This window comes from Nymphaea colorata, chromosome 13 (assembly GCF_008831285.2).
Source record: "Nymphaea colorata isolate Beijing-Zhang1983 chromosome 13, ASM883128v2, whole genome shotgun sequence".
In the NCBI taxonomy this organism is placed as follows: Eukaryota; Viridiplantae; Streptophyta; class Magnoliopsida; order Nymphaeales; family Nymphaeaceae; genus Nymphaea; species Nymphaea colorata.
Window position 1 is genome coordinate 3,909,340 of NC_045150.1, and position 72,089 is coordinate 3,981,428.

The following is a 72,089-nucleotide window of genomic DNA, read 5'->3' on the forward strand; positions in this document are numbered from 1 at the left end:
AAAACATATATCAAGAATTTGATGTAATGGAGAAAATACTATGAAGAGGTGAAAAAACCTTCCTCTTTCTTTTCTTTTGAGGCCAAAGTCCATTCCCTTTTTCCTTTTAAGCATCCTATCTACTTTTTGAGTCACCACAATGTGATTGTGGCCCTTCCAATACAATTTTTCTTGGGCTGGTGCCGTTGGATAGTGTCCCACTTGAGCAGTCATGTATCTCCGCTACTGGTCTAGTAGAGTAGTGTCTATGAGATTGAATTAAAAACAAGACTTTCAATAGCCTACCAGTCCGATCAGCTATGCTATGCATCTCGAGAGAAAAATTTGTTATCTTGATAAAAACAAGATGTCAATGGAAGCATTTACACAGCTTTGAATGCTAAGGGCATGTGCTTCTCTTGTTGGGTGGTTAGATAAAATATTCTTCCTACTCACCCAACAATGCACTATACTATATCACTTCTAAATGAAATAGTGAATTGTGTAACCAAAAATTGTTGAAGATGAGAAATGGAGCAGTTACCTTGCCTTACCAGCCCACCAATATTGATCGTGAAGAAATTGTTCTGCCTTGATTCCTTAAAAAATCAATCGCCCTTCCTTGGAGAACCCACGGTTCAAAAACTGGTCGAAGTAAACCTGCAGGAAGAACCACGATATTGAAGAGCCTTATAGAAATAAAGAGAACGAGAGAGAGACGGGGAGAGAATGAGTGGATGGCCCTCCTTTTACGGGCTTTCATTATCCTCTTCATTTTTGTTAGGCCCCTTTTAATTTATAGAATTGACAATTGCCGTCTATTGCAGTTTTTTGAAAAAAATGTTTACCATAAATCAATCCTTCATTTGTTCATCGTAAAAAAAAATAAAAAAAAGGAACAAGCTCTATTGGTAAATAATCTATTATTCCTTCAAGAGGTTAAAGTCAAAAATAAGTTTAAAAAAAGGTTTAAGTAAACATAAAGAAGTTATTTTTTGATGTTTTATTTACTTGTCACATTATTTTTCAGGATATTATATGCTTAACATTTTTTCATTTTGATGTTTACACATTGTTGCAATACGGGTCGCTTCACAAGCTTAATGCATTACTTCAGATCAATACACTTACAACATCAATTGTTGCAAAGGTCAAAAAGTAAAATAAAACAACTCTTTCTACCTGCATCCCTTCAATAGAACTTTTTGCCATCCAAAAACAAACACCAGAGTACAAAACCTTCTCGTCTAAGAGAGAGCGTATGAGCAAGCGAACAAAAATACAAGGAAACAAATAACAATGAGGCGCGCACCAAATTAACATGGAAAATTCTCTTGGAGATAGTAAAAACTACCAAACCGAAAACAATTCAATATGAACTTCTCTATATTGTTAAATGGAAATGGGTGCAGGTCGGTATCACAATGCCTGCACTTCAACAATTGTTGACAAACTTGGCGAGTTGAATCGCCCGAGTCAGGAATCACATTAGACTATCAGTCAGGACCCAAGTGAGTTAGCACCAAAAAGGGATGGCTCGGCCAAGAATGTGCTAACGCTCTAAATCGGTGACTTGGATCATAATCGCCAAGTTTGGCTCTAATTACTTCAAGGTGTAAAACTTCAATTTGATTCTTAACTTCTTAACCATTTTTTTTGCTCATTCTCTTCACTCAATAAAAAATTTTATTAAGAAAAAGGAAACAAATATTATCTCAACTATTTACAAGTATATTTTCATAATTAATCTCTAAACATCTACATACCCATGTAGAATCAAAGTTTGATAGAGAGAGAGAGAGAGAGAGAGAGATAAATGCAAACCAAGCAAGTTTTCTTCGATTCAACCTCATTCATTGTTGGGAGTTGTTGACAAATCATAACTAAGATCATGCTGCTCTATGTTAGGTGGGAAGCAGTAGATTATATTACAATTAAATACCCTATAAAAATTTTGATTGAGAAAGAGAGAGAGAGAGAGAGATAAATGCAAACCAAGCAAGTTTTCTTAGATTCAACCTCATTCATTGTTGGGAGTTGTTGACAAATCATAACTAAGATCATGCTGCTCTATGTTTAGGTGGGAAGCAGTAGATTATATTACAATTAAATACCCTATAAAAATTTTGATTGGGAAAGAGAGAGAGAGAGAGAGGATGAAGGAGAGAGAGCGAGAGGAACATGCCTTTGAACGAATATGATTGAGAAAATAAGTAAAAAAATATGTGAACAAGAGGTGGGCCCGTCTAATTTTATAACCCGGCTGTAGATTTTCTGACGCGAATGTTCTCGTGTCACTACAAGTTTAAGCATGGGCAGGAAAGGAGGGGCTGGTTGAAAAAATGCCTACAGTAAAACGGTCACCTGCTTTAATTAAGCACTGAAACGGTTAGCCATCTCCTGTATTTATTATATTTAACTCCTTTAATAATGTTATAAAGCAGCTGATTTAAAAAAAAAAAAAAGTTAACGACAGATTCTAAGAATTGGCCGACTTATGGCTGATTGTAAAAAAACTGCCCATTCTTTGAGGCTTTCTAATCAGATCTTGCATCGAATTGAAAAGGATCTGAATCTGATTTTAATATATAATATGCTTCAATTTTTGGGACCGAATATTTATGCTACACTCAACTCTTTAGGCTAATATAATTTCATGAATGGTGAACACATGAGGCACAATTTTACTAATCTGTGGCAACCATATTTTTTTTGTCAACTAGATAAACTCCAAAAATAATTCCGAGTTACAATACTCAAGAACCCAATTTACTACCAAAATTAGCCTTGTACTTTTTGAAATTTTGAATTTTGTCTTCTTATGAAAGAGATAAAGGTCACAATTTTTAGCCTTTATACAAGTCATTTTGATTTTGAAGAAATCTTCTTCCAACTTGATGAAATGACTTATAAATCACTCCACATAATCTATTTTATAAATCAACCTGATCCCATGGATGTGATGTAGATGTTGTACCAAGGTTTGTGATTAATGACTCAAATTGAACCGATGGCTAAGCAGCTGCCATACTTACCTACATCAAATTTGTAGGCAGCTGGTAAAACATATTTTCAGTACAAAAGAAGAAACACAAGTATCGATTTTTCACCATATTTTGTACCATTGGATCGAATGGAATGACTGACGTTGCGAGATTTGAAGCTGTTGGACATAAGTTGATTAAACATGAGTAACAAATTCGACATTAAATATTTATGGTTTAAATAAACATAGTGGAGAGTCTGCATCGAAGTCTGAATGAGAAGTAGTTGGGAGGAAACCCAGTTTCGTCCAAGTATGAATTGAACTACAAAAGAAGACTCCCTCTGATTTTGCAAATGAAGATATAGGACACATTATATTGCATTAATGGTGGGCCACAAGGTTGAGCTGAAACCATATCACCTTCCAAAGGATCTGTTACTATACGTATCTGATACAAAATAATGGATCCCAGATCTGCATTATATTAATACTCAGTCATACTCCAGTGGTACAATATACCTGTTGCTCCAAATTCGAATGAAACATGGACTTGTGAAATGGGTGCTCAATGTTCTATATTCAGACTATGGGTATCGGTAGAAGGGGGCAATGAGAAAGATATATATATATATATATTCAATATTTTTGATAGGTAAGGAACAATATGTCACTGTTTTTATTGACAACTTACTTCTTGGTTTATATTTAAGTATATTTAGTAATGAGTTCCACTTTTTACATCTGTCGCTATCTCTCTCTCTCCCCGCCTAATGGCCTCTAGCGGCCATCGCATTCGCAGCCGGCGGACATCTTTCCATGATTTCCTTCTCATGCTCTACTTTCTTCCATTTTCGTGCTGGCCCTCTTTGTTGGCAACAATTGCCTCCTCCTCTAGTCTCTTTCTCACGGCTCTTGACCTTCTCCATCTCTCATCACTGTCTGTTAATGGCCACCTGCCAAGGTACCCAATGACATTTAGGGGTACCCGGCTGGTCAGGCTGTCACGCCTGACTTGATATATATTACAAAATTATATTTAATATATATTATTATATATTTATTATAAATATGATATTTAATATTTAATATAAATATTGTATTTCTTTTCTACTAAAATCGGACCAGGGCCATTGCACAGCCCTGTGACTGTTGCGGCCTTTCCCCACCGATGTTGCTCTCAATGCGGCCACTTTTGCTTTCCTGTTTGCTACTATTTGTTTTTGAGCATCTAGATTCGTTCCCTCCTCCTCAGGCTTTCCCTGATGCAGGTAAACCATTGGGCACCAGAGCGCTATCAGGGTCAGGGGAAGAAACGACACCTCTCATCTCCTTGAATTAACAGTATGTTTTCATCCATAGACAAACTTGGGCCCTGATCCATGCCCTTCAGAATTTCTCCAGAACCGACCTCAATTCTAAGTAGATCTTTGAAAAATTCATCACTTACCACCCTGATTTCGCTAAGATCTTCCGTGACCACTAGCAGAGCTAGAAATTTTGACTGGTGTGGGCACTAATTCAATAAATTTTATAATTTTAGGGGCACCTATATATATAAACACTAAAATATATCAAATTGGTAATGTAAAAACAAATAACGTTTGTGAAGAACTGGCTCCACCACTGTCCGTGACTCCGTCACGTCCAACCATGTTGTGGATGCCGCATTTGGCAATCCAGCCAACGCCATAAGCTCTTCGAATGTGACGAGGGGAAGGCGGCACATTTCGTTTTTTTTTTTTAGTGGACTTCATTGATGACAAGAACATAAATTCGGTAGGATGGAGTCCACGTGCAGGGACAGAAAGTTGTCTTCAGCACAGGAATTACTGGAAGAAGACGAATAGCCAAATCGCCGCAACTATGCTCAGTTTCTCGAATTCTCTCTTGCCTTTCGAAAGCGATTGATTGTGCCAAACAGCAAGTCGGCTAAATTGGATACACAAGTTTCTCAAACCAAAATGATTTAAGAACGAGAAATGATTCTTCGAACTTTCAAAGCAGCAGTTAGAATTGGTAGAATGGCATATAAATTGAAACTTCGAGTACAAATTGAAAGTTAAAAAGTGTTACGTTGTCCCCACAAAGCCACTGTTAATATCTCTGCCACAATCACTGTTTCACATTCAAATTCCTAGCTGTTTGTCTCTTTTCCTATCTTATGTCTGCCCCCAAGTCCCCTTTTTCTTGCTTTCTTTTCTTTGCCTAACTAAAAAATGGCTTCCACTTATTTAGAAAAAGCATTCCTCTGTAATTTAACAAGGCCTTGCACATGCTTGAGCGGCATTTCAAATATTTTACATGATTTTTCAACTTACCAATTCCAAATTCTGGTCCAAATTTTTTTACTGCAGTTTTCTTGATATATCGTTCCATCCTTTATGTGTGAAGCCACCTTGGACCTTCCTCCCTTTTATGCAAGACAGTTCAAGCATTACTTGAACCAAATATTCATCATGCGTAGTCAACCATCTCAAAATTTTAAATTTTTCGACTTTAGAGGAGTCCATATCTACATCATAGTCAATAAAGAAAATGCTATAATCATAATTCATATTACAACTTACAAATCTAATAAAACAACAATAAAACCAAGACCTCCTAAAAGTCTAGTGAAAGTGCCTTTTTACAATGAAGAAGTACCACAACAAATACAAGCACAGTCTTTAAAAAAAAAAAAAAAGGGAACCTGACCACACTGATAGAACAGGATGCATTTATGTTACCATTATGTTTTAAGTGCACACAACAGCCAGCACACATGGTAAAAATCCATCTACATACCCATGTAGATGTCTTACTTATAGCATGTCTTACCCTAATATGGACCCAAATTTAGGTCACTCACGAACAAAATATTTACAAAGTATTTCTTGAATCGTCCATGAAAGTGCATGAAAATCATGTGGGAAGCTGCTGAATTGATAGTGGTGGGGTGAGAAAATTAAGTTTAAGTAGGTTTTAAACACTGCAGGGAAACTTTATATAGGAGAATTTGTTGCCCATTCTACCGAACCTTACTTATAGCATGTCTTACCCCAAATCTGCACCCAAATTTAGGTCACTCGCAAACAAAATATTCACAAATTTATGTTTTAATGAAGTGGTAATGCACTAAGCATGAAAGTGCATGAAAATCATGTGGGAAGCTGCTGACTTGATAGTAGTGGGGTGAGAAAATTAAGTTTAAGTAGGTTTTGAACACTTCAGGGAAACTTTATATAGGAGAATTTGCAGCACATTCTATTGAACCTTGTTAAATGCATAAACCAAGAGTCAGCGTCATGTGCTGGTTGACAGAGTTCTATAAGGAAGCTGTTTACCTAGTTTTAGATCTTGTGGCAGCGGATGTGGGCTCCTGTAGCATGTGGCAGGAGCAGCTTCTATTTTAGGCTGGCCTGTCCAGTTGGTTGAAACTCATGCTTTCAAGTATTCCTTATAGATGGATAAAGTTCAAAAACTTGAGAACTTACATGTTCTCACTCTAATTATCATCATTAATGTCATTAAGCCGAATAACAACTCCAAAAAGTGCCCAAGCATAACAAGAAAAAAAACTAAAAATATATTGGGACATACACATATTACACCTAAAAGGCCCTGATGACAGCAATTGTTCAAGAACAGTTTGATTATAGTAATGGAAGTTAGCCTTCAGAACACAAGACTACAGTAATGGAAGTTAGCCTTCAGAACAGTTTGATTCATCCTTAACTTAATTGCATACGTTCGATAATCTGTAGGTCACAAATTCAAAGAATCAAATCACACTGCAAATCAGCTATACTCTTTTCGTCAACCAATAACAAGCATCAAGACGTGCTTAAGCTCCAACCTTTAATGGACTTGAGTATAACAGTTTTTTGAAATGAGAGTATTACATGGTATGGCTAGTTCAGTAAGAGATGCCAAAATGAGTTTTAGCAAGAAACTGATCGAACACCAGGCTGAAAAAGATTTTGTCTAAAACTATCTGTTCCCAAACCCCCACCCACACCTCTGCACGTACAGCCTCTGTGGTGGCTACTATAATGCACGAGCAAATATAACTAGGAGAAAGGTAAATATTCAAGAATAGGTGATGATGCAAAGTAACATAGAAACATGTAACAGGCAGCAGTAAGAAGACGGCACTAAAGTGTAGAAAAGTGGCTCAAGAACAAAAAGGAAATCACTTAAATCCAAGACTGATTTTAACACAATCATTTCATCAAGCACTTAAGAGGCAGCCAGACGTACAAAAAGAAAAAAAAAAACATACAAAGACAAAAAGGACATACAAAGACAAACAAGCAAATAACGTTTTATAGACCCAATATGCCCAGCAAGAAGACGTTTTTCATAGGGACAGCAAGAAGACGTTGGACAAAGACAAGTTCCATCAATACCTTGAACGGATCCCTTCGGTAACTTCGTATCGAGAAGACCTAATATGTCAAGGAAGAAGATGGGCAGTAGTACTCAGGTCGGAGATGCTTGAGAGTGTGTGTGAGAGAGAGAGAGAGCCGATAAAATGGGAATATATAACAAAATTTGGGGACAAGAGGTCCCCTAGGTACAAAAACAATCCGCATAAAACAAACCGCAAAAACAGAAGCAGGAAGACGAAATATACAAAACAGTGCACAGAAAAATAAGAGAGAGAGGAAAGACGGAGCGACACAGTCACCCAGCCGTGGATGGGCAGCAGCGCTTCAACCGAATGGAAAACTAGACATCCCCTTGCACAAGACGAGCTACAGAATCTGGCGTAGAGAAGGTGCCCCTAAAGACCCTGTTGCTGCTTTCCTCCGAAATGTGCCACCAAGCTGAAATGAGCCACAACCTCCAGACATGACCCCAGGAAGCAGACAGGTGGGGGGAAGGACAAAAGAGGAAAAGAAGATGAATGGATGGTGGGTTTGAAAGACTACTAACAATAGAGGACCAAGTAGAAGCAAGAACACTAGAGAAAAAATGGCAAGAAGTAAAAAGGTGGACCCGAAACTCAGTCGCGACAAGACATAGGGGACACTGATTAGCCAAACTGATGCCAAGGCACTGTAGGTGGTCTTGATATGGACGGTAAGAAAAAGCCAGACAAAAGCAATAGCACGAGGAGAGGGATCAGGAGACCAAAGGGAATAGGGTGGGAGCGACGCGACAGAAGGACCAAAGGAGACCAGGTAGCAAGAAGAAAAAGTGGACTCACGGGTAGGTGAAAGAGTCTAGGATGGGGACGTGGATGATGAGAGGTCAGCAAGGTGAAGGAAAAGAGGAAGGACAGAAAGCATGTCGCACCAAAAGTGAGAGGGGGAGGTGTGAGAGATAGAACTATTTCAGACGCTAGGGGAAGACAGGTCAAATTTGGAACTAATGAATTGGGTGATGGGAGAATGCTCAGTCGCTAACCGCCACCACCAAGAACACAGGGAAGACTCGCAAGCCCGACTAAGGTTGGTAACCCCAGCACCCCCAAGAAGACGTGGAAAGGCAACTACATCCCAATACGCAAAGCGATCTGAAGGTCGATCACCGTTCCAAATAAACTTACGAATAAGCTTGTCAAACCTACTCAAAACAGCCACAGGAGACCGATAGACAGCCAAAGCATGGAGAGGAACCGATGCAAGGCAGTGCTTAGCTAGAGTAATATGACCTGGGAGAGAAAGCAACTTTCCTTGCTAACCCTGAAGGTGATTACTAAGCTTCTGCTCCAGTCCATTCCAAAAAGAGGGTGCAGGAGGCAATAATGTAATCTGAAGCCCTATGTAGTCCATGGGCAGGCTACTAGCCTTACACCTAAAGCAAGCTTCTGCGAGAAGTATCGTGGCCGGATCCGCGTGGATGAGGGAAAGGTAACATTTGGCAGAATTGATAGAAAGACCCGAGATGAGCTCAAAAACCTAAAGGATGAGCCACGTTCTCACAATCTGTTGGCAGGAAGCATTGCCAAACAGGAGAAAGTCGTCAGCATACTGAAGGGTGGAGAAGGTCTGTAAGTGGGAGAGCGAATCAGGTGTGAGGAAGCCAACGACCATTGCGTGATGAAAAAGCGCAGAAAAGCTCTCAACAACCAAGTTGAAAAGCAAGGACGATAACGGACAACATTGACGGAGGGCACGCTTGAGATAGAAGAAATCGCCACACTTCCTATTGAAGGAGACCGCAAGTTGGGCCTCAGTGATAAGCGACAGGATCCACTGTCTAAACGAAGGACCAAAAGAAAGACGGGCGAGGAGGTCAGAACGGAACTCCCAACTAACTGAGTCAAACGCCTTAAAGATGTCCAACTTAAGGATGAATGAAGGAAGCCGTAGACAGTAAAGGGAGTCAACAACCTCATTGGCTAAGGACAACCGCGTCCTGCAGACGCCGACCCTTGACGAAAGCAACCTGGAAGGGGTTAATGATAGAAGGCATGATAGGCGCAAGCCACAAAGAGAGCAACTTAGCAATAATCTTGCAAGGTGTGCCTCGGTTGGAGATCGGGCGAAAGTGGGTGACGTCCGTAGGGTTAGGGCGCTTAGGCACCAAGACGCAGGTAGCCCGATTGAATTCCTTCAGGAAAATGGAATTGGAAGCGAACTCATCACAGACGCAAACACATCAGCGCTACAAACCTCCCAAAAGGTACGAAAAAACTCGACAGGGAAACCATCAATGCCGGGTGCCTTACCGGAATCAAGGGCCCAGACTGCGTTCTTGATCTCTTGGTGCAGGAAGGGCCGCTCAAGAGATATCTCACAAGAGACAGAGAGAGAGGAGACATGAAAATCCGGCAGGGGGGCACGAAAGCGAAGAGGTTTAGAGTAGAAATCCCAGAAATGAGCACTTAGAGCCGGAAGTATGTCATCGGCAAGAAAAACACCACCCTCGATATCCAAGGACTGGAGCAACGTCTGACGGAGCCTTTGAGAGGAGGCCAAGTGGAAGAATCTAGAGTTCTGGTCCCCATGCGCAAGCCAACCCAGCCTAGAGCACTGCTGCCAGTGGATAGACTCCCTAATCCGCCACTCCTAGCAAGACACTGCAGACAAAAGAGACGAGAAGATTGATCCGTAGAAATAATGTCAGAGCCTTAAGGGACAGGATCTCCTCATCCCAATCGGCCACCTCCGAAAATTTGCTGCTCCAAAAAATGCGCTTCCAGGCTTAGGGCCTCCCTCCGGATGAAGTGCAACTTCCGCGAGAGCCTTAAAGCAACCCACCTGCCATTGACGGCGCGAGCCCACCAATTAGGGACGGTAGCCACAAAGGATTCATCTCAGAGCCACCAAAGCTCAAAACGGAACCTGGCGTGCCCGATACCAGCCCTACCCCGAAGAAGGGAAAGGAGCAGCGGAACGTGATTAGACAAGTGCCTCGGACCAAGAACCAAGGAGGACGAAGGAAAAGCAGAGAACAACTCAGGCGAAAGGAAGATACGGTCCAATCTACGAAGGACCGGAGGGTTTCTATTGTTGGACCAAGTAAACGTACCCTTAGTCGAAGGCACGTCAAAACGACCAAAATCATCAATGAACGATCGAAATGGAGACATAGACAGGCCAAAAGTGATAGGGGAGGATGAATCAGCAAGGCTAAGCAAACAGTTGAAGTCTCCGGCCAGCAGCCAAGGTGAAGTTGCGAGCTGGCGAACCTGATGAGCTCATCCCACAGCTGTCCACGCAAAGCCCTAACGCAAGGGCCATAAACCGCAGTAACAAAGATCGAACCATTGGGCCAGAATCCGCTGAGAGAAGCAGAGATAGAGTACCTACTGACATGCACAACAGCCCCCGTAAGGGGTAGAGACCAAGCCAGCAGGATGTCGCCAGCAGCTCCACTAACTGGAAGGAACCCAAAGGACGGTTGACGCAATAAAGTACGAACACAGGCGTGAGAGATGATAGGCATCTTGGTCTCAACCACGATTAGCACCGAAGGTCCATGCTGACAGACCCAAGAAGAGAGATATCTACACCGATAACGGGCACTGAAGCTGCACATTCCAACATGCAATCTTCATAGGGAAACCACGTGAAGCGACGCACGCCTGGCCACCCTGGCAGCACCAGGAGGGAGGATGGAGGCTGCGAAAGTGCCAATCCTATGCAATTCCCACCGTAACTTGGACAGGCTGGAGCGGGAGACCGGTGCCACAGCGGCAACAAAAGAGGAACGCAACAAATCAAGTTCCTCTGGTGGAAGAGAGACCTTAAGAACGGCAAGCACATCCGGGAGGGAGATGCCTAACTCAGCATCCAACAAGGGGACAACAGGTGGCAACCTATCGAGCAGGGAGTGACAAACAACTGGTCTACTGGTGGGACTAGGCAATAGAGCAGGGGAGGACAAGGAGTCAGAGGTGGATGCAAAATCAGTCCACAGGGTGGGGGAAAAAGAGTCAACACATGGGATGTGGGGAGGGCAGGGCTAACGGGTGGGAGGGGCTGGTAGGCGGGGTTTTGAGGAGAGCCGCAACTGAGTCTAGGGAGCAGAATATGCAGGGAAGGCAAGTCGGTGCTAAAGCTACTGTCAAAAGAAACTGAAGGAACCCAATTCAGATAGGCAAAGGAGGAGGTTCTGGGTGGGGCATAGGGGGGCCAGTAACAAAGGTGAAGAGCCACAGACAGGCAACAGAGGGAGAAAGGCTAACTGGGGGTGACGAAATGCCAGAGGCCAAGACAACGGAGGCCACAGTCGAACAAGAGAGAGCAACAACAACAACCTTAAGGGGGCGACCCCCTACTGACAAGTGGGCAGCCGAAAGTAACGGTGCGGACGACTGGACATCGCCAAGGTCAGACTGACCAGCAAACAGCACCGGGTCGGGGTATCCTAAGGTGGAATCGCATGAAGCCCCAGCTCGCAAATTAGGAAAAGGAAGGGGCAAGCAGGGTAGCTCAGGGGAGCGCGGCAAAGAGCAGGCTAGACTCCTTTGCTGAGAAGAGGCTGGCGTCCGCGGTGAGGGAAGCAAGGGCGGAAGCTGTGAAGGCGAGAGCTCGACCATCGAAGAGCACTGGTGTGGCGGATCACCTGGGCTGAAGATATGTAGAACTTGTATCAAAAAGGCGGACCCCGCGTACAAGTACAAGCAGGCCCAAGTCAAGGAAGTCTGATAGAGCCAAAGAACATAGAGCTCTCATCCGAAGAAGGAGACCACTGAACAACTGGCAGAGGAACCTGGACCCAGAAGGAAGAAGCGACCACTGCAAAGCCATGCTACCGACCAAAAAGGCCGTGATCATTCTGACAAGCAGGAAAATGGCATCGGGAACACGTGACGGCCCGGCGGCCGTTCAAGGAAGCACACCTCTGACACCACCACTGGCCCCATCTGACGCAGATAGCAGCGACAAACCAAAGAAGGTGACGAAGCCTGGAAGCACACCTGGAAGAGGGGACAAACCAAGGTGAGGGGCTGGCCTACTAACGGAGACCACCTTGGGGAGCCTCATTCGCAAGGAACAATCACCCATCTGCAAAAGGAAAAAACAACAACGCACGGTCTGGAGGAAAGCCTGGAGGAGTCCGCGAGCGTCTCTCAGCTGAAGTGAGCCGGCTAAAAGACAATTGAAGATAGTAGATTGCCAACTGAAAGATAATGCCCTAGCCTGATGGACCCCCTCAGGCGAGCAAAGGAAACTGATCGCCGCACAACAAAGCAAGCGATTAAGAGGGAGGGGGTTACCCGGCCTGATACCACAAAGACTAGGACCCCCAACCCAAACCCAAGCCCCCGAGGGCGGTCGTAAAGGCGGGGGAGGAGGAAGGGCTGCCATGACACCACTCTCGTGCAAGAGTGAAGCGGCGGGTCTAAAGCCCACAACGTGAGGGCTACGCACCAAAAAAGGACCTGTTTCTCACAGGCAATTCATCAAACAGTTACTGCACATCTCGCTCTAGGTGGAAGGAGAGATGCCCCACGGCTCCAGCGCGACCCAAGCGACAGAGAGGGAAAGGGGAAGAGCTGCATTGCTCGGGGAGAGGAGCAGCTTTGGGTGGCAAGGGGGTGCGGGAGGACGCCAGTCTTGCTGGGAGAGGAGCTGCTCTAGGTGCCAAGGGGGTGCGGGAGGATGCCGGTCGGGTAATGCTTAGGGCGCTGAACGGGTGAGGAGGCGGTGATGCTCAGAGGGGCGCCGAAGGAGTCGGAGGAGACTGCCCGAGGGGCCAGAGGAGTCCACCCGAGGAGCCGGAGCCATCTGAGGGGCCGGCGGAGACGGAGTAGACCGCCCGAGGGGCCAGAGGAGACCGCCCGAGCGAGAGAGAGCCGGAGGAGGTCGTCCGAGGAGAGAGAGAGAGAGAGCAAGAGTTAATTGTTGAAAATGGGTGATATGGTCCTGTTTGGGAGAGTCTGGACATGGAATTCCAGATCTAGTGGCGCATGCTTCGCTACATAGATATGGTCCATGGATGTAGGTGTTTGGATCTGGTATGTTGAACAACCCTTATCCGTTTGCTAAGGTTTGATTAGTATATACGATCCATTTAACAGGCAGCCATTGAGAGTTAAATTTTGAGACCTCAATTCATAAGGAAAATAGTACCCAATGCGAATCAAACAAGAGACACACCACATCTCCTATCTCTAGGACTAGCTATGCTGTAGCATGGGCACCACACTACAAGGATACAATTTTGAGAAAAAAACGAAGAGGAGTCAAAGCTTCAGACGATAGAGAAAAAACTTTTCTACTTGTGGAAAGGCAGAGCAGAGATAGATGATTCCGGCACAAAAATATCAAGAAAAAGAAAAAGTACGCAATAAAATCAGTAAAGTGATGAGTTGGGAAAGAAATGTATGTGTCCAAAATCAGCCTTCCTTCTGGTTGAAAGCAAAGAAACTGATTTGGTTAATATGAACATACAAAAGCAGTAGTCATGAAAATCAAATGTTTATCACATAAACAAAGACAAACCATTTATTGTTCTCATATGAACATCAAGGTATGCTTTAGATCGAGGCTGAGTGACTACCTTGGTGGATTCCACTTATGGATATAAACCACTAGGACCCCATTAATTACATATAAACCATTTATGGATAACTTTCATCACCGTCAATGGATTCCACTTAGTAACTTCTCACAGCATGCTTTAGATCAAGGCTTAATGCCAACCTCATCATGACCCCCGCAAAAGAGCTGTTAGAGAATAAGAATTATAATCTCACACATGCCAACCAGCAAAATAGTGAACTCCTATCACATTGATATGGAAACTTGACATGAGACCACATGGTACAACGTAAGAACCTCCAAACTCCATGGTGTTGGGCTATCAGCTTCACTGTGTGTGTTTGTGCTTGCTGGTGAGATGTGTATGCATCTGTTCGCATCCACAAAACTTGGTATTAGTTTTGGAGTGCTTTAGAAAAATGAGTTTTGTTTTAAAAATGAGAGAGAAATGGACTCGCTCATTGGTACCGATCGACCATTTCCGGTGCCTTTACCGGGGGTAATCAATCCAAGAGCTATGTCTATTATTGATGCATTTCATTTTGGCTTAAACATCTTTTCTATATGCGGTGTAGAAGAGTACTGAAAGTTTGATGTTTCAAACTTTTGAAAAGGTTCTTGAAGCATTATTTGAGAATGTAAAATATTTTAGGAAAAAATTAAATTGAGAAATTTTTGTAAATATCATTTAGAAAACTTGAGAAATCATTTTGAAGTCATTGTAGTGTTCTCTTAAGAGTTTAAGTAGGTTTGAGGTTTTGCTCTAATTCGATTACTACCTACTTAGAGTTCTACCTCATCTTGGTTAAGTTCTTTAGAGATATTGTGATCATAAGTAACATTAAGTGATTGTGGATGCATGAATGCATTGATCATACATGATTCATTCCTACCACAACATTAATCTAAAGACATTCCTACCACCACATACATCTAAGATTTTTGTTTTGATAACTATCATATATAAGAATGAAAAGTTTTTGAAAAAGGATTGGGGTTGTAGACCATCAAGTATGAATCCAATATTTGGTCATTACTTGTTTTTTGGTCTTAGTGAAGTCGGTAAATAAAAAGATCATGAGAGGAAAATATTAAAAAGAATAGAAAAGATGAAATATTCTCATAAAGAGAAAGAAAGAGAGAAAAAGATGTACATATGCGTGTACATACCACCACATAAGTATATATATGAAAGTTTGTAAAAATGATATTGATTTGAATAGAAAGAGAGATTTTAGAAGAAAAGAGATATACATACGTATGTATACATACATATGTATGTGTATGTATAAGAAAATTTGTAAGGCAAGATATTTGTCTTGAAAAGAGAAATAAAAGATTCTAGAAAGAGAAAATAGAACACATGTATATATGTATTCTTGTGCATATGAAAGTTTGTAATATAGAATGTGGAAACAAAAAAAGAGAAAGGTAAGTGAATCATCATGTGCACATATATGTATATAACATGTATATACATAGTTTTCATGAGATTCGAAATCAAGGAATAACTTAAAATAACCGACTTCAAGTTTGATGTAGGCTGGAGGGGGGCTTGAACTCATGCAAGAGCCTAAGCTAAGTCTCCAAAGCCATATTAGAAATGGTTCTATCGAAAATATTTTGAAAAACATGATTTCAAATATTTTTATATATAAACATAAGCATAATCATTTTGTTGGTTACAAGGAAATATACATCTTCCACCATTGGGCACGGAAGAAGAACAAACCATACGATAAGATGCTCATTAGGGTTCCTAATAGGATGATTAAAAAGGAAACTAGCGCAAAATGACATGCAAATGCATATGAACATGTACATATTTGTTCCTCAGGTTGGACAAGCCCCAACCTAAAAAACCAACATAAAAATAAAGAGTCCCCAAACCACACTCTCATTCCCACCGTGCATTCACATATAGATGAAAAATCAACCAACTATGCATGGATAATATCCTGAAACAAAGCAATATTCAAAGAAAGAGAGAAAACATGATTCAATCATAAATTGAAATATCATCTCATCTTCTCATGCTCCTGGTGCACTCGAGCATAGCTTCTTGACTCTAAAATAGAGATTGAGAGCTATCTCATATGGCCATGGGAAGATGAAGAAGAGATGAAAGAAAAACTTCACAACAAAACTACATTCAAGAAAAGATAGAAGATTATGCAAACAAAAAATGAAATATCATCTCCTCTCGTGCTCCTGGTGTACTTGAACATAGTTTCTTGACTCTAAAATAGAGTGGGGAGATGAATAAGAGAGGAAAATAGGAGAAGCAAAACAGGGCTACATTCAAGAAAACGTAGAACATGATGCAACCATAAAATGAAATATCATCTCCTCTTTCATGCCCCGATGCACTCGAGCATAGCTTCTTGACTCTAAAATGGAATTTGAGAGCTATCTCATATGGCCATGAGGAGATGAAGAGAGAAAATAGAAGAAGCAAAACAAGGCTATATTCAAGAAAAGAGATTGCATGATTCAATCATAAAATGAAATGTCACTTCACCTTCTCATGCTCCCGGTGCATTCAAGAATAGCCTCTTGACTCTAAAATAGAGATTTTAGAGCTATCTTGTATGGTCATGGGAAGATGAAAAAGGGAAGAAATAAAGAAAAGCATGGAGTAAAATGTGGGTTACATATATTTTAAGAGAACGATTTGAGGGAAAAATGATCACTCTTGCTTCGAGTGATCCTTGACTCACTTTGAATAGAGCTCCAAGGTGATGAAGAAGAGGCTTCCAAGAGATTTTCGTGCTCTCTTGAAGAGTTCCAGCTTGCTCAAGTTGGAGAAGAAGAAGAAGAATGAGAGGAAAATGGAGGAAGAGGGAACATGGAGGAAGAGAGCTTAAAACAAACTCTGAAGTCCTTAAATGAGAATGCACTAGGGCTTTTCCAAGGGCTAGCTCCTTTGCCCAAAAGGGGGAAAATAGGGGTATTTATAGAGAGTTTTGGAGCCAAAACTCAAAACTCAAATTTTTAAAATTTTATAATATTTTCATATGAATTTCAAATAATTTTGAATTTTTTTTAATTTTTTTGAAAAAGAAATAGGTTTGAAATGAGTATGATTAGTTGTTAGGCCTGAAAATCCATTTTTGAGGTTTAGGGTGGGATAATGGCCAATTAAAATGCTCAAAATCACCCCTAATGGTTCGTTTTTGAAGAAAAAATGGAGGCTAAGCGCCTTGGCAGCACAAGCACACGGCAACGCACCGCGACCACGCGGTCACACGCACGCGGCAATGCGTCGCAACAGCATGGTCGTGCGGTCGCGCGTTGCACACGACAGCACGTCGCACGTTTTGAATCCGATTTTGGTTCAGTCAAGTTGTCGACTCATTCGAGCGTGCGACTTAGGCTTAAAAACATGTTTTGGCGTGAGAATGAGACCTTAAAACAAAGGGAAGGTCGGCACACTCACGACACTCAAATTTTGTCGTTTCAAACTTGATTCAAATTTTGGGTTTGAAATGCTTGTTTTGGATCTGAATTGTGGTTTGAGATTTAATTTGGATTCAAAAATTGGATTTTGTGTTTTGGTAAAAGAGCGTAGCATTTTCAAAAAATTTGAGGTGATTACAACATCTTACAAGTCCATTAAATCCAATGCCACATGCCTGTTGGCCTCAAATTTTTCTCTCAAGTCCGATGTATGCAACATTAAGCAATAAGAATAGGTGAGAAAACTAGCATTCTTAGGATTAGTAAATCAAGTAAGAGAATATATACCAAATCTAGCATAATACTGTCTACCATTACAACAAAAACTTAAGAAAAATACTGAATATAATTGGAATGGCAAAGATAAAAAATCATACAAAAAATAAACCATTTGTAAAAACTTACCAAAATTAGAATTTCCTGATGAAACAAAAGAATTTATATTGATAATCAAGACAGATGCATCAGACAAAAGCTACGGATCAATACTAAAATATAGATATCAGAATTATAAATCAGAGTACTAATGCATATATCATTCAGGAAGCTTCAAGGATAATGAAATTAAATGGAAAATAAATAGGAAAGAATTAAAAGAATTATATTATGCATTGTTACATTTTGAAATTTATGTTGTGTTTAGACATTTCATAGTTAGAGTAGACAATACACAAGTAAAATTTTTGCTTTCAGCAAAATCAGAAGATTTGAATGTAAAAAAAGAAATTCGACATTTTGCCAATGATATCAGATTATTTGATTTTGATATTGAGTTATTATCAACCAACAAAAATGGCTTACCAGATTTGCTGTCAAGAAGACCCATATGAGGGGAGGAAGATACATATAAAAACAAGATACTACCAAGCACACACACACCCTGTTGCAGACGTATGTGCCAAGTCTCACGGTCACAAGATTTCTAACAAAAGATTTATTGCAGGAACTTCGAGAAGAAATAGTAACACTCAAAATACAGTTACTAGAAACAATGTCAAAAGTAGCAGCTCTGGAGGAAGAAGTGAAAACAGAAAAAGCCAAGCTACAAAAAGAAGGCATAGCTAAAAAAGAGAAAGAAGAAGGTAAAACAGAAAAAGCCAATCCTCAAAAAGAAGGCGAGGAAAAAAGAGAAAAACGCATGGTAGAAAAAGAAGTCGTACCAAAAAAGCCAAAATTTTTCAAAAATCTAAATTTAAATGAAAAATTACACTTGTAATAAAAAAATCTGCACCAATACAGTTTATCTCTCCACAGATACAGCCCTATACAAAGTCAATCCAGCTATAGAAAGAAGCCAACCAAATTTACACCATAACCAAATACCTAAAAAGTTTAGCCGAAGTCACCAATTTCCTAAATCTGAACTCAAAACAAAAAGACACTGAGCCTACTTATGGATATTCAACTATACCCCTCCAAAGTTTTGACAAGTTATATGCATAGCCAAAAACCAGTTCAAAATTAATTCAAACAACCTACAATTATGTATTGTTATACACTGTCTACATGATAGATGCCACAAAATCAGAAGGAATACCAGAGATATATAAGTATGCCGGACAATATATCTGGATAACCAAAGCATAATTGATATGTGTGAGATTTTATTCAGCCATGGCAGAAGTTACAGAGATAAGATATACCCACTAGTTCACTGTATTAAAATTGGATTTAAGGGAGATTTATTTACTTGACCAACACACAATAAGTCTATTACATTCTTGTTTTTCCTCCTTTTTGCTCACTATATTTAATAACAATAAATGTTGGATTACTATGTTTTGATTCTGATTTTTGTATATATCCTTCTTTTAAAAGCTCAGTTATATGCATTTCGAACTCTTTTAAATCGTCTAGAACATATTTTAATGGTGTTTGTTGTACAAATGTGTCTTTATTTATTAATTCTATTTTTACATATGTTTTATGTTTTGCCCAAACTTTTAGTGGATTTTTTGAGTATAGTTCTTCTAGTTTTTTTTTCTATTAATCCTAATTGATTTATCGCAAATATTTCATATCCTACCATGTTAACTTGTTTTCTTTCAAGCCTGTGAGTTACATGACTATCTCCTTTAATCCATGGTGTGTCTTGTTTTAATGTATTTTTTACTATTAATGCTGGTACCTTGTTTTTATAAGGTGTTGTTAGTGTTAAATATTTATTTGTTAGGGTTAGTGGTAAGTATCTGCTAAGAAACTCTTGTCCTAATATCATGTTTTTGACTTGTAATCCATTATAGGCATATATTTCTCCTATTACTAGTTCTTTATCCCATATTTGGATTTTTATGTTTCTAGCTTTTTGTTCTAATATATTACCTTCTCCATTGAATCCTTTGATTGATAGTTTTGTTTTTTCTCATTTTTCCTTAGGTAGACAATTTTCCCTTCAGAGATTTATCTGTGCACCAGTGTCTATATATGGAGTGTAGTATCTAATTTGGTATCCTTCTATTATTATCTTAATTAAAATATATGTAAATTTTTCTTTTTCTATTTAGTCTGTGTTGTATTCATCATATCATTCATTTATTTCCCTTTTTACATCATAAGAGTGTTCTTCCGTAAATAAGTCTAGTTGTCTTTTTACCCATCTATCTATAACTAGTAGGGTTAACTTATCTATGAATTGTTTTACTGTGATTAAAATTTTGAATTTTTTTTTTTTTTTCTTGATTTTTCTTATTTTATTTGTGTGATGTTTAGGGGTTATAGTGCACGTATATAATTCTAGTTCTTTAATCTTCTTAGTCATATTCTAGATATAATTATTTGCTTGTTTTGTGTTTCTATTTTTACTAATTCCTTAGTTATATTGTAATCTGCCATTTTATTTAGCCATTTTTCTCTTCACATAACTTGTGTTTTGTTATTACTTATTTGTCTTTGTATCTCAAAAGTTATTCATATATCTTGCTATCCTAAGGTTACTAACTTACTCACCAATCCAAGACTATCTATAAAGTTTCTTTGTATGTCTTTGTAAATATGACTACTTGGTAAGATCATGTCTGATTTTACCAAATCTGGTGTAATATAGTTTTCTTCTGATCATGTGTCAATTAGTATTTCTTGGATTTGTCTATCTATTAGACCTTGTATCTTACATTATTGATTAGTTTTTCTGACTGATGGCTCTCCTACTGGGTCACATATACTTAATCTTTTTTTAATGATTTCGAGTTCTTTGTTCTCGTTATTTCCCAAGTAATATCGCTCTTTGCCTTCAATAATTGTGATTAAATTTTGGAAATGATCTTCTATAGTTATGCTGTCATTGTCTTTTCTTTTGCTGAAATTTTGTGTTTATTGGTTATATAACACATACTTTTAGCTTAACTGTCTTGATTTTACTACGTTTTTCTAGTTCAATTCCTAATAGTTTTCAATATAATAGTAAACTTTTGTTTATATTGTCATCTGTTAATGATATGATGTACTTTGGTTTTGTCATGAATTTTATCTTTTGATAAATTAAATTTTCTTTCAATTTAGCTATAATTACTTTATCTAGCGGGTACAGTATTCTGTCATCAGCTAAATATAATTCCAATAATGTATTTGATCTGGTATCAATGACCAAATGTCGAATTTCTTTTGTTAGAATCAAATCTTTTGATTTTGCTGAAAGCCAAAATTTTACTTGTGTATTGTTTGTTCTAACTATGAAATGTGTAAACACAACATAAATTTCAAAATGTAACAATGCATAATATAATGCTTTTAATTCTTTCCTATTTATTTCTCTTGTTTTAAAAAGTGATATGCATACCCAGAAACCAATACAAAATTAATCCAAACAGTCTGCAATTATGGATTGTAATACACTGTCTACACGTCAGATGCCACAGAATTAGAAGGAATACCAGAGATATACAAGTATGCCAGACAATACATCTGGATAAGCAAAGCAGAATTGATATATGTGAGATTCTATTCAACCATGACAGAAGTTACCAGAGACAAGATATACCCACCAGTCCACTATATTAAATTTGGATTTAGGGGAGACTTATTTACTTGACCAACACACAATAGGTCTGTTACCATTCTTGTTTTTCTTCTTTTTTGCTCACTATATTTATTAACAATAAGTGCTGGACTACTATGTTTTGATTCTGATTTTTGTATATATCCTTCTTTTAAATACTCAGTTATATGCATTTCGAACTCGTTTAAATCGTCTGGAACACATTTTAATGGTGCTTGTTGTACAATTGTGACTTTATTTATCAATTCTATTTTTACATATGTTTTATGTTTTTACCAAAATTTTAGTGGATTTTATGAGTATAGTTCTTCTAATTCTTTTTCTATTAATCCTAATTGATTTATCTCGAATATTTCATATGCTATCATGTTAACTTGTTTTCTTTCAAGCCTCAGAGTTACATAACTATATCCTTTAATCCATGTTGTGTCTTGTTTTAATGTATTTTTACTATTAATGTTGGTACCTTGTTTTTACAGGGTGTTGTTAGTGTTAAATATTTGTTTGTTAGGGTTAGTGTTAAGCATCTGTTAAAAAATTCTTGTCCTAATATCATGTTTTTGTCTTGTAATCCATTATAGGAATATATTTCTTCTATTACTAGTTTTTTATCCCATATTAGGATTTTTATATTTCCAGATTTTTGTTCTAATATATTACCTTATCCATTGAATCCTTTGATTAATAGTTTTGTTTTTTCCCATTTTTGCTTAGGTAGACAATTTTTCCTATAGAGATTTATCTGTGCACCAGTGTCTATAAAGGGAGTGTAGTATCTATTTTGGTATCCTTCTATTATTATCTTAATTAAAATATATATAAATTTTCTTTTTCTATTTTAGTCTGTGTTGTATTCATCATACCATTCGTTTATTTCCCTATTTATATCATAAGAATGTTCTTCTATAAATAAGTCTATTTGTTTTTCTACCCATCTATCTATAACTAGTAGAGTTAACTTATCTATGAATTGTTTTACTGTGATTAAAATTTTGAATTTTCTTAGTTTTTCCTTGATTTTTCTTATTTTATTTGTGTGATGTTTTGGGGTTATAGGGTGCATATAAATTCTAGTTTTTTAATCTTTTTAGTCATATTCTAGACATAATTATTTGTTTGTTTTGTGTTTCTATTTTACTAATTCCTTGGTTATATTGTAATCTGCCATTTTATTCAGCCATTTTTCTCCTAATATAACTTGTGTTTTGTTATGACTTCTTTGTTTTAGTATCTCAAAAGTTATTCATATATCTTGTTGTCCTATGGTTACTAACTTACTCACCAATCCAAGACTATCTATAATGTTTCCTCATATGTCTTTGTACATATGACTACTTGGTAAGATCATGTCTGATTTTTCCATATCTGGTGTAATATAATTTTCCTCACATCTTGTGTCAATTAGTATTTCTTGGATTTGTCCATCCATTAGACCTTGTATCTTAAATTGTTGATTGGCTTTTCTGACTGATGGCTCTCCTACTGGGTCACATATACTTAATCTTTTTCTAATAATTTCGAGTTCTTTGTTCTTGTTATTTCCCAAGTAATATCGCTCTTTTTTCCTTCAATAACTATGATTAAATTTTGGAAAGGATCTTCTATAGTTATGCTATCATTGTCTCTCTTTTTTTTTTGCTGAAATTTTGTGTTTATTGGTTATAACACATATACTTTTTGCTACCTTTTTCTAGTTCCATTCCTGATAATTTCTAATATAATAGTAAACTTTTGTTTATATTTTCATCTGTTAATGATATGGTGTACTTTGGTTTTGCTTTGAATTTTATCTTTTGATAAATCAAATTTCCTTTCAATTTAGCCATAATTGCTTTATTTTGCAGGTATTGTTTCTGTCATCAGTTAAATATAATTCCAATGGTGTATTTATTACTTCTTTAAAATAGGCTTTTATTAATATTTCAATTCTTTCAAAATATAAATATTTCATAGGTTCTTTAGGTTTTATATGTTTAAGTTATTATCTTACACTTTTTTTTTATCAGGGTACTCTAGTTGTTCCTTTTGCTTGCATAATGTCTATTACATGCTCTCTACTATTATATACATAGTTTTCTTTTAATTCCCTTTTAGCATATTTTTTAATATTAGAATTTTATTTAGTTTAGTATATTAAATATTTTTTCTGTGCAGGTGTCAATGTCCTTATTTTTTATTTTTTTTTTCAAAAAGTTTTTCATCAAATATTAATCTTTGAATTGTATAATTTTCTGCCAACTCTTCATGCTATGTTACTTCTTCAAGTTTTTCTAGTATTTTATCTGTTTTCCTTCTTCAGATGTATTTTGTATTTCTCTGTCTATTTCCATGTTATCACTTGAGTCTATTTCTGCCTGAGATTCATATATTGTTTTGTTATCTAATACATCTATCCTTAGGCTTTCTAATTGTTCTATTAATACATATTATTTTTCTAAAAGATTTATTGTTTTTGGGTTTCTAGTTGTCCTACATTCTTTAGCCATATGTTCATATTTTCTACAACTACAACATTTGCATGGTTTACTCTTTTATGGGTATTGTCTTATATATTGTTTATGTTTCTGGTTTTTCTTAAACTTTCTTTTATAATTTTTATATTTTCTTCGCAATTTAATATACTTCATGTATTTTTTCTTTCTTTTATGATATTTATGTTGGGTACATCCAAAAGTTCGGATTTCATAGACCGCACAACACTTGTATGAGTTTATATATTGTTTGAATTTCTTCTTCTCTATATATTTTCTACATTGTTGTTTGTACCATGTTCTTAAATATTATATCCTAGATCCTAAACTGTCTTCTTCAGGTAGATTGTTTTTAAATGCCTTAAAAATTTTATCTGAAATAGTCCTTGGTAATCTGCTATATAATATTTCTAATGCAGCTTCCCTTTCTTCTTTCCTCAGTTTTGCTTTATAGTAGTTTTTATTGAAATTTTGTATATAGTCATCTAAGTAACACATATGAGAACTTGTTATTTATAAGGGTGCTTTTCTTGTTAATTCTTGTTGTTTTTTGGCATTTATTTTATCTTTTTTTGTTATAAGAAATTCTTTTTTTATTGCTTTTACAAACTTGTTTAACATGACTATGGGTTGTAATGGTATAATTCCATCATCCTCTGTTTGTTTTTGTAAAGTATTTTTAAATCTGGTTCGATTTCTTCAAACCATAATTTTACATTGCCAACAAATGAGTTTTCAATATAGTTTGTTGTGTTTTTAATGTCTATCTTGGCTTCTGATGTTTTTAATGTCTATCTTGGCTTATGTTATATGTTTTAACATGTCTGCTTGCCATATTTCAATTATTTCCATTATATTAATTGCTCCATCTAGGTTTAATATTCCTTGTCATGCTTTCCACAACTTTTTTTTTTCAAGGTTTCCTGGGTAATAACTTCTTTAGTGATTCTGAATGTTGGTTTATAAGGTCTCAAACTTCCTGGTTCTTCTTTTACTTTTACATCTTCTTTAAGGGTCGTATTCATGTTAATTTCTTGTATATTGCTTATTAAATCTGGATACGTTACTGAATCATTGTCACTTTCATCTTGTAAATAATCTATTTTATTTATTCATAAGATTTCTAGCTCGCTTGATCTTGTTAGATTTAGTTCAGTGTGTATTTGCTCTTTTAGGTTTTTTAAGTCTGTTTTGATTTCATAAACTTCTGTTCCTATCTTTCTTATTTCAGAGTTTGAATTCTTTATTTCTGTTTTTAAATTATTAATGTCTTGGACAATCTTTATCAACTGCTTTAATTCTATTTGGTAATTTTTTAGTTCTTCTTTTGTCATTGTCTTAGACATTCATAGAGTCCTATATTTTGTTTAGATTGTATTTCTTCTTCTTCTAAATCTTCATTTAATAATGTCACATCTTTTTCTATTACATTCTTCTATTTTTGTTTACTTCTATCATTTTCTTTGTTCAATCTTACCATTTTTTCACATTCTCCTTCAATTATGTATGGGTCTACTTGTTTCTAGTCTCCAGTCTTCTTCATATAGCTCGATAAAATTTCTACCTAGATTTGTTTTTATTAGACTTTTTCTCTGGTTTTGATATATATAATATTTTTGTTTAATTATGTGTTCTTTATAATTCATTCAAATGATCATAAAGATATCTTCCTATTACTAACTTATTATTTTGAAGTGCTGTTTTTATATGATATTTCCCTTCTAGTAATCTTACTATATCCTGGACTAAAAATTTAATATGATTGTTTATCCTTTTCATCTATTACTACTATTTCCCATTGGTCTATTATTGTTACTTTTGGTTCTCATTTTTCTAATATTTTATTTATTTTTACTAGAGTGTCGTACATCATATCATAAAACATTTTATGGTTTTCTAAAATATTTTTAAAAGTTAATTTTTATATCATCAGTTTTGTCTAACAACATCTATGAATATGGTGTTTTATAAAATTTTCTGCTTCTGGAATTAAAACTTATTCCTTCCCATCCCTTCTCAATTTCCAACAATCTGGTGTGTGGTGTTGTGTGTTTTATTTTTCCTATTCTACACAGTTGTTAGACCTGATATAATATACTTTATCCTGGCTTGAAGCTCTTCTATTCACTTGTTCTTCACACCATACAGCTCTCTTGTCCACACAGTATACCTCTGTTTCATATTGTCTCACCATATGACATTAATGTTTTACCCTTTCAGCCTCTGCCTCAGTGGGTACTTACTCATTGCCTTTGGCCTTTGACAATCCTTCACAACTTGTGCCTATCGTGGAGGATAAACAACTAGTACCTATTGTGTGTTGGTCAAGTAAATAAATCTCCCTTCTTACCATTAAAAGTATGTCATACTTTGGTGTTCAAATATGTAAAGAAATTATAAACACAAACAAAACAAAATAGATTCTAAGTCATTCAAAATAGGTTGATCAGGAAGAACAATTATTCATTCCATCAATATAAAAAATACATAACTCAAACAAACATAACTTACAGAGATTACATCACTGGGTTTCCCGAGTAAAGTTTAAAGAAAATAAAAACAAAAAAGTCAAAAAGTGAATGTTATATAATAGCTTTTTTATACTTATACAATCATATTTTTTAATAATAATTTTCAAACATATGAAAAGCATCATCTGATGTTTCTACTTTTTGTCTGGTCGTTCTTACTTTGTATGGCAATCAATTCAGTCTTTGCCAAGGAGAGAAGGACGTCAATAAAACTACACCAAATGTTAGTGATGTGTCAGTACACCAGATGTCACTGATGGTTTCATCGACAAAAATGCCACTTCAGTTAACAAAAGAAAAAAAAAAGGAAAAACAGTTTTTTAGTGATGCAGAAGGCAAAACGTTACTAAAAGTTAGATTTTTACACTCGTTCCCTTCGGTAACGCCATTGTACGTTACTCCAAATTCAGCTTCCAAAACCTATAGCAGTGAAGAAACTTCACTGTGGTATGCTTCCTAAATTATTAAAAAGGCAGGAGAAAAATAAAATATAGAAAATGGAAAATCTTTTGACATCAATAAGAAAAAAAACTGAGAAACGAGAAGAAAAAAGGAAAACAAAAGAACAAGCACATCCATTTGAACAAAAAAAGAAAAGCGCAGTGGCAAAGTCGATTTTTTTTTTTCATATTAATAGGCGAGGTGGCAAGCTTAAATAATCAAATTTATTTATTGATAAAACAACTTGAGATCATTTAGAAGTCCGTATTTTTACCAATATTTTGAAAGTACAACCATGGATTCTCTAGCTATATACTTGAATGACATTCATTAAAAGTTGTGTCCAAATTCTATTGTTGTTGTCATTAGGTTAATTAGATGATCCTTGTCTTTCAAATAACTATTATAATGGGCACTGATGTTATGGATGTGAATGGATTAAATATTGTTTTAGACAACCAAATAATAAATTGCAACTTAATTAGAGAACATATATTTTTCTATAGTCATCCAAGTAAGGAAATTAAATTTCTCGACCATGGTTTTATGGAGTAGGACACCTAATTATGTGGGTTGGCTTAAGGCCTTTAAGTTAAAGAAAAGTCAAAAGTTCAATACTTAGATGTGCTTAGATGTCACTTAAAACGGAGCTTTAGAGGCAAAACACCATTTGTCCTTGAGAAGATTGGTGCATAGTGGTGACGATACCTCGAAGCATCGAAAACAGACCCTGTATCCTAAGTAGGGCTGGGCTGCCGATGGGGGCCCGGGACCTGGCCCGGTATGGGCCTAGGTCCGGGCCAAAAAAAAACTTAGATCGGGCAGGGCCCGGGTCAGCCCGGGCCCCACACGATCCGTCCCATGCCCGGCCCGATCCGGCCCGTTAAAGACTAAAAATATATATATATTTTTTTAAAACCCCATTGTGCCCTATAGATCCTCTCCTCCTCATATATGTGCATCTCCGCCTCTCCACCACAGGTAACCATTTCTCTCTATCTCTCTCTTTCGTTGCAGTTTGTCTGCCATGAAAGAGCAGCCATTTTTTGTGCAGATATGTGAAGGCGAAAGAGTGATTTTGGAAGAGTGAAGGGCCCGGCCCGATACCACGGAACTGGCTTCCTTTTCCCTCACAAATTTCCCTCTTTTCGCATTTCCATTTTCCACTTCTCGTTTCCCGACCCAGATGGTGCCAAAGGGCGAGAAGAAGCTGGTGGAGAAGCCGACGAAGGAGAAGAAGACGGTGGCGAAGAAGGCCCCTGCTGAAAGGAAGCCAAAGGCGGAAAAGCAAATGTACACATGTGAAAGCCAATTCGATTTGACGCAAATTTTCGCACTCGCATATGAATCTTATTGGCCCATGGTCCAGCTCTATCCGATTTGAACGGATACAAGTTTTGACACAAAGACTTTTATGAACATGGTTTGGTAAAGAGTGGTGCTAGTAGCCCCCAGTGCACAGTTTGTGTTATGCGGCATAGGCAGCTATTTTCCTTAACAAAAAGCGGGTGGGTCTTGCATGCAAGTTAAAGCCTGGTGCTAGGGATGGAGTCAAGGGGGACCTGTTTGGGCCTTAGCCCCACCTTAATTTTTTTTTAAGAAAAACTTACATGTAAATTTTAGAAAATTTTACTTGTTTTATATAAAAATCTAAAAAATAATATTTCGACCTGTGTCAAAATGTAGAAACTTTAATTTGGGCCCCCTCGTGAAAAATGTTTGGCTAAGCCTCTGCCTGGTAGGGAAAGGAGGGGGGCTTCGGTTCTCGCTTCCATGGTGTGATTAATCATCCTGCTCACTCAAAAGGAGTGTTACTAGTGACCCTCAATCGTGTTTGGTTTCCTCAAGTATGTTAGAGTTTGTCCCAGATATTCTGCACACTAATTCAAACGGCCTATAAGTCTTTGGTAACTCAGTGTACTTAGTCACTTTATCTCATTTCCGAGGGAGATCTAAACTTCCGTTTTGTTGGATCAGCAAAGTAAACAAATGCAACGTTTAAACACCGGTAAAAATGAGAATTCAAGATCTTTGATATATATCCAAAACATCGGATTTGGTGTCTGATTTTCTAGGGGAGGAAGTCTAACCTTTGTCCTCAAATGCACGAATCTAATGTCCTCAATAATCTCGGGCACCTTGGATATGAAATCAGAGGCAAATAAATGCCCCTTTTAGAGTATCGAATTACTTACCTCATTTTCCAGCTTAGGTCTCAAGTATCGAATTACTTACCTCATTTTCCAGCTTAGGTCTCAACTACTTACTTAATGCAGGAGTGTCCCCTAGCAGAACTTTCAACACAATGATTTCAATTTTATTGTACTTTTTTACTTTTTTATTTTTATTTTAAATTTTAAGCTTCATTTAAGATTAACAAATCCGCATAAAAGATTAAAAAATGAAAAATGCTGTTGATATATTGTAAGAACTATTTTTTCCGGTGATCGGTAGGTGGTTTGAGGCAATCTAGCTCAAGATCAGGTTTGTTCTGCAATTAAATAAAAAATATTGGGGGTGCCGGCAGTGGCGGATGACGAGAGTGATCTGGAAATGCCCAGTGGATCAAACGACAACTACCTACACAAGTTTGCCCAAAACACCCCCATTTAAGTTCACATTGTTACAAAACTACCCCTAGTTATCGAATATGCGCCATACTGGTTCACAATTTTTTGTGTGTCAATTAATGACTAAAATATTTGTTCACATTGAAAAATAAAACTTTTTGTAAAGAAAAAATTGAGAATGAAACAAAGCAAAAAAGAATACGGAAGACATTTCTTTTTAATGAATTATGAAAATGTCCTTCCCTCATTTACTGCACACGGCATACATAACTTTCTCTTGTAAAGTATTAGTGCAATTTCTTTCTTCTTTTATAATGATATCAATGATACACTTAAGTTTGCATGGTATAATAAAAAATGTGCTTTAAATTGGATTTCATTGTTTTAGCCACCTGGTTGTTATATAATCTAAAAGGCTAAACGATAGAAATAGAAATATATTACAGACTACGACAGAATAAGATCCATTTTGCATCATATCTAACTTATTCTTTAATTTGGACAGAAGAAGTAATGTCACTCGATCATTAACAAATTGACTGCATTCTGTCCACCAGTAATGTCACTCGATCATCTCAATGAGGCTCTAAGTGGTGATTCAATTTTGTTCACCAGGTTCCAATAAAGACCATAGATCTTAAACTAACCGATCCGATGGAACAACTCAAAATATAAGCCGGTGCAATAGAAAAGTTTATTTTCTAAAGAGTTTAGAAATGAAAGCAGGGAAATAATCTCATTGACTACTATCTAATGAAATATTGCACACTATCAACCTTTGGTAAGCCGAGGATGCCCGCAAATGAGCATTGAGATCATTGCTTTCTTTTCCAGCGACGTCTTTATAAAGCAGATTTGGACTGAATAATCATTAAGTTTGAGGAAGGATTAAAAGCAATAAAATATGGCGTAAAATATAGAATAAACATATCAAAGGCCAAAACAAAATCAAGGTGAAAATATTAATAGAAGATTTTTATGGTAAAGGATCATGGTGCTTGTCTCTACAGAGATCAATTAAAATTGCGACGAAAAAAAAAATATTTTGTATTTAATGAGAATAAACGAAAATTGAACGACTCCGTAAAATAATGGGCAACTTTAGATGTATCACTGCTATATAATGAAATGATGTACATTGTCAACCATAAGGTCGATGGTTGCAGCCTTCCGTGGACGCAGGTGACTAGACACCGAATCCTTCTTGTTCTTTTTATTTTTTCAACACTCTTTTTCCCCAAACTCTGCCATTCTTCTTCTTCTTCTTCCTTTGCCATTGCAGGCTTTGATTCAAGTAATACATAGATCCATCTCACTCCCAGACGATCCCATTTCTCTAGTTTTGTGGCCGGAGGGCAATCCTTGGACCCATGCATATGCAACTTAGCAAATATTTTTTCTTCTAACAGTTCACCTATCCAAATGGTCTTAATATGAGTTTGGATTTGGATCCGGTTCAAACATTCATGGCCCGAGACAGTCAAATTCATATCATATTGACGTTGGCATCCACTTCAACGTATAAGTGTGGTGTGGTTGCTCCAAAAAAACAGCCCCTCATCTCCAATGTCAATTTACAACCCTTATCCAAACCCTTTAACTCGTCAAACTCATGAAGTTAATGGAACTCTCTCTCTCTCTCTCTAAGGCTTCCTTCTTTTCCCTTCCCTTGCACTCAGAGTCTAGCACACATGGGAATGAGGGAGGGAAAGTTGGTGGATGATTTTCTCCCTCTCCTTTGTTTCTAGAAAGGGAAGGAAAACATGATCACCATGATGACAATAATGATGATCATGAGAGCGAAGTTGGTGGTTGGGACTTGGAGTAGACAGTCTAATGAAGTTTACAATTTATCATTAAACCGTCAACACTGAGACCCAACGACCATCATCGCCATCAGAAGTGGAGGGAAGAGGGGCCAGCAGGGGCCATGGTCTCCCATCAAATTTTAAAAACTTTAAAACTTTATATGTACATGTAATGTTTTAGTTTAATATATATATATATATATATATATATATATATAATTCAAAAAAATTTATTTCAGCTCCTATTAAAATTTTAAAAGTTCAAACTATAGTTCGGCCCATGCGACAAAAAATTTCTAGCTCCACCCCTGATCACCAACATTATGATCACTATCATCTTGTTGAGCATGCTTTTCTTCATTTTGTTTCGACAAAAAAATTGGATGATGAGCAGGCAGAGAAAAAGAAACATTTTTTATCTCTCTAGTTTAGCATTTAGCGGTTTTTGGTTCTTTCCATCCTCCTCGTTTTGGGGTTTCCTCCATTTTTTCCCAACATTTCATGTTTGAAAAGCTTTTCACCAACAACTACGGTGATTGGATGATGAGCAGGCAGAGAAAAAGAAACATTTTTTATCTCTCTAGTTTAGCATTTAGCGGTTTTTGGTTCTTTCCATCCTCCTCGTTTTGGGGTTTCCTCCATTTTTTTCCCAACATTTCATGTTTGAAAAGTTTTTCACCAACAACTACGGTGTTTTCCGTTTGAAGAGAAACTTATTGTCGATATTTAGTTCTATGTTGCTTATTTTTTATGTTTCTTACTGGTCACCTTCCTTGTAAAATGTTGCTCGCAATTTCTCTTTTTTATTTATTCTGCTTGGTAGGAGGTGAGAATGAGAAGAAGAAAGAGAAATGAAGCAAAGAGAGACTGCACAAAGAAAGTCAAATGCTAAACCAAACAAAAGTATTTCATTTTCCTTGCCTGCTCCTCCTCTTGTCTACTTTGTTTAGGGAAAACACGATCACCATAATGATGAAGATGATAATAACGGTGAAGTTGGTGGTTGGGACTTGGAATTGACCATCATCACCGTCATCATCATCATCGTCTTGACAATCATGTTTTTCTTCCTTTTGTTTCTACTGGAGGAGGAGCAAGGGAGGAAAAAGAAAATGCTTCATGTTTTTTTGCCTGTTGATCTTCTTCTTCACTCCTTTCTTGCTACACAAAGAGGGAAAACACAATCATAATGATAATGATAACGATCATCATGACGGTGAAGTTGGTGGTTGGGACTTGGAGTTGACAATTTAGCATTAGACTGTCAACTCTGAGACCCAACGACCACCATCACCGTCAACATCATCATTATTATTTTGGTAATCATGTTTTTCATCCCTTTGTTTCCAAGAAGAATGAATTGGAGGAGGGCCAAGGGGGGGGGGGAAAGGAAAAAATTTTCATCTCCCTTGTTTACCATTTGGAGTTCTTGGTCCACTCTTTCTATAGTCTAGTTCTCTCTCTCCTTCTCATATATGGGTTCCCTCTTCTTTTTCTTTCCCCACATTTCATGTTCAAAATGCTTTTCACCTACATTTATGGTTTTTTTTTTCTCTCTAAAGAGTGATATTTTTTATATTTTCTTATTTGGTGTTTATTTATTTCCTTTATTCTAGGTCGCTTTTTTTATAACATGTTGTTCATAATTCTTCTTCTTAATTTATTCAGATTTGTTGGAGGAGACAACAAAAACAAAAGAGAGAAACAAACCATAGATAGATAACACCAAAAACACCAAATGCTAAACCAGAAAGAAAAATGCTTCATTTTTTAGCATATTCTTCTTCCTCTTCTCCTCTTTGTTTTTACAAAGGGAGGGAAAACACGATCATCATGATGGTGAAGTTGGTTGTTTGGACTTGGAGTTGACTGTCCAATGGAGTTGACAGTTTAGCATTAAACTGTAGCTTTAGGTGCCAAAGACTACCATCACTGTCATTATCATCATTATTATCTTGGTGATCAAGCTTTTCTTCCCTTTGTTAGAATTGGAGGAGGTGCAAAGGAGGAAAAAGAAACTTTTTTCATCTCTCTCGTTTACCAATTCGTGTTCTTGGTGCACTCTCTATAGTATGGTTCTCTCTCTCCTTTTCGTTTTTGGGCTTTCCCTTTTTTCCATACATTTCATGTTTGAAATACTTTTCACCTACAAATATGGTGTTTCCTCTTGGAAGAGAGACTTATTGTTGATATTTGATTATTTCGCGTTTATTTATTTGTTTTATTATAGGTTGCTTTTCTTATAGCATGTTGTTCATAATTTCTCTTCTTAATTTATTATGCTTCATTGGAGAACGAAAAAAGAAGAGAGAAATAAACCATAAAGCGACCACACCAAGAACACCAAATGCTAAACTAGAAAGAAAAATGCTATATTTTTTTTGCCTATTCCTCCCCCTCATTTCTCTTTTGTTTCTACAAAGGGAGGGAAAACACGTTCACCATAATGATAATGATCAACATGATGGTGAAGTTGGTGGTTGGGGTTTAGAGTTGACAGTCCAATGGAATTGACAATTTAGTATTATACTGTTAACTCTAAGACCCAACGACCATAGTCACCATCATCAACATCATTATTATCTTGGTAATCGAACTTTTCTTCCCTTCGTTTATGCAAAAGAAAGAATTGGATGAGGATCATAGGAGGAAAAGGAAACATTTTTCATCTCACTGGTTTACCATTTGGCGTTCTTGGTGCACTTTCTTCATAGTCTGGTTCTCTCTCTCCTTCTCATATTGGGGTTTACATTTCATGTTTGAAATGCTTTTCACCTATAGTTATGGTTTTTTCTCTTTGAAGAGGGACTTAAAGTTGATATTTGATTATGTGGTGTTTATTTATTTCTTTTATTATTAATTGCTTTTCTTATAACATATTGTTCGTAATTTTTCTTCTTAATCTGTTCTGCTTTGTTGGACACGAGAATGAAAAGAAAAAAGAGAAATAAACCATAGCAAGACCATACCAAGAACGCCAAATGCTAAACCAGAATGAAAAATGCATCATTGTTTTCACCTATTCCTCATCCTTTTCTCATCTTTGTTTCAACAAAGGGAGGGAAAGACGGTCACCATAATGATAATAATCATCATGACAGTGAAGTTGGTGGTTGGAACTTGGAGTTGACAGTCCATTGGTGTTAATAGTTTAGCATTAGATTGTCAATTCTGAGACTCAACAACCATCATCACCGTCATCATCATTATTATCTTGGTGATCAAACTTTCTTTCCCTTTGTTTCTATAAAAAAAGGAATTAAAGGAGACCACAGGGCCGTGAGTAAAGGTAAACATTTTTTCATCTCCCTGGTTTACAATTTGACATTCTTAGTGCACTCTCTGTATAGTATGATTTTCTCTCTCCTTCTCATTTTTGGATTTCCTCTTTTTTTCATGCATTTCATGTTTGAAGAGCTTTTTACCTACAATATTGGGGTTTTTTCTCTTTGAAGAATGACTTATTGTTAATATTTCATTCTTTGGTCTTTATTTATTTCCTTTCTTATTGGTAGCTTTTCGTATTACATGTTATTCATAATTTCTCTTCTTAATTTATTCTGCTTTGTTGGAGGTGAGAACGAGAAGAAAAGAGTGAAATAAACCATAGCGAGACTGCTCCAAGAATGCCAAATGCTAAAACAAAAAGAAAAATGCCTCATGTTTTTTTTTTTGCCTATTCCTCATCCTCTTCTCTCATTTGTTTCAACAATGAAAGGAAAAACACAGTTACCATAATGATAATGATCATCATGATGGTGAAGTTGGTGTTTGGGATTTGTTGTTGAAAATCCAATGGAGTTGTCTCTTTGGCATTAGACTGTCAACTCTGAGACCCACCCAGCGACCGTCATCACCATCATCATCATTATTATCTTGAGGATCAAGCTTTTCTTCCCTTTGTTTCTACAAAAGAAAGAATTGGAGGAGATGCAGGGCTGGGAGGAAAAGGAAACATTTTTCATCTCCCTAGTTTACCATTTGGCATTCTTGGTGCACAATCTCTATAGTCTGGTTCTCTCTTGCCTTCTTGTTTTGGGGTGCTTTTTTCTTTTTTCTTGCATTTCATGTTTGAAAAGCTTGTCACCTATAATTTTGGTTTTTCTTTTCTCTTTGAAGAGTGACGTATTGTTAATATTGGATCCTTTGGTGCTTATTTATAGCCCTTTTTGTTGACCGCCTTTCTTGTAAAATGTTGTTTGTGATTTCTCTTCTTAATTTATTCTACTTCTTTGCTGGTGAGAACGAGATGAAAAGAGATAAATAAACAACAGCAAGACCACATCAAGAATGCCAGATACTAAACCATAAAGAAAAATGCTTCATTCTTGTCGCCTATTCCTCTTCCTCCTTTCTCCTTTGTTTCTACAAAGGGAGGAAAACATCATCACCATCACCATAATGATAACCATAATCATGATGGTGAAGTTGGCGTTTGGGACCTGGAGTTGACCGTCCAATAGAATTGACAGTTTAGCATTAGACTGTCAACTCTAAGTCCGAGTGACCATCACCACTGCCATCATCAAGCAAAAATTTTTCATCTCCCTGGTTTACCAATTGGCGTTCTTGGTGCACTTTCTCAATAGTCTGGTTCTTTCTTTCCTTCTTGTTTTGGTGTTTTCTCTTTTCTTTTTTTTTTTCTTGCATTTCATGTTCAAAAAGCTTTTCACCTACAATTTTTGATTTTTTCTCTGGGAAAAATGACTTATTATTAATATTTGATTCTTTGGTGCTTATGTATAGTCTTTTTTTATCAGTAACCTTTCTTTTAAAATGTTGTTCGTCGTTTGTCTTTTTAATTTATTTTGTTTCTCTGGAAGCGAGAAAGAGAAGAAGAGAGAAACAAACCATTGAGAGGCCACACCAAGAACACCAATTGCTAAACTAGAGAAAAAAATGCTTCATTTTCTTCTCTGGCTCATCCTCCTATTCTTTCCTTTGTTTATACAATGGGAAGGAAATCACGATCTGATGAAATGATGATCATGACAGTGAAGTTGGTGGTTGGGACTAGTAGTTGACAGCCTAATGGAGTAGACAGTCTAGCATTAGACCGTCAACTCTGTGTCCCAATGACCATCATCAAAATCATTATCATCCTGGTGATCGTGCTTTTCTTCTCAGAAACAAAGAATCGGAGGAGGAGCAGTCGTGGAAAAGGAAGCATTTTTCATCTGTCCAATGAAGGAGTTGGGGATTTCTTTTGTTGGGTAATCAATGCTATTAAGTTATCGGGAAACAATTTCCCTTGGTTTGTCGGTTTTCACGGGTATCACCTTTTGTGTTAAATTTGTAGGATTAGATTTCTAGTTCTTTGGTTTGTTCTGTTCTATTTTATTCTCTGCCGTTAATACATCTTATTCTTATGGATAAAAGTCCTGGATTGGTATTTATTGTCTTTTTATGAAAGTCTTGGGTTACTAATGAACTTAAGATTATGTATGACCTTTTCTCTAATACAGATGTCTTGAATCAAAGCGGGTAATGTGCACACCACCGTGCACGTGAAATTATGCCAAAATATTCTTGCTTAAAGTTAAAAAGAAATATTTTAAATGGGCGAAAAGTGGTTAGGAAAATTTTGAAAATCTAAAATCGATATTTTCTTATAAAAACATTTAAAAATACCCCAACACTTTGCTTTGGTATATACTTCTGCATGCACATGATTGTACACACGATTCGATGGATGACTGCAGTTATTTTATGTGCCATTTCTTTTATCATTTGCAGTTGTAATCGCCCAAAGTTTTCGAAAGTCTATGCTCAACATTTTTCGAATATTTTATGACGATTTTGCAACAAAGTTCAATGATTTTTTTTTTGTCTCAAACACTTTGATTTCTCTTAATTCTAGTCAATTTCTTCATTGATTTGGCTATCAACAATACTCGAGACTCATTTGGATCTAATTTTTAGACTTTGGACCTAATGCTAACTGCAATTTAGACTTATTTCCTAATCCAAATCCAAGCTCATGTCTGGATCTTGCCTAAAAGCTTACATAGAGACCCGAAACCAGACCTTAGATCCAAATCCAAGCTTGACATTCAAAACTAATCCCTACAGCAGATCTAGATCTAAATTTCAGCAATAGAGTCCAAAATCTATGGATCTAAATCCCAACTGTAGACCCAAAACAGACTTTCAAATCGAAACAGAATTTTACATCCAGACCTAGATCCAAATCTAAATTCTAGAATTGACCCAAATTTGAGCCTTTGATCCTATTTATATCCGATCCAGATCCAAAATCTAGATGCGTATCCTTATTCGATTCCAAATTCTTAATCCAACATATGTAGATCCAATTCCAAGTTTCTATCACAATTTACATCCAAATATGATGCAGATCCAAATCTAAATTTCATATCCGAATTTGACATCCAAATATACTAGTCTAGATGAATTCTAAGCTTTTGATCCAAATCCATATCTAAGTATGAGATTTGAATCATTTCCGATCCCAAATCCATATTCGAGATCTAAGTTGATTGTTTGTATCATTGTTGGCTTAAAAATTCTTACTTTGACCTGCCTTGATATTTGGATCTGGTTTAAGATCCAAATCTGAGCGACTGACCTTTCCCAAGCCAAAGTATGAAGGTGTTATCGTTATTTTCCAAAATACCATTGATTTCTTCTTCAAAATTCACAAAATAACCATGATTTTTTTAAGATATCTTTAAATTTCTCAAAAATGCCCTTGATTTTCTTTAAATATCCTTCATTTTTCTAAAAATATCATCATTTTTTCAAAAATAACAACAATGCCATTTTTTTCTCTATGTAGAGGCCATTGCTGACATGGCAGGCCATACATAACGGGCCCGGCACTAGCCGGCCAGGTCTTACAGGGCCTGGGCAGGCCTACTATATGGCAATGGCACGACCAAGCTAGGCTGTTCTGGGCGAACTGGGGAGGCCTGCCCGACCCTGCTAGCTATGGCTTGGCAGGCTGGCTAGTTCGGGTAAGCCTGTGGGCGGCTTGCACCTAGGCCTTTGGCCAGGCAAGGCGGCCATAACAGGCCTGTGGCCAGCCGGAATGGCCTTTTTAGGCATAACAGGGTCGGCCTTCAGGATGTAGTCCCCTCCTGGCATGGGCAAACAAATTTAACCCTCTGAGTGTAATTAAGCAAATTTTAACCCAATAACAACCAGCTAATGGCTAATTATGCTTTAAAATGACTGTAAGGCCCTTAGCGTTCCAAAAGAATGGCCAACGCAAGCCATCTCCTCATTGTTATTTTTTATTAAGTTCTTTATTTATCTCTTTTCAATTCGTCTCCATCTCTCTTTTCAACTTTTTTATTTCTTTTTTTCACATTTCTCTTATTTTACCATCTCTATCTTTCTCTATGTTCTCCTTTCTTTTTAGATAATCTATTTCTTTATCTCTCTTTAAATCTCCCTTAGATTTATTTATCTGTCTCTTTTCATTTCGATATTGAAGTCTCTTTTTCTTTTTCTTTTATTAATCTAGTTTCCCATTCATTTTTTTAAATCTCTCTCTCTTCAATCTCTTTATTTTTTTTAAGTATATATTTTTTTCTTTTTCAAATCACTCTCTTTTAAACATCTTTCTTTTACTCTCAATCTCCCGATTTTAAAATTTCTTTTTGAATGTATCTCTCTTTTATTAGTGTCTCTCCTTTCTCTTTTAATTTCTCTCTCTCTCTTCTATTAATCCATCCCCCTCTCTCTTTCTTTCCATTTTTCTATTTTATTTCTCTTTTTTTCTCTGACACACTCTCTCTCCTTATTCCTCACCCTCTTTCTTCCCTTCGTACCTCCTTTTCTCTTTATTTTCCCCCTTTTTTTAATCTCTCTTTATTTCTGTTCCTCTCTTTTCATCTATTTCTCTCTGTTTCTCTTCTCGTACATTTATCTTCTCATATCCTGACTTATTTAAATGGATGAGGGCTTGTGGGTGAAATTTTCTTTTTTATTTCAATTATTTTGAGGTTGAGACAAGTCCGACTCAAAAAAACATCAAACACTAGATGATGCAGATCTGCATCTTTAATGCATCTATTGCCATTGTCAAAGCTTAAAACCACCACTAACCTTTCTTACTTCTGGACTTCTTTATAGCCTTCTGATGACCCAACCTAAAGTTTTAAACAAACCATTGAGAGGAGAGTCTATTCCCTCGATGTATATCATTATCAAATTTGTTATCATTCGTATGAAGATTTTTTTATATTTTTTATTTTTTTCATATAGATATGTATGAGTATGCATAAACACAGACCCTCACTTCATAATACATGGATGGAATGATTGATGCCCTTTTTTATTGAATTCTGAAGAAGCTAAGACTAAAACCCTATCAAGGTAAAAGTCGAAATAGGGACAAGTCTTAACTTTTTCTTAGAACTCAAGGAAAACACTTTCCAAAATCATGATATTTACTCCCTCTTTCCAAAAGCTAGATCTTCAAAACCAATTTTTTTTTTCAAATATTTACAATATTGCAAAGCCCTCCATGTTTTTGGCCCTATGATGGATCAAACTATTGGTCACTGTTCATTTAATTCAAAATTTTATTTTTCAAACAAAGTTTGAAAAGTTTGCTTTTACAAAGCATGATAAGTTGAAGTCATGTTTTATAAAACAAATAATTTACAAACATTTTTCAATCATATTTCCTCAAATAAGTTGAAAACTTTGATTTTTAAAACTATATTCAAACACAATTTCTCTTGTACACTTGAATTCTAATGATAATATTGAAAGAACTCAAATGATTTTAAAGTATTTCTCTTTGAAACAATTTATTTTCTAAACCACTTCTACATTTCAAGTTCATATTTCTAAGATCGTTACCATTTAATGTTCATTAAAATACCCCTAAGACCATAGTTCTACCACGAAAGAAATATATTTTAAACCAAATTTTATTTAAATTTCTTCAAAATCACACTTTCAATGTTTTAAAAATTTCCGTTAACTTGAGCACACATGCATGTAGGTTCTTATGATAACACTTTATACCATTAGAATGTGCAAAGCAAAAGGTAGTCCTTAGTTTGGTTACCCCCAATGAAGGTGTTGGGAACGGCTGGACCTTGTATTGATATGCAAGTCTCTTTCTCTCAATTTTCAAAATAAAAAAAGTTTTTTTTCTACAGCACTCCCAAAATCAAGATTAATTTTGAGATGCAAACAACAATATAGATAGTTTAAACTAGTTCGTCATTTTTATGTTTATTAATATAAAAAAAAATAGTTTGATATATTTTTTTGAACTTTTATTGACAGGACAGTGTTTGCTTACACATTTAATGATTACAAGAAAAGATGTTTCGGGTGCGTGGCAAAAAATTTTAGTGCGAATGAAGGCAAAGGCTCCCTCTTCCCCCTATCCTCTAGGTCCAGGTTTGCTTTTGGTGCCTCGTGGCAGTGGCCTCGCTATACGTCATCTTTCATATGTGTGTCCTTCTTTTGGGAGTTACCATGTTCTGTTTGATGTAAAACAGATAGTGGATTTGTTTCTATCTACTATTCTATAGATTTCTTATGTACCCATAGGTGCTATATTGGATTTGAATTAAGACTCACACCACTTGAGCTCAAAACAGGAACTTACCGCCTACCAATCCCTGCCCCTATAGTTGCACCAACTCCCTTGAGGATTAATAGAAAAGATGTTGCAACAGCTCCTTAATATAATTAGGAGAAATTATCGGACGTATGACTACTTTATACTGAAATGCTGCATGTTGTCAAACATAGGGCCGACAGTTTTGGGCTTCCATATGTGTAGACGATTAAACATTAAGCCATGTTAGGTTGCATCTGCTTTTTGTTTCATTTTATTTTCTAATTACTTTTTTCCTCAAATGCTACCATTCTATGTCTTCTTCTTCTTCATCCCCAATCCACGTCCCTCATGGTTTGTCGAATACCTTATTGCACCTTCCACAGGTTTGGACTTTGATAAGCTAGAGTTTCCATACTCTTTTCAAATGCCGTCCTTATATGTTGGGTTGCATGAGCAACCAATCTATTATCTTTTTCTTCTCCTTCTTTTTGTTTTAAGAAAGGTAGCCAACTGTTCTGGATGTGCTTGAGATTTTCTCTGAACCGTCCACTGAGTTTAATCTATGTTTCTTGATTAGTCCTTGAGGCTCACATGATGCTCGAGTTTCACTTAGCTGTAAAAAACTGCACATTTTTGGCTTACAGTAACTTGGGTCTGCATAGGAGTGTTTGGAATTGGAATTCCAGATCTACTCTCACTTGCCTCTCTAGATGGATCTGGATATAGTTGGTGGTTTGGATGTGGTATGTGATCACCCCTTATCTAATTGCGAAGTTTGATTGGTCTGGATCGGATCCACAACAGGCAGCCATTTAGAGTTAAATTTTGAGATGACAACTCTCAACATCACAAAGACAGTAGCAGCCATGGAAATCTTACAAGAGACATTCTGCATGTTGTACCTTCCTCCGACCAGCTACACTACCTTCATTTTAGGTTTTCCGAGGGTGAGGTGGTGAAGGGAAGGAACAGAGAGAGAGAGTGTGTGTATGTGTGTGTCTACTTGAAAATTAGAACTTGCATGGAATTGATTTTACCATGAATCAATATTAAATGATTCTGAGTTTAACACCGTGGGCAAGGGTCTGACATGTGCTGCCATCTAGCTTTATTTGTCTAACAGCTTTGAACTGTATATTTTCACTCTTACAATCACAATCTTTTCTTGAGTTAGGAAATGGGTACCATAAAAGCTTCTGGATTAAGTCCCTTTGCTTTTTGATGTTTTATCAATCATGTACATGCATAAACATATTTATCTATACAATTACATTATGCATATGTGGCAAAGGTACAAATTTTAGCTGGAGGGGCACTAATTCAATAACTTTAATGCTTTTAGATGCACATATATATATATAAACAACCAAATATATCAAAGCACAAAAATAAAAATAAACAAACAATCTAAGTGAAAGGGTAAAAAAGAGAAGGGAAAAATCAAAATTCAAGCAAAATTTAAATTTGAAAAGATAAATTAACTTTTCAAATAAAGCCATACCTGCATACCTGTATCACCAAACTTGCATAAAAACACAGGTATTTGACCTATGTGACAAAGAATTACCCTCTTCCACCTTCCAAGTTTGACTCCTTAGGGTCCGTTTCACAAAAAGAACAAAATATAATTTTTATATGAACTTGGCTCAAAGATTAGAGCAGATTCATAGAACACCTAAAAGGTCTTTTATGAATTTGTTTCAATTTTGGAGCAGATTTAAGGATCTATTACAAACAGTTCCACTTTCGACAGGCACTTAAGTATGAATGTCTTAATTTGACATCAGTTAGAGGGAGATAAGTGCTCCTCTAAACCTACTCATTTTCCTTCAACTTGGTTCTTCTAGCAAGGGTGCACCATGCACCAACCCCAACCTCCACTCTCTCTCTTTCTCTCTCTTTCTACATTGCCACCATGTTCGCCCTTCAGATTCCTTCTATGGATAAACAGAAGAATAAGAAAAGGAAAAAAAAATGCAGTCAGTTTCTTTTAGCAGCACCATTTCTCTGGGGGTCTAGCAGGTTGCTTCCGGGCAGCAGTAGCAGAATCCATCCACAAACATTTTGTTGCTGAGAGGAGGGGTTGTACCCATAACTGATTCATGTTCATACTACTCATGTGGACATGACATGCTTTTATATATATATATATATATGTATATATATATATATATATGTATATATATATATATATACATATATATATATATATATATACATATATATATATATATACATATATATATATATATATACATATATATATATATATACATATATATATATATATGACAGATAGATGGTTGATAGAAACATATTCAATCCATGGAAATCACGGTGGAGTTGGCATGTATTTTCATCTCAAATCTCAGACTCTACTATTGCATTCAATGATAATAAAACAAGAGTTGTAACTGCTCCTTAATATAACCACGTCAAATTCCTTCTCCTCTATGTTAATTTGACTTTTTCAACATGGTATATCAGAACAAGTAGCTTATTGAAAAAGATTTGAGCCAAGGATGGCTTGCAAACAATCATAGAGGTTGTTGCTTTCTTCACTAAAGTAAGGACTCGATTCAGTTAAAATAATATGTTCTTCAAGTAAACTTGAATGTGAATAGCCCTTCAACTTAAGGAAGGATGAAAGCAATAAAGTATGACATCAAGTATGGATTTAATGAACATATCAAAGGTCAGGCTAAAATCAAAAGAAAAATATCAATATAGTATTTTTATGGTAGAAGATCTGGGTTCTGAAAATATAAAATATTTTGCATTTAATGATAATAAAAAGGAGTTGTAATGACTCCTTAACATAAGGAGCAATATTGGATGTATGACTGTTATATAATATTGAAATCATACACGCTATCAACCCTAAGGCCTGCGGTTGTGGCCTTCCTTGGCTGTAGGTGATTAAACACCCAACCACGTTAAATTGCTTGTCATCCTTGTTCATTTTATTTTCTCCACACTCTTTCCCTCAGACGCCGCCACTTTTCTTCCTATTCTTCCCCAATCCACCCTCATGGTTTTGTCAAATACACTGTGGTTCCCTCCACAGGTTTGCACTTCGATGAATCAGTCTTTGGATTCTTTTCAAACACCATCCTCATCCATTGGATTACATGAGCAACCAATCCATTGAGTAACCAACTCTCCTGGATGTGCTTGAGATTCAAATTCGACAGTCCATTGAGTTTAATGTATGTTTCTTGGTTAGGCCTTGAGGCTGAAATGATGCTAGGGTTTCACCTTAGCGGTCAACTGTACACTTTGTATTCCAATAGCTTGAACCTGTTTGGGAGAGAGAAAGATTTGGGCACAAAAATATCAAGAAAAAGAAAAAGGATGTAATAAAATCGGTGAAGTGACTAGTTGGGAAAGAAATGGATGTGACCAAAATCAGCCATTCTTCCGGTTAAGGCGAAGAAACTGATTTGCATAATATGAACATGCAGAAGCTGTAGTCATGAAAACTAAATGTTTCTTATTGGAAATAATTGGGTGAATAATAAATATAATTGAGAACCATAATATCGTTGTCATAATCTCACCCCAAGTTCTATAAGTAAATAATAAAATCAACTGACGTTTATTTGGCAAATAAAAGTTTGTTCTCTTCAACAAAAACATGGATGTTCTCGATGTTCTTCTAAGTCTTACTTTCATTTCTCCAGTTTCTGAAATTTGTTCTCTTTCAATCTCTCTCTCTCTTTCTCTCTCTCTCTAATGCTAGCTCTCACTCTCTCTCGATTAAAAGTACGGATTCTGAGCATCTTTAATAGTTTTAAGGTTTTGTTAGAAGAAGGGATGTTCTTCCTTTTTCCTTCTTTTTTTTTTTTTGCTCCTCTTGGCAGTCTACTATGCAAGTTCTCAGAAAATCTAGTAACTCAATTCGAGATCACGATCTACATAGCCTTATTCCCAGCCATAGATCGCAATCTTGAACCTGCACCCAAAGGCCAAGTTACTAGACTTTCTAAGAATTTGCAAATATACTCTGAATAGGAGCAAACGACAAGAGGGAAAAAGAAAGAACAACCCTTCCTCTAACACGACCATAACGCTACTAAAGACGCTCAGAATCCGTACTCTTAATCCAAAGAGAGCAAGAGAAAGAGAGAGAGAGAGAGAGAGAGAGAGAGAGAGAGAGAATTGTCCTTTTCTAGTATGGAACCAGTCACTTGAGGAAGAACAAAGTTCAATTTGTGCCAAATTTGCCATGAACAAGATGTTACTTTGTTATAGAAAAAATAAATATGAATTGTATAATGCCATATCTCCTGATTAGTTTCAATATGAAACACATCATTTTCTTGACTACTGCTTCTGCACGTTCTTGTTAAGCAAATCAATTTCTTTGCTTTAACCTGGAGGATTGGTTAATTTAGAACATCGTCACATCCTTTATGATTGTAAAGGCTTACATATGTGGTTAGACTAAATACACAGGTTCTATAATTTCCTCCTCAATCATTTCAGTCCTCATCAGCATTAAATGCTTACCCAATACATGTAAGTCCTCTAAGTACTGCAATTTTGGGCATGTCAATTTGCTCTTGTATCAAATTATTGAGTGTATATGTCTTGTCATTCAAGTAAGCATTAGGTTAACAATCTACTACGTGAGGAAGACCCAAATACCCTCCCATTTCCCTTGCCTCCACTGTCTTAAGCTATGTGGGGACCCGGGTGGAGTACGGTGCACCCATATAGTAGAATATCGTGATCCCACCTTTTACAGTTCAAACAAGCAACATACCCTCTATGTGCACATCTGCTCTACCAGTTATGCTATGCTGCTTGAGTCGAGTATATTTGTCTCCTTTGTGGACCAAAAGAGATGGAAACAAGAAGCAAGGACATTGTAAATGAAGAGAACTAAGCTTACTTGATTAAGATAGGAGCAATCACATTTTAATTACTTTAAATGGGTTGATAAATAATATCAGTGGAGCGAGATCAGATAAACAAAGAAAACTACGTAAGTTTTTAGCAAAAGGGGGAGGTGAAGAAGGAGCAACTTTAGGGGCATAGAAGCACATGGCAAAAGAAGTCATCATCATGTTGCATTTTCCTCGGGTTTTGAGAAGCCTAGAACTAAAATCATAACTTTTCACTCTGACCTTAAATCCGACCTTCTGTCAATTTAAAAAGTAAAAAAAAAAAACATATCTCAAGTGTGGATTATAGAATCCTTAGTACTCACATCACCTGATCTATAGATTTCAAATCTGGAATAATCAAATGCCCCCTTATCTGAGGGTGCATCAAAAGGACCTACCGCATCAGCTGCAACGAGGAGCTAAAACGACCTAGAAATCACTACATGAGCACAAATCTTCATAACAGCAGCTAGAAACTCAGAGAATTCATGTCTGCATCTGCACTCGATCTGGACAAAGCGCCACACAGAGATCTTTATGACCGCACAAGCAATACCGGCTTCAGCTTTCGTCTTCTCATAATCAAGATAAGAACGATATAAACACCGAAGACCCACAAAAAAGTCTAGCAGAAAAGGAAGACCGGAAGCCAAAAGGCCAGAGCAAACGTGTGAGTGCTGATTAGGTGAGGAACACACCCAACCGATTATCATAAGCTCATTGTAGATGCCATGATGGACGCGATGAATGGCACTTTAACAACTATGCCTTTCTTGAGGATGGTGACACTTTTGAAAGTGGCCATTCGAGGATGCTGACTCTGACCTTTGAACAGCCGATCTCTGTCCATTCTTTAGAACCTCAGTTGCATTGAAGATACCGTAAGACCACTCAGGTCCCAACGTAGATCTACACCCTGTGGACAAGAAGAAAGAACGGGCTGCGGCCTTTCACTCGGGTAGTAGGATTTCATCTTGCATTTATGAATTAACTACACTGCTCCAGAATGGACAACGGTCGGCTGTTCAAAAATGCCTCCTGCTTCCATAAAAGATTGCTGGGGAAAGCCATGGCTGTGAAAAATTGAAGTGACGTTCATCACCTCCATCAAGGCATCCGTCATGAGATGATGATAATCCGTTAGATGTGTCCCATCACCCATTTGGTATGGCCTTTTTGTTTCTGGTCTAACTTTTCCGCTACAGGTCTTTCCTTGTGTTTATATCTTTCTTACCTCGATTATGAGAAGACAAAAGCTGAATCACACCTTGCTCATGTCCTCACAGGGCTCCCAGTGTGGCGCTTTGTCTAGATCGAGTGCACGGAATCAACCATAGATTCTCTCTAGTTTCTACATGCTGATACCGAGATTTTATTGGTTGGCCTGAGTGCAAACTGTCAAGGTGTCGTCAGTTTATGTCGTCAGTTTATTTCTGTAGATGTTACTTCTCTCGACTGCAAAGAGTCTGAGACATTCCAGTTGAATAGTGTACCAAATGACCACTTGAGTACAAAAGCAGTTTTAGACCTTGGGGACAGAGCAGGAGGGAGGGCTTCTGCCACTCACTTCGCCAGTAGATTCCTTCCTGCTCCCACCCAATGCAGAGATTTCTGCTCATGTTCATGTAGTGATTTCAAGGTCGTTTTAGTTCCTCATTGCAGATGATGCGGTAGGTCCTGTTCATGACGTAGTCGCCTAAAGGTGACATGATCACGACTTGTTTTTGCCATGTCCCCCATCTATGCTCCTCAATTTGCTTCTTCATCCCCTCCTCTTCTTCTTACACTCACCTAGTTTTCTTTGTTTCTTTGGTCTCGCTCCACCCATATTATTTGAAAAACCAATCAGAGTAATTAAAATTTGCTTGTTCCTATCTTAATCAAGTAAACTTATTTGTGATTTCATTTATGATGTCGTTACTTCTTGGTGTGTATATATATATATATATATATATATATATATACACTCAATATTTTGATACAAGAGGAAATTGGTTTGCCGAAAATTACAGTACTTGATTGGAGGACTCACAGTGGTAAAACTAGGGCAAGCAAAAGGTGAAAAGGAAATGTAAATGTCAGGTTAAATTTGAATCTCTGATTTTCAATCTAGTACTGGCTGGCTGGGTACTGAATTAGCTGGTTGGAAAGAAAATCGCTAATTTACTAAAGGAAAGCAACAATGGAAAATAATCCTTACTAAATGTTAAAAGGTAAGTTATCAACTCAAAGTGGAGCCAATGGCCATGTTCTTGTGTTCGTTGAAAGGAGAGACGGTTGGCATCTCCCCTCACAGGGACGGGAATAGGTTTCGAGCTTTCCGTTACCACATATGGTTAAGGCTACCCGTTTAGGCGGATCTTGCCAATGGCCATGTTCAATATATGTAACACTTTTTGGTTCAAAAAAACCTACCAAAATCCATTTCATGAGAAACATTGGTTTGAGCGCTGACTACACAAAGTCTCACATGTACTACTCATGTGGACATGACATGCTAATATATATATAATCGATTAAAGGTGTAAATGCTTACGCGACATCATCCTATCAAGGTAGTTGCTTTCTTTTATCAAACGAAGGACTCGATCCTGTTTCAAACAATATCTTCCTGAAGCAAACTTGGACTTGTCGACACCAAGATTTGGGTGGCCACATGCCCTGCGGTCTACAACTGACAAGCTCTTATATATTTTTATATATCCATGTGTGTGTGTGTGTGAAAGTTGGTAAAAACCAGACCACTTACCTAGGTAAGTGGCGAAAACCAGACCTATTGAAATTAATTATTAAGAATCTTCCTTTGAAATCTAACCTCATAAATATGATCTTAAGAGTTATTTGATGAGAAATATATATTAAGTTAGTTTTTTTTTAAACTTAAATAATGTTTCTTTAATAGTATAAAAATGAACGGCTTTTATAACTCAAAATTTTGGTAGCATAAAGATCAATGCAAAAATGACTTGAACTAAAGCATGATTTATATTAAATTAGTTTTATAAACACATTAGACGGTCCATATTTTTTCAAAACACTTTTTGATATGAAGTTAAGAGGTCTGGTTTTTATCCCTTACGCATATCTGTAGAAATGGTAGGTGTGAGACCCCTAATAATTTGTCTTTGCTGTTGATTATAACAAAATGGATGACTGACATATATAAATTTTTAGAACCAACTCATGCCTACCCATATATGTGTGTGTGTGTGTGTGTGTGTTCATGTGAGCTTGTGGGTTGTAGAAAGCAGGGCATGTAGCTAAATAACCATAAAATGAGTTGGAGGGTACTTTATTGCATGGGGAGCTTGAAGGAAGACTGCTAGGAGGAAGGGAGAGTAGGTAAGGATGCTTAGGTAATGCTTAAAAAACTTGACATTTCAATTTTGGGCCTTTCAATTCCCACATAAATTCTTTACTGTAACATCTCACTGCTCATGGATTGAACCTAAAGACCGTCAAGTCAAAAGGTTCAATGTGTGTTTCTTTGCATAAACCGATAGTAGAATGCATGCCCCATCTTTCTTATCCCAAACAAATGGTTTGATTCAACTAATCTTTCCACCCTTGCTTGCTTTTTCACCAACTTGTCTAGATTGGCATTGGGTTAAACTGGAACGGATGGCCCTTATAGATGGCAATGGACAAAATCAACTGACAAACCAGTTCTAAGTTCTTTGCGACACAGCATTCACTACTTAATTTAGATGGGAGGATTCAAATCGGCTGGATGTTGGGTGTTGTGGAATAGTTAAAACTAAAAAAAAAAAAAGAATGCCGCTAAAAGCACTATAAATCATTGCTAAAGCACCACAAACAGTATTTTTTTCTATTTGTCATTGTTAATGCTCATATGGTGACTGTATTTTAGTGGTAAACTTTTATTTTTAGCCATCCGACAGCATTGGGCATCCAGTAGATTTGAACTCTCACTTTACAACTTACTTATATCAACCTTTAAAATATGGAAAGAAAGAAAGACTCACTTTACAACTTATATCAACCTTAAAAATATGAAGAGAGAGAAGCAAAGATCATTTGGTGGGCCGGCATATGTGAATGAAGAATTTCAGACATTATGACTGTCTTAATACAAATATCCGCTTAAGTGATTGCATTTTGGATATTACGTCATTTTATGTGGTATGAGATATTTTATAATGTATAGATACCTATACGTAATTACGGACTCTTTGATGAGTTGAATCTGTAATTATTCTTAATATAAAAGGGTAGTGGTCCTTGGGGTCGTGCAACGGTTGCTTGAAACATTCGTTTCTAGGGTTGTCTCTTCCTCATCTGAGAGAGACCGCACGTGCACCACACAGACCCAGAAGATCCTACTGCGATTCACCGTCCGTGCAGTTCAGATGGATTCAGGTATGCTTCTGCTTAAGTTAAGGTTTTGATTCAATGATTTAGCATAAACATGATCCTGTTTAGGGTATATTGTTTTTGTGTATGCATGAGGAAAATCTTCCATCAAGAGAAAGAGACAATGTTTTACTGTTGAAGGACATAATGAACTTAAAACAAAAAAACAAAGATAAACTAGCAATAGCAAATCGGTGGTAGAAGCCCCGTTGGGTCTGGTGTGCTTGTAGTCACAGGTTAGAGGCAAAGATAAAGCACGTAAAGAATGTCAGGAACCTTTATCGACATATAGAGCAGATGACACTCATGTTTTCACTTACGAAAGTGTAAGGTCAGTAAAAATTTGATTTTTACTGTTGTGAAATGTATCCTTTAGTGACTCTAACCTTTCTTCAGTGAAATTTTTATACTTTCAACATGATTGTCAGTGAAAACTGGGTTGTGATGCAAATGGCAACCTATGGCAGTGAATTTGATCACCGCCGTAGGCTTCTTAAACTAAAAAAAACTTGGAGAGCTTGAATCTAACAGCTATAAGAAAAATGAGAAACAAGAAAAGAAAAACATGAGCTGGAACAAACGAACTAGGAGTGAGGTTTTCTTTTCTTTGTTATCTCAAATATGATGCTAAATCTCTCTTTTTCAAGCTGCCTATAAGTCGAGGTCGTTTGAAGTTGCAAGAATGCCTGTTCCATTTTTCGTGCAGGCAATGCAAACATCAAACACGGAACAGGCGGATAGGCTGGATGTGGAACGGAGGGTATAAAAGCTGGACAAAAAGGACGTGGTATTCTATCTCTAAACCATCAAACAATGGACAGAAAACACCATAAATATGACAGACAAACCAGTGGTGTGGTGTGGTAGACAGGTGTCCTACCTCTTCTGTTCAGTGGAACAGTTATCAAACAACCTTTCAGTGTATTTAGTCACTTTATCTCATTATGTTGGTAAGTATTTTTAGAGTATGCTAATAATTGCCTAGGCTGATCGAAACCCTTTTAGTATGGGACCCACAAGGTAAACAATGTGAAACCATTCAAAAATGAAAATTTGAGATCTTCAATGTGTATCCAAAACCTCAGATTTCAGGTTCCAGTTTTTTAGGGGAAGGGTCTGACCTCTGGGATAAAGAAACACCCCACTTAGGTTGTGTCTGTCTCACCCCATATCCCAGATCCGCGTCGAACTGACATTGTAGGATCTCAAATCTATGGATTTAAGGTCGGACCGTCTTGTCATCTAACCTTAAATCCATGGTTTTTAACATATAACATGAATTTAAAATCCATGGTACTGAGATCTTCAGTTTGTTTAAATTGAAAATCTCACAAAATGCACCTTTTTATGTAGCATCGGATTTAAGATCGGAGACTATCAAATGCAACTTAAAATAACAAACTACTGACCAGCAGCTTATGCTTCAGCTATTTAATTACATTCGAATATAGCTGGGCATTAGGTTAGGCATGAGTTGTAAAAATAACCTTATAAACAAGATTAGCAGAAAATTTAGCGGGCAAAGGCAGACTGGGACATGAGGCTCACCAGTGCCTCGGCAAATGTTCTTATGTATACAAGGATTTCAAAGGTTGCATTCGAGCCCAACAAGGCATCAGGATTTCTGGACAAGTTATGACGGGTCTGGCACCGAACCTTACAAGCAAATCTCCATTTGAGAAATGAGGAGTTTAATATTGGTGTAAGGGTCTGCCCTAATAAAACTTTGGTGCACTTATTTTGTTTTTAATGCATTTTTACATATTTTTGTTCTTGTTTTAATTTTTAATATCTTCTGCTGGGGTTTCACTTTGCTGCTTAGATCATATATTTACTCGAGAAATGTAAACCCTTTGGATTAGTGATGTCAATAATTCTGACAAGAATTCAATATCTAATTGAACCGGTTCTAAAAATTGGATATGGAAAAAGATTTAACATCATACTAAAAAATCTATTTAAATTTGGATTTTAGGAAATGACATCCAATAGAATTTATATTTAAATAAATAATACACCAGGTTTGGACCAGATTTAATTTAAATAATATCCCATTTCTAATGTCCATATTTGAAAGTCCGTTAGAAGCATATCATAATGTTGTTTGTATTTAATTTTAGACTTTTCATCGTTTGTATTAAAACCTAAAATCAAATCTGAAAAAGTGGATACAGTGAAGAGTACATAGGATTTAAATTCAGCCTAAAGTTATACCCAAGGTATGATAGAACATCATATCTCTGAGCAGATTTGATATCAGCTCTGAGATCCCAGGCTATCAAACACGTTGTTCAGGTACTTTTAAATCCGAACAAGTTTTCTTACATGTGCTCAATTATATTAGGGGTGGGTATCGGGCCGGGCCGGGCCGGCCCGACCCGTTTAGACCCGGCCCGGGTCGGCCCGTCGGGCCCAAACCTGGGCCCGGGCCCGGCCTGATAATATTGATAGGCCGGGTACTGGGCCAGGTCCACCATACCAAGGCCCAGCCCGGCCCATTTTGCCGGGCCCTCGGGCCCAGTCGGGCCTTGAAAAAAATGCGATATCAAGCCAACTTATTGGTTTTTCATAAACAGCAATATCAAGCCAACTTACTGGTTTTTCATAAACAGCAATATCAAGCCAACTTACTAGGCCTGGTCAAACGAACCTGCGACGGTGGGCGGTCTAGCCAACTTACTGGTTTTTCAATTTTTTGACCAGGTTAATGATGAATCACTGAATCAGAAAGTTCTCAAACACTAATGGGATGTAAAAATCAGACAATTAGTGTGCTAACCTTAAGAAAGCAGACATCATTTTAGGAAATAGAGTTTCACCAGCTTCGCAATTCATCATAGATTTCAAATAGTATTTCAAGAACCATGTTTTTCATGACACAACCATCTTTTCAATAGCATAATTACAGATTAAATGAGGTAGAAGGGAACAAGGAATTTCACTCAGGGCAGCAGAAACCTTTGGGACAAGCAATCTTTCTTCTAGCCACACTCAAAAGCTAGAACATTATGAATCCAAGAATACTGATCGTTTCCAAATTGGAGGGTCAACTTTAAAAGATGGAACAAATAAGCATAAAACTGCATATAGCAGTTGGATGTCAAATGTAAGCCAACATGAACCTACATAGTGAGAAAACGAAAATTGTCCCCATCATCATATTCAACACTCTGACAAGTCAAGAGCCAACTAACAGAAAACAGGATGTTCAGCTTAATCACAGAGTCAGATAAAAAGCAGTGAAATAAATGGAATCACTTCTGACAACTAAATACAAAGAAAAGATCCCACTCTGGTACATATGGGTCTGTTTGTGCCTACATTTAAAAGATACTATTAGCATCCCCTTGTTTTATTATGGAATATTTACGGTGGTATTTAACGTAATTAGGTGTCTGGCCGGCCCAAGGTTTACAGTTTAAGCAAAGTGTGACTTTCGTCAACAATAGAAAAGTTTTATTTTCTTAAATTTCAAAAATGTAAGGTGGGAAAGAATCTCAATGAATCCTATAATAGTCAGAAGGCATTTTGATAATTTGACCCTATTCCTTTTATTCCTAGAATATAAGCTGGCCTCCTCCATTTCATCCTCTTTCTTCTTCTGATCATATACTTTTGGTGAACTCTTCTCCCATGTGCTCATTTCTATCCTGTTCAGATCATACAACAAACATCAGGAAATTCGCGTTTGCCAGGATCTCACTAATTCTCTTATTTTCGTATGAACTAGTTCACGAAAGCATGGTCATGTTTGCCTATATTTTCATCTGAAATCTCCAACTCAACTATTGCATTTAATGATAATAAAGAAGAAGTTTAACAGCTCAAGGAGCAATATTGGACGTATGACTACTATATAATGAAATGCTCCCCATCATCAATCCTATGGATGAGTGAGAGGGTTAGCCCACCACTTGGGTGTGAACTGGAAGCTCGCACTTTCTCCTCGCACGTATGACCTACTCCCCATGTTATTGAACTGTGTCAGTGTTAGGTGTTGAGATCTCCACATGTTTCAACTTGCACGTATGACCTCTTTGAGCTATACCCCTCTATCATGCCCCAAGTCCACCCATTTGAGCTATACCCCTCGAAACTGCCCATTATCAATCCTAAGGTCAACGGTTGTGGCCTTCTGAGGCAGTTTAAACATAACTTAACCATGTTTAATTGTTTCTCCTTCATGTTCATTATTTTTTTAACATGGTATCAAAGCAAATTTGATTTTTTAAAGAGATCTTAGCCAAGGATGACCTGCAGGAAATCATGGATACAAGAGCAACCAGTCTTATCTTCTTTTTCTCCTTCTTCAAGGGTAGACAGCTTTTCCGATGTGCTTGAGATTCAATCTTAACCGTCCGTTGAGTTTAATTTCTGTTTCATGATTAGGCTTTGAGACTCAAATGATGCCAGGGTTTAAGTGGCCCCCACCTTAAATTTTCAAGATATATATATATATATATATATATATATATATATATATATATATATATATATATATAAAATTTAGAAAAATGCGTTTAGCCTATATAAAGATCTTGGAAAATTATACTTTGATATCAAAATTTTGAAACTATAATTAGATCTCCTTAATTAAAAAATTATTTTCTCCTTGTTGGTAGGTGGAAGCTTCACCGCATGCCATTGGTTTGGTTTTCAATGACTTATATAACAAGAAGAGGAAAGAAGAAAAGGAGGAACCCCATGCAAAATCCTAATCTAAAGGTTCCTCTCATGGCGACCATTTGCACAGAATTCGTTTCATCCATGCACTGTGCAGAGCAGAAATGAAGGTGTCAAAAATGGAAGAAGAAGAAAAACAATCAAAGTTGAGAAAATCCACAAGAAAATGGGAAGAAAAAGAAGAAACAAATCAAAGTCATCCAAAAATCTACAAGAAGAAAAATTCTCTTTCCTGTTTTCTGTTTGTCGCAGGACAAGAACACATGACAAGGTTGTCATGGTGAATCATGCGCTTAATTGCTTGTGGATTTTGGTGTCTTCAATTTGTTTCTTCTTCTTTTCAACCTTTTATGGCAAATTTTCTCAACTCTGATTTGTTTCTTCTTCTTCTTCCTCTTCTTCTTTTCAATATTTTCTGGCGGAGTTTCTCAACTCTGATTTGTTTCTTCTTCTTCTTCTTCCATTTCGGACACCTTCCTTTTCACTCTGCAAAGTGCACTATTGAAATGAATTCTTCTTTGTGCGGATGGTCACCATGAAAGTAACTACTTGATTAGGATTTTGGATGGGTCTTTTTTCTTTCTCTTTTTGTTCCTCTTCTTGTTTTATAAGTCGACTGAAAACCAAAACAATGGCATATCGTCGGGCAGGTTGAGTAGAACATCCATTCATTGTCATTATATATTAAATTAGGGTTGTTCCTGATATATATATATATATATATATATATATATATATATATATATATATATATATATATATATATATATATATATATATATATATATATATATATATATATATATATATATATATATAGAGAGAGAGAGAGAGAGAGAGAGAGAGAGAGAGAAAATTTGAATGGTGACTCTAGCTTTTCAAAGTCACCCAGCCATCTAATCAGGGTCGTCTAATCTAAGATGATGGATGATTAAGATGAAATAAAGAAAAAAAAGATCATTGGTATTCTCATTATCTAGTCATGGTTTTGAACCAATGCGTTTAATGAAATGGATTTTGGTAAGTTTCTTTGAACCAAAATTGTGACATAGGGCTGGCTATTGAACTCACTTTGAATTGACAAATTACTTTTTAGCATCAGGGTTCGCCTTTTTTTTAAAAAAAAAAAAAGTGGATACTAGAGAGCTGGTGTCTGCAGTGGTCCACTGGAGCCGATCAAAAGTTCTATTACAAGAACTGGAAATTACTTTATGTTGTCATAAAAATTACATGGGGTGCCCTCATCAGGCCTGTACTGATTAGATGAGTACCCCTTAGCCAAAAAATTTTAAGGGGCGGAGCAAGGGGATGCAGCAGGGTTCTTGACACCCCTTAAAATAAAAAAAAAATCATGTAAATTGTATATAATTTTAAAAAATTATATTACAGCCATTGTTAAAATTTTGAAGTTACTCCTTTCATATAAAGTTTCTGGCTCTGCCCCCGAAGGTGAGGACGGGAAGGTCTGGTTAATTAGTGGCAAGTGCTATCTGTAAACTTACATAAGCTGCTGAGTTTATGTGACAATTTTGGTTTAGAAACTTACCAAAGTCCATTTTTCATGAGAGACTTATGTAGAATGAGTAGTGTGAGACCTAATTTATTCATCCTTTTCCATTTTTGATTTCTTATGTTCCTGATTTACATCGTTATGCTTTCGTTCTTAATCAAGTTGTTGTTTAATTACAAACACTATACAATAATCGGAAGTAACATAGTTAAGAACAAGATGAACATCAATATTCGAAATAGAAATATGAGCTAATGACAAAGTTTTAAGCAGGTCTACACTTTGCAGTAGTTTAATCACATCCATGAAATATCCTTATGTGCGGTTCTCATTGCAAGTAGAGTGTCTACACATTCTTCGTTCTTGTTTCTGACAAAAAGGCATGGTTAAATCGGCTGGGGTGCTTTTTTTAAGTAAGACATGCCTTCCATTCTGGCTTATCGATGGAGGGTAGCAGATTGACTGTTCTCCGAACCAACCTTCAGTAGATTAATATTGTAAATTTCTGTTAGATTTAATGGTCTTACCTCATCTTGTATAGCTATTTTTGTAATTTTTTTTTCTCAATAAAAGATGGGTGGTCTATCCTCCAGCATGGTTTGTTTAGAAAGTGGAGGGTCTACAGGGCATGGCATAGTAATGCAAATAGGACAACAAAATCTGCTAATAGTAATTCAAGAAGAGAGACTGGAAGGGCACAACTTATAACTAAGTCAATAAAACTGCTATCCTAAAAAAAAAAGGACAAAGTAAATCTAAATCTCGCACTAGTTGATAAAGAAAAATGTTGTAGGAACAATATTAGGTCATCAAATTACTAGAAGTAATGGGAGCTACAAACTTTCATAGCTGTAATACTATAATTGAACAATGTGTGTCTGTATACACACACACACACACATTGTTACTGCCGGCTGTTCATTATTGATTTGCTACATGCAACTCTTGTTGCCCTGCTTCCCTCTCTCTCTTCCTAGGTTGAGGGTTGTTAGTTGTTGGCTAATGAGATACCATTTTCGCCACCCCCCACCCTCTTCATCTTCCTCCTCGTCTCTCTCTTTCTCTCATGTTTTCTTTCCCTTTTTAGTTGTTTAGACAGACAACAACAAATTAAACTATTGGTGACGGTCTTTGCTACTAACTCTTTTGCCATCGCCAATAATCTTATTAGGAACGGTCGAACCCTAGTGCTTAAGAAATGGCTGCTGTTTCCCTTTATAGCAATGCAATATGCTTTCTGCTTCATTGGAGGAGAGAATGAGAAAAGAAGAGCGAAACAAACCATTGAGAGACCACATCAAGAACCCCAAAAGCTAACCAGAAAGAAAAGTGTTTCATTTTTTTTCACCTGTTCCTCCCCCTCTTATCTTTTTTATTCATACAAAGGAAGGAAAAACACGATCACCACAATGATGGTGATCATCATAACAGTGAAGTTGGTGGTTGGGACTTAGAATTGACAGTCCAATGGATTTTACAGTTTAGCATTATACTGTCAACTCTAAGACCCAATGACCAACATGACCATCATCATCCTCATTATTTATCTTGGTAAGCAAGCCTTTCTTCCCTTTGTTTCTACAAAAGAAATAATTGGATGATGATAATGGGAGGAAAAGGAAACATTTTTCATCTCCCTGGTTTACCATTTAGCGTTCTTGGTGCACTCTCTCTATAGTTTGGTTCTCTCTCCTTCTCATTTTGAGGTTTGCTTTTTTTTTTCCCTTCATTTCATGTTTGAAATGCTTTTCACCTACAGCTATGGTTTTTTCCCTTTGATATTTGATCATATTGGTGTTTATTTATTTCCTATATCATTGGTCACTTTTCTTGTAACATGTTGTTCTAATTTCTCTTCTTAATTTATTCTACTTTGTTCGAGGCAAGAACAATAACAAAGAGAGAAACCAATAATTGGAGATCACATCAAGAACGCCAAATGCTAAACTTGAAAGCAAAATGCCACATTTTTTTTGTCTATTCTTCCTCCTTCTAAACATGGCCACTACAAAGGGAGGGAAAACAGGATCACCATATTGATAATGATCATCATGACCGTGAAATTGGAGGTTGGGACGTGGAGTTGACTGTCCAATGGAGTTGGCAGTTTAGCATTAGACTATCAACTCTGGGACCCAACGAATACCATCATCGTCATCATCATCATTATTATCTTAGTGATCAAGCTTTTCTTCCCTCTGTTTCTGCAAATAAAAGAATTGGAGGAGGTGCAAATGAGGAAAAGAAAACATTTTTCGTCTCCCAGGTTTACCAATTGGCATTCTTAGTGCATTCTCTCTATAGTATGGTTCTCTCTCTCCTTCTTGTTTTGGTGTTTACTTTTTTTTTCCCTTAGATTTCATGTTTGAAATGCTTTTCACCTGCAATTATAGTTTTCTCTTTGAAGAGAGACTTATTGTCGATAGAACATGTTGTTTGTAATTTCTCTTAATTAGTTTTGCTTCATTGGAAGCGAAAAGGAGAAAGGAAGAGAGAAATAGACAATTAAGAGACCACAACAAGAAACCAAATGCGAAACCAGAAAGAAAATTGCTTCACTTTGTCCGCCTATTCCTCCCCCTCCTCTCCTTTGTTTCTACAAAGGGAGGAAAAACATGATCACCATAATGATATGATGATCATGATGGTGAAGTTGGTGGTTGCGATTTATAGTTAATAGCCTAATGGACTTGATAGTTTAGCATTAGACTGTCAACTCTGAGACCCCAATGACCATCATCACTGTCATCATCATCATTATTATTTTGGTGATGAAGCTGTTCTTCCCTTTGTTTCTACAAAAGGAAGAATTGGAGGAGGAGTAGGGTCAGGAGTAAAAGGAAACATTTTTCGTCTCCCTGGTTTACCATTTGGTGTTCATGCTGCACTCTCTATATAGTTTGGTTCTCTCTCTCCTTCTTGTTTTGGGGGTTTCCACTTTTTTTCTACATTTCATGCTCGAAAAGCTTTTCACCAATTATGGTTTTTTCTCTTTGAAACGAGACTTATTGTTGATATTTGATTATTTGCTGTTTATTTCTTTTCTTTCTTATTGGTAGCTTTTCTTATAACATGTTGTTCATAATTTGTCTTCTTTATTTATTTTGCCTCGTTGGAGGTCGGAACAAGAAGAAAAGAGAGAAATAAACCATAGCGAGACCATACAAGAACACCAAATGCTAAATCAGAATGACAAACGACTCATTTTTTTTGCCTATTCCTCATCCTCTTCTCTCATTTGTTTCAACAAAGGGAAAACACGGTCACCATAATGATAATCATCATCCTGACAGTGAAGTTGGTGGTTGGGACTTGGAGTCGACAGTTTAACATTAGACTGTCAAGTCTAAGATCCAACGACCATCATCACTGTCATCGGCATAATTATTATCTAGCTGATCAAGCTCTTCTTTGCTTGGTTTCTACAAAAGAAAGAATTGGAGGAGGAGCAGGGCCGGGAGGAAAAGGAAAGAATTTGCATCTCCATGGTTTACCTTTTGGCATTGTTGATGCACTGTATCTATAGTCTGGTTCTATTTTTCCTTCTTGTTTTTGGGTTTCCTCTTTTCTTTTTTCTTGCATTTCATGTTAGGAAATCTTTTCACCTATAATTTTGGTTTTTGTCTCTTTGAAGAATGACTTACTTTTAAGATTTGATTCTCTGGTGTTTATTTATAGCCTTTTTTATTGGTCACCTTTCTAGTAAAATGTTGTTTGTAATTTCTCTTCTAAATTTCGTCTGCTTCGTTAGAAGTGAGAACGAGAAGAAAAGAGTGAAATAAACCATAGCGAGACCGCATCAAGAATGCCAAGTGCTAAACCAAAAAGAAAAATGCTTCATTTTTTTGCATATTTCTCATCATCTTCTCTATGATTTTCAAAGGGAGGGAAAAAACAATCACCGGGAGGGAGAAAGCAATCACCACAATAATAATGATCATCGTGATGGTAAAGTTGCTGGTTGGGACTTGGAGCTGACATTCTAATGGAGTTATCTGTTTAGCATTAGACTATCAACTCTGAGACCCAACGACCATCATCACTGTCATCATCATCATTTTTATATTGGTGATCATGTTTTTCTTCCCTTTTTTTTCTACCAAAGAAAGAATTGGAGAAGGAGAAGGAGAGGAAAAGGAAACACTTTTCATCTTCCAGGTTTACCAATTCTTGATGCACTCACTCTGTAGTCTCGTTCCCTCTTTCGTTCTTGTTTTGGGGTTTTCTTTTTTCTTGCATTTCATGTTCGAAAAGCTTAGTCACCTACAATTTTGTTTTTTTCTCTTCAAAGAATGACTTATTATTAATATTTGATTATTTGGTGCTTATTTATGTTTTTTTTATTGGTAACCTTTCGTGTAAAATGTTGTTCGTAATTTGTCTTTTTAACTTATTATGCTTCTTTGGAGGCAATAAAGAGAAGAAGAGTGAGAAACGAACGATATAGAGACAACATCAAAAACACCGAATGCTAAACCATGGAGAAAATGCTTCATTTTCTTCTCTTTCTCCTCCTCCTATTATTTCCATTGTTCTACAAAGGGAAGGAAATCATGATCTCCATGATGTAAATGATTATCATGATGGTGAAGTTGGTGGTTGAGACCTGGAGTTGAAAGCTTAATGGAGTAGACAGTTTAGCATTAGACTGTCAACTTTGAGTCTCAGCGACCATCATCACCGTCATTTTTCATTATTATCATCCTGGTGATCATGCCTTTCATCTCTTTGTTTCTACAAAGAAAAGAATTGGAGGAGGAGCAGTCGACGAAAAGCTAACATTTTTCATCTCCCTGGTTTAGCATGTGGCGTTGGGGGAGATTTAGAGATTTCATTTGTTGGGTAATCAATGCTATTAAGTTATCAGGAAAAAATTTTCCATGTTGTTTTGTTCGTTTGTCGGGTTTCACAGGTATCACCTTGTGTGTTAAGTTTGTTGGATTAGATTTCTCTTTCTTTGGTTTGTTCTATTTTATTTTCTGTCGTTAATACATCATATTATTAAGGATAAAAGTGTTGGATTGGTATTTATTGTCATTTTATGAAAGTCTTGGGTTTCTAATGTATGTAAGATTATGTATGATCTTTTCTTTAAACCTTTAAGTCTTGACAGATGTCCTGAATCAAAATGGGTGATGTGCAAACCTCTGTGCACGTAAAATTGTGCACAGTGGCATGCAATGACTAAAATATTCTTGTTTAAAGTAAAAAAAAAAATTTAAATGGGCGAAAAGGGGTCAGGAAAAAGTTGAAAACTCATAAATCAATATTTCCTTATAAAAACATTTAAAAATACCCCAACACCCTTCTTGTCTCCATTGGTATATACTTCTGCATGCACAAGGACAAGATTGAGCACAAAATCCAGATCCAAATTTCAGCTTCAGATTCAAAATAGAGCCCAAAATCTATGGATCTAAATCCCTACTTTACACCCAAAACAGACTTTCAAATCAAAAACAGAATTTTAGATCCAAACCTAGATCCAAATCCCAATTCTGAACTCATTTGATCAAAATTTGAGCCTTCAATCCAATTTATATCCAATCCAGATCCAAAATCCAAAATCTATGTCCATAGCCTTATTCGGTTCCAAATTCTTAATCTAACATATTTAGATCCAATTCCAAGTTTCTATCGTAATTTAGATCCAAATTTAAATTTTATATCCAAATTTGACATCCAAATCCAAATATACTATTCAAGATCAATTCTAAGCTACGTTTTGAACCATATCCAACTCTACATATGAGATTTGAATCATTTCCAATCCCAAATCCGTATTCAAGAACTAAGTTTTATTGTTGCATCATTGTTGGCTTAAAATTTCTTAATTTGACCTGTCTGGTATTTGGATCTGGTTTTTGATCCAAATCTGAGTGACAAACCTTTCCCAGGCCAAAGTATTGAGGCGTTATGATTATTTTTCAAAATACCGATGATTTCTTCTTCAAAATTCTCAAAATAACATGGTTTTTTGAAGATATTTTTACCAAAATGCCCTTGATTTTCTTTAAATATCCTTCATTTTTCTGGAAATATCTTCATTTTGTCAAACAAAACAACAATGCCATTTTCTCTCTGTGTAGAGGCCATTGCTGATATGCAGACCGTACCTAGCGTGGCCAGCTAGGTCCTATAGGGCCTGGACAGGCCTAGCATGGCACGACCATGCTTGCCCAAACTAGGGAGACAATGCTGGTTCTTTCTTGCCCAACGCTCGCTGTTTCATTTCTCCTTTTTTTGTTTTTTTGTTTGCTTTCTTTTTAATTTATCTCTTTCTTTATCTCTCTTTAGATCTCTCTTAGATTTCTTTATCAATCTCTTTTCATTTCACTTTCGGAGTCTCTCTTTCTTTTTCATGTTAATCTAGTTCTCCGTTCGAATTTTTTAAGTCTCTCTCTCTCCCTTTGATCTTTTTTCTTTTTTAAATGTATTTTTCTTTCTCTTTCAAATCACTCTCTTTTAAACATCTTTCTTTCTCCCTCAATCTGCCTATTCTAAAATCTCTTTTTTAATGTAACTCTCTTTGATTAATCTCTCTCCTTTCTCTTTTCATTTTTTTTTCTCTCTCTCTCTGTTTCTTCTATTAATCCCTCTCCCACTTTTTTTCCCATTTCTCTAATTTATTTCTCTTTCTTTTCTCATACACTCTCTCTCCTTATTTCTCTCCCTCTCTCTTCCCTTTGTATCTATTGTTCTCTTTAGTTTCTCTCCTTTATTAATGTCTCTTTATTTCTGTTCCATTATTTCTCTCTTTTAATCTCTTTCTATCTATTTCTCTCTTTTTCTATTCCTATACATTTATCTTCTCATCTCTTGACTTATTTAAATGGATGATTTCATCAAACTCATCAATGAGGGCTTGTGGGTGAAACTTTCTTTCTTATTTCCATTATTTTGAGGTTGAAACATGTCTAATTCGAAAAAACACCAAACAGTAGATGATGCAGATGTTAATTTGCACCTTCCATGCATCTATCGTGATTGTCAAAGCTCAAAACCACCACTAACGTTACTTCTTGATTTGTTTATAGCTTTCTGACTGCCAACCTAATGTTTTTAAACAAACCATTGAGAGGAGAGATTACTCCCTCGATATGTATCATTATCAAGTTTGTTATTCTTTGTATAAATGTTTTTTTAATATTTTCTTTCTTTTTCATATAGATATGTATGAGTATGCATAAACATAGACCATCACTTCATAATACATGGATGGAAAATCGAGGTAAATTTTTTATTGAATCTTAAAGAAGCTATGCCTAAACCCTATCGAGGTAAAAATCGAAATAGGGACAAGTCTTAACCTTTTCTTAAAACTCAAGAAAAACACTTTCCCAAATCTTGATAAGTTGAAATCATATTTTGCAAAAACAAACAATGTACAAATATCTTTTTCAATCATATTTCTCTTGTACACTTGAATTCTAATGATAATATTGGAAGAACTCAAATGATTTTAAAGTATCTCTCTTTGAAACAATTTATTTTCTAAACCATTTCTACATTTCAAGTTCATCTTTCTAAGATCGTTGTCATTGAGGATTCATTAAAATACCCATAAGATCATTGTTCTACCAATCCCTGCCCCTATAGTTGCGCCAACTCCTTCGAGGATTAATAGAAAATATGTTGCAATACCATATTGCACCTTCCGCAGGTTGCGACATTGATGAGCTAGAGTTTGCCATATTCTTTTCAAATGTCATCCTTATAGGTTGGGTTGCATGAGCAACCAATCTTTTATCTTTTTCTTCTCCTTCTTTTTGATTTAAGAAAGGTTGTCAACTGTTCTTGATGTGCTTGAGATTCTCTCTCAACCATCCACTGAGTTTAATCTATGTTTCTTGATTAGTCCTTGAGGAGGCTCACATGACTCTTGGGTTTCACTTGGTAGTTAAAAACTGCACATTTTTGGCTTATAGTAATTTGGGTCTGCTTGGGAGAGTTTAGAATTGGAATTCCAGATCTACTGTCACTTGCCTCTCTACATGGATCTGGATATAGTTGGTGGTTTGGATCTGGCATGTGATCACCCTTATCTACTTGTGAAGTTTGATTGGTCTGGGTCAGATCCATAACATGCAGCCATATGGAGTTAAATTTTGAGATGACAACTCTCAACATCAGAAGACTGTAGCAGCCATGGACATCTTCAAGAGACATTCTTCATGTTTCACCTCCCTCCAACCAGCTACACTACCTTCGTTTTAGGTTTTTGGGGGTTGGGGTGGTGAAGGGAAGGGATGAGAGAGAGAGAGAGAGAGAGAGAGAGTCCATCTTTTTAAAATTTAGAAATTGTGTGGAATTGATTTTACCATGAATCAGCACTTGGGAATATATTAAATGGTTCTGAGTTTAACACCATGGGCAAGGGTCTAAATTTAATACAGCTTCAAACTGTACATTTTCACTTTTACAATCACAATCTTTTCGATGAATTAAGAAATGGGCACGATAGAAGCTCCTATATTAAGTCCCATTGCTTTTTTCTATTGGACAAAGCTCATAATGCAATCTATTAAGACTTAGTTGTTTTCTTAATGATGTACATGTGTAAACATATTAATCTATACAATTGAATTATGCATCTCTAGGGGCTACAAATTTTAGCTGGAAGGGCACTAATTCAATAACTTTAATGCTTTTAGATGCATTTATATATATAAACAATCAAATATATCAAAGCATAAAAGTAAAAACAAACAAACAATCTAAGTGGAAGGGTAATAAAGAGAAGGGAACAATAAAAAATTCAAGCAAAATCTAAATTTGGAAAGATAAATTTTTAACTTTTTAAAACACAGCCATACCCACATACCTATAGCACCTTACTGGCATACAAACAAAGGTACTTGACCTATGTTACAAAGAATTTACCCACTTCCACCTTCCCAGTTTGACTCCTTAGAGGTCGTTTGATTGCCGTCCATTGGGACAGGACAGACAGGACGTCCTGTCCATTACACCACTGTCCTGTCCTCATGGACAATGGTGTTCCTTGTCCACCGTTTGATGATTTAGGAACAGAACACTGTGTCCTTTTTGTCCGGCGTTTGTTTCGTGTGTGTCTGTTCTGTCTGTTTTGTCCGTCCTGTCTGACGTTTGTTTTTGTCTTGTCCAATCTATCCGTTTTGTCCGTCCTGTCTGACGTTTGTACTGAAAGAAACCTTCAATTTCAATATCTCTTGTATCTATTTCCATAAAATATTTTATTTACAAGTACAACTTCATCAACAATAAATAAGAAAAAACAAAAAACTTAAAAGACTTTGATCAAGAAGCAATACAAAACGCCAGTGAACAAAGGGAGAAGCATTCACATCACATTGGAAGGAACATGTTCAAATAATGTAAGAGCGTGCACCCTTCATTTCAAGTGAACTTTTCTTGTAAAGAGTAAAAGCATACATTTAATCAAATACACAGGAACCAGTTCAGAATGTCACAACCACAGTTGTGACAAAGCTTTTATGAAAAACTGGAAGAACAGTTGACACTTTCACAAGAAGAATGTGATGGAAAGAAAGAGATCTGGCGGGTCTCTTAGCCACAACATGACATCTCTTCAAATATCTTTACAGTTCAAGCAGGAAAAACTTTCAATTAAACATAAAATGAATCATTCTTATTGAATGCCATAGTACAAAAATGAACATCTCACAATTTTCCTTATCAATGTTAACAAGTATTAACAAGTATCGAACAATTACAAAAGTATCTGATAAATGAAGTAGAGATTATTACATCGACTGTAAAAGCAAAATACAACTATGACAGCTTGCTAAATAACTAGTCTTCTGTCATGCACACTACTCTTCCCATCGAAGTCATGCAATACTTGAGAAGATGCATCACCATCTAGTTCCTGCATTTCAAAAATTAAAAAGACAAACAAATAATTAGGTTATCACCATAAAATATTAAAATAATCAAGTATACTTAAAACAATGACATATAATATAATGAGAATGTTACACAATCAATATCTTACTTGAAACATAATCATTCCACATTGTTGAAGTAATCTGCTCACGAAGTTCATTGTTGCTACCACGTATTTGCGTTTGTTCAGTATTTTCATCATCATTTATAATTTCATTTACTTCACTATCATTTATATCATCAGAAGGAAATTGTTCAGCATTTGGATTGTGGTTGATTATAAAATTATGAAGAACACATGTTGCTTGTACAATTTTAACTTGAGTGGATATTGGATATGACACATGATTCTTCAAAATCGAAAACCTTGCCTTAAGCAAACCAAATACTCTCTCCACAGTAGTGCGCAAAGATGAATGTCTATAGTTGTATAATTCTTATTTTGTCTCAATTTGCCTAGATCCAGGCACATTAAACTCTGATAGATGGTACCGACATCTTCTATATGGAGTTAATAATCCGACAATATTTGGGTATCCAGCATCAGCAAGATAATATTTACCTATTTCATAATCAACAATATGTGTTTTGTCAGTCAAACAATTAAATTAATGATAGTAAATTTAAATCATGAATCTTTATTTTCTTACCATGTGGAATTTCTAATGGATGAAGATTATCTTCCAATGCACTATACAATACTCTTGCATCAGTTGCACTTCCTTCCCAACCGGCTAGTATGTAGTGAAACCGCATATCGAATCCCACCACTGCTAAAACATTTTGAGATAAAAACCCTTTTCTATTTCGCCAACGATTTTGGCCATCTCTTCGAACATATACTGGAATGTGTGTACCATCAATTGCTCCCAAACAATCCTATTGATATGTAATATGTGTTAATATTCTAAATGTTTTACCATACATAAAAATGTTGACTATATCAATTATGGATTATAGTTGTTTACCTTAAAATATGGAAAGAAACGTGGATCTCCTCTAATTCGAGCTGGTGTAGTATCATTTCTACGTCCCACGTATTCATGTGCAATGCGAAGAATTGCTTTCAAAACTAAGTTGAAGTACTTACTAATTGTTTGTCCTGAGTGCTGAAAATCATATTGGGTTCGTCGATTTCGTTGATCATGTCCCAAAGTAACGAGAAACATCGCTACTTGTTCTTCAATTGTGATTTCTCTTGCATCACACAATAACTCCCTACTTTTTAGCAAATTGCATAATAATGCATATGTTCGTTGATCTACCCTCAATAGATCTAAACAATTTCTTGGGTGTCCGTGCATACAGTCATGCACAAATTGGGCTCCTGCTAGTCTATTAGTATGTACTAAATTTCTAGTAAGTCTACTTTGAACTTTCAAGCGTTCCATCATCAACCACATAAGAAGAATAAAAATAACTGTAGATATTTCGTCCATCTTGATAATAAATACACAAATTTCATGAGAATAAACACTATTTAATTGCAAAGAATTGTGAAATAAAAAATAATTGCAAGCATGAGTTCATAGCAATTTACTATATATCACAAATTATAAACAATTAAAAATATCAAAAATACACTATTACAAACAATTATTATATATCACAAATTACAAACAATTACACATATCAAAAGTACTGCATAAACCTCCATAATGATACTTAGCTACAAACATTACCTGCTGTTTAGCCAATCTGCATGCGCAACCAAGTAACCTGCAACTCACGTGGCATCATAAGAAAAGCATTTGCTTTATCAAAATTAGAGAGTAAATCGACTGATCTGAAAAACAAATGATTATCTATTTCCCCTTTTGCATGCATATCTCTTAAAATTGCTCCACTCTTCTGCAAAATGGCTGCAGGTTGGGTTTCCACAAGTTGTCGTATGTACTCACCAATGGTTTCAAAAGTATCATCATTCATGGTTGTAGAGGTTCTCGCTCTTTTGTTTCCCCTCATGCTGTTAGAGGTTTCTCCCTGAGTATGAGTATTGCTATCCATTGGTGAAGTAGGTAACTGAAAATCATTCTCATCTTGCTCATCCACATTTATTTGTGTATCATCTAGTGGCCTACTATCTACGCCACTCCTATTGTCACCCAATGCAGTAGAAGAACCCCAAATTTCTATTGCATGCTCATAATATTTCCATGTTGCTGGCAATTTATATTTTTTTCTATTTGGGTACTTTTGTATATATTCTTTCCACACATTATCATCCGCTTGTATAATTTTTTTATCTGGGTCCCACCCAAATCCTGAAGCAGTAAGCATCTCTTTCATCAGTTGTAAGTCAGGTTTTGCTCTTTTCAACTTGTTTCGAATTTTCTCTAATGTAAACATTGGTCCATATGCTTCTATCATTTTTTGTTCAACCACCTTCATAGCAGTTTCTTTTAGTCCACCTGATGTTCGCATTCCTGGAATCTTTGCTTGCTCTAACATTATGTCAAATAAAAACTGCACTTGATCTTCATCCCACTGTAGTTTGTCATGGTGGCTACTCATCTAAGTTTAACAAATAGAAGTACAAGAAAATCAAACAATTTAGTTACATGAAATAAGTTTAAACAATTGACTGCTTGTGCAAATAAGCAAATATACAATCAGCAACATCAAGTAAACAAATATGTTAAAGCAATGAACAGACCGATCAAGAAGTCCCCATTGAACCAACAAATTTAGAACTCGGCCAAAATAAGAGTCTGATAATAAAACATTTAACAAACATAAAATGCTGAAATCGATCATGTTGGGTGTTGATAATCAAATATGCGGATGCCACTGCCCCATCAAAGACATGTGCACGTTGGTGATGATATAATGGACATTATCAAAGCAATTACAAGCAACTCATGGAGCAAGAAGGTCATTTCCCCCCCCCCCCTTTCTATGGATTAATGGGGCTCTTATTTGCTATAGTGCAGTGCATTGATCTTGCGCATCTAATGGTGGAGTTGTGGTTGGAGAAACTGTGGATAGCTACACTTTGGAAATATTAGAGATGTCTAGAATCCAGACAGTTGTACTCGTCAAAGTGAATATGAGGCCCTGGCCTATTTGGATCTTCAATGTACATTTTCAGGAGACTATACTTATTAAGCTCCTTAAGCTTCAGATTCTCAGAAGCTGAACTACAGGACCAGCTAACACACTCATGAACAGTGTGGCGGTCTGGGACTTGCTATGTAAAAACTAAGAAGAACTGAAAAACCATTGCAAACAGAATTATGATGGGCCATGTTACCTCGACGAGAAGCTGCTGCTGGGCTGCAATGGAAGCTACGATTGGTCTGCTGGTAGCCTACAAATGATAAACGACAATGGGAAAAGGGCAAGAAAAAGGAATACAGTAAAATACAGTTATCATGCTTGTTCTTGAAAAAAAAGGGAAACAATGTTTTAACAGGCAACAAGTGATTACCACACTATTATTAGATCATTGTAGAATAAAAGCAAACATCTATAAGAATTTTTGTTTATTTAACCAAAAAGAAAAAAAAAAAGGAAGATGCCAAAATGAACCTCAATTAAAATCAAGAGGAGCAGATTGCCAAACCGAATAAATGAATACAGTGGCTAGACTTCTCATTTCAGATGGCAGCACACAGAAAAGAATACCAGTTCTTTTATGGCACTTATAAAATGCTTACTATTTATATTTGGGATATTATGTTAGGTGTGAAAAAAATACGTATTTGTAGTTTCAAACTTAAAACTCTCTTTTAACAGGAATAAAAGGCCAAGCCTTTTTGTTGTGTATCAGTTGTTGATGTAAGAAGGGAATTCCAACAGTACCACTCAAAGCCAAGTACAAGATAAAAACAAAGGTAGATTTACATTATGTTCAGGGAATCAGGTGACTTTTTCCTATTTACTGTTGATCTATTGATTCTCTTTCCCACGATCGATGGAAAAGTCCAACCTGGTTCTGCTATTTAACATTAAAGTGGGTGAGAGGTGAAACTAGAACTGACAATAATCACATAGAGAGGGTTCTTCCAGAGTTGCTTGCTGTACTGATCCGCAGGCTCTGTCCAACATATGTACCACTTACCAACTCCCCTTTTCTAGCTCTCCAGACGAGCACAATATGCTTCATGGAATAACTAAATATATCTGCAACTCTAGGAGTGCTCAGGTAAGTTGCAGTGAATCTCAGAGTTCTATTTTCATCAAATACAGATGCTACTGATTCCTCTGTGGTACACGAAAACTAAGAGTTTGTCAATTTAATTGTATGGATGATCATATCCACTAGTTTTTTGTGTCAGGTCATCATATAAGCATGAGTTACTTTTCTTGCATCCTGTTATTGATTATATTATTTGATCATATGTCCAAAATGGTTCATATACTTGAGTATATGATCAGTTAATTTGGTTCTATGAAATAAGTAGCTCAACCATGTGCATATTATAACTGCCAGATTTCAGTTAGATATAAGCTTAAGTTCCCAATTTTGTACCACTCAAAGCCAAGTTTCGATGTAAGAAGGGAATTCCAGTGTTTTAGCCTGATCACTTAATCTGCTTTGATTGAAAAAAAAAAAGCAAAACTGGAGCAAAACAGAATAACGGCATGAAAACTGGAGCGCATTGACCTGTTCTCATGCATACATTTCTCATGTCTAGAAAGGAATTTCTCATTCAGACAACAAATGATTTAACCACCATTTTTTGCACAAACCCTGCCACCATCTGTTTGGAATACAATACAATCATTCATAAAAGATAAATAAATAGGAACAGACCTGCTGAATCGCACATTGAAGCTTAGAGAGACAGAGAGAGCTATGATAATATGTCACCTTTGAAGATATCTCCTTTGTGCCAGCTTGAATTACAGTTGCGGCAGACTGGTTAGCAGAAGCAGCAACCAATGATAGCCGACCAATGCCCTTAACCAATAAAAGAGCAAATAAGACATCATTTTTTGTCACGTGCAGCTACCTCAACATACTAAACTCTCCTTCGAGAACAAGGAAGCGGAGAGAGGACTACTAGATAAGAAGGTAGCTTAGGTTAATTAAACAAGAGCGTCAACCCATCTATTGCAAATGCCTCAGCTTACACCTTAGCGTTCCAAAAATAATTTATTGACGATATTGGAAACTCTTTAGCAATTTAAAACTAGGCATTATGCACCTAAACAGGTATATATTTACACAAGTACTATAATCCTGACAGGCAGCTTGATTCTGAATTCCAACTGAAAAATCAAAAAAGCAGTATGATACCAGTGTATTGAGATTCAGCTGCACATTAGAACTGATTTTCCGTGTAATCAAGGAAAAGAAGAATGGCTTCCTTCAGCAAAATCTATTACATAAACCACATGAGAAATAACAGAAATCAGAAATTCTGCATCTAGAACAGAACAACAAAAGAGAACAGGAAATACTAGCTGATCAAGCTCAGCTGCCTATGATTACTGTTACTGTCATAGGCAGCTGAGCTTGATCAGCTAGTATTTCCTGTTCTCTTTTGTTGTTCTGTTCTAGATGCAGAATTTCTGATTTCTGTTATTTCTCATGTGGTTTATGTAATAGATTTTGCTGAAGGAAGCCATTCTTCTTTTCCTTGATTACACGGAAAATCAGTTCTAATGTGCAGCTGAATCTCAATACACTGGTATCATACTGCTTTTTTGATTTTTCAGTTGGAATTCAGAATCAAGCTGCCTGTCAGGATTATAGTACTTGTGTAAATATATACCTGTTTAGGTGCATAATGCCTAGTTTTAAATTGCTAAAGAGTTTCCAATATCGTCAATAAATTATTTTTGGAACGCTAAGGTGTAAGCTGAGGCATTTGCAATAGATGGGTTGACGCTCTTGTTTAATTAACCTAAGCTACCTTCTTATCTAGTAGTCCTCTCTCTGCTTCCTTGTTCTCGAAGGAGAGTTTAGTATGTTGAGGTAGCTGCACGTGACAAAAAATGATGTCTTATTTGCTCTTTTATTGGTTAAGGGCATTGGTCGGCTATCATTGGTTGCTGCTTCTGCTAACCAGTCTGCCGCAAC

At 36.4% G+C, this 72,089-nt stretch overlaps 1 protein-coding gene, 1 long non-coding RNA gene and 1 other non-coding gene across 3 annotated transcripts in view; 1 reads left to right on the plus strand and 2 right to left on the minus strand.

Moving 5' to 3' along the window:
* The window catches only part of LOC126410693 (uncharacterized), a 3,899-nt gene extending 3,212 nt beyond the window's left edge, over positions 1-687 (minus strand). Inside the window, exon 1 of the long non-coding RNA XR_007575188.1 lies at positions 524-687. This is a non-coding gene — a long non-coding RNA (uncharacterized LOC126410693). The remainder of the gene's footprint in view (positions 1-523) is intronic.
* A 47,170-nt stretch (positions 688-47,857) lies between these two features.
* On the plus strand, positions 47,858-47,980 carry LOC116267352 (U6atac minor spliceosomal RNA). Its single transcript, XR_004175573.1, has one exon. It is a non-coding gene; the product is annotated as a U6atac minor spliceosomal RNA (small nuclear RNA).
* Positions 47,981-65,957: 17,977 nt separating this feature from the next.
* LOC116267020 (uncharacterized) lies at positions 65,958-70,833 on the minus strand. The gene is made up of 7 exons (XM_031648565.1): positions 70,818-70,833; positions 70,122-70,264; positions 69,312-69,368; positions 67,778-68,572; positions 66,709-66,937; positions 66,529-66,620; positions 65,958-66,041 (listed from the first exon to the last, which is right to left on the minus strand). Exons 1-7 carry the CDS (start codon positions 70,831-70,833, stop codon positions 65,958-65,960), a joined length of 1,416 nt encoding a protein of 471 aa, XP_031504425.1.
* Positions 70,834-72,089: the final 1,256 nt, after the last annotated feature.

What these genes read in the sequence shown, in the direction of transcription:
- LOC116267020 (XM_031648565.1), bottom strand. An exon ending in GAGCTAGAAAAGGGGAGTTG is followed by an intron (nt 69,369 to 70,121) that starts GTAAGTGGTACA and finishes TATCATTTGTAG; the next exon opens with GCTACCAGCAGACCAATCGT. An exon ending in TGATGCCACGTGAGTTGCAG is followed by an intron (nt 66,938 to 67,777) that starts GTTACTTGGTTG and finishes ACATATCAATAG; the next exon opens with GATTGTTTGGGAGCAATTGA.